This window comes from Nelusetta ayraudi, unplaced genomic scaffold (genome assembly GCF_046127955.1).
Source record: "Nelusetta ayraudi isolate G7.1 ecotype Tasmania unplaced genomic scaffold, CSIRO-AGI_Nayr_v1 ptg000004l, whole genome shotgun sequence".
Classification (NCBI taxonomy): Eukaryota; Metazoa; Chordata; class Actinopteri; order Tetraodontiformes; family Monacanthidae; genus Nelusetta; species Nelusetta ayraudi.
This window is the reverse complement of record NW_027466054.1, coordinates 2617603-2686819: the sequence shown is the minus strand read 5'-3', so window position 1 is coordinate 2686819 and position 69217 is coordinate 2617603. Positions and strand designations below refer to the sequence as shown.

The window sequence follows — 69217 nt, the reverse complement described above, 5'->3', positions numbered from 1 at the left end:
GGAACACGTCCCCAACACTGAGCTCTTCCTCAGACGCAGGGCTGGGAAATTCAACGCAAGTGACTTTCAGTAAAAAGAAACTAGATGCACATGTCGCCTGATGCCCGCATGCTGCGACATGCAGTCAACTGAATAGCTGTCACCTCTCCTCTAGCACTGAGTTTTGCAATGCATCAATTCAGCAGTTGAAAACCAAGATGTCGGGTACAGAAACAAATAAATAATTAGCTTCATGTTTAATGGTGGCTCAGACTTCACTGTGCAACACCAACCAGGACGCCAAACTTTACATACATTCCGCCTGAGTGAAGTTAAATATAAGTCTTTAATAGTAGTTTAAATGTTAACCAAAACAAGCACATTTTCACTTCTCCTCATTGCATTGTATGGTTCAATAAATGCATATTTTAGTCAATAAATTAACACATTTTAATATCTTCTCAGCGTCATTTAACATGATAGCCGTGATTCAGATTTTGTCAAAACCGCCGGGTCGTCCTTACGTGACGTGTTCTCAACTCCTCACTTTGTTTTTAGGGGTCTCCTGCTGCAAGAAGAGCCTTCGTCCCTCAGCTTCGCAGCGGGAAGTTTAACGTTTTACTCACTACTTACGAGTACATCATCAAGGACAAACAAGTGCTGGCCAAGGTGAGACGGAAAATGTGGCAACGTGAAAACAAACAGCGGGATGCGGCGAACAAACAGAGGGAGACGAGTTGTTTGGTTCGTCGCAACCACGCAAGACGTTGCCGCTGCCTTCGCTATGGTTCATTCACTCATTTCAGCTTCTGTTGTCTTGTTATTTGATTCCCCTACCCCCAAAAAAATACAACCCAGAGAAAATGACTTGATGACAGCCAATCTGACGGCCCCTCTGTGCCACGTCTCAGTGCTCTCTCCTAGGTGCTGCCACACAATGACACTGCCTGTTTGAGTCTCCCACTGTCCTCTGGCGTCGTCACGCTGCTTTGCACTCATGTAGTCATGTAGGCTCCCTGACTGTGCACACAGGTGGGTGCCAACTTTTTTCGGCCGCGTGGCGGTTCAAGGCTTCGGCTTGGGACCGTGCCAGCGGCTCAAACGGCCACAAAGTGGACAAGACGCGTCCCCCCGTGTCCAAAATGTTGTCCACATTGCGGGTCGGCTGGGAAAAATGACGCATGAGCTGCTCAGGCTTCATCCGGACGCCCCCGGTCTTCTCTCTCCCCCACTCTGCTCTCCAGATTCGCTGGAAGTACATGATCGTGGACGAAGGCCACCGGATGAAGAACCACCACTGCAAGCTGACCCAGGTGCTGAACACGCACTACCTGGCCCCGCGGCGAGTGCTGCTCACCGGAACGCCGCTCCAGAACAAGCTGCCCGAGCTCTGGGCGCTGCTCAACTTCCTCCTGCCCACCATCTTCAAGAGCTGCAGCACCTTCGAGCAGTGGTTCAACGCACCGTTCGCCATGACCGGGGAAAAGGTAGGAAGGAAGGCGAAGAGAAGGGAGTTGTAGTAGTTATTTAAAGTTTGCCAAGTTTCTCCTGTTTTTGATTCCCAGGTGGATCTTAACGAGGAGGAGACCATCTTGATCATCCGTCGCCTTCACAAAGTTCTCCGCCCCTTCCTGTTGCGCCGACTGAAGAAGGAAGTTGAGGCGCAGCTACCTGAGAAGGCATGTCCTGTCACCCATGAATACATTGTTATACATACTCTGTATTTCTATTCATATAATATGTAGTTGTCATTTGAGGCAAATTGAGCAGTCAGTGATTGGTGGGGCGACAATATCTATCTATATATATTGATATAATATCAATATCTCAATCCCATTCTGGCACTATGGTATTCTTATGCATCATTTCATTGTTTGGAACTATTGTTATAAAATATTAACAATTAAAAACAAACTACTGTTTTGATCAGCGCTGCCTGCAAAGTTTTACTTTTTTTTTTTTTTTGGTTTTGGTCTTTGGTCTTCCTTAAATACCAACCGTCCTTCATTTCTGTCAGGTGGAATACGTCATCAAGTGTGACATGTCGTCTCTTCAGAGAGTGCTGTACAGGCACATGCAGGCCAAGGGCGTCCTGCTTACTGATGGATCAGAAAAAGACAAGAAGGTGCAGTTTGAGATACAAACTAACTGTTCTCAAGAAGAATCCGTCGCTTATGTTGCTCTCTCTTATTCTTGAACTTAACATCAATCTAGCATTTAACATCTTCACTGGAGCGTTTGAAAAATGTCTCTTAGGGTTGAATGCTCTTATATTTAAATACAAGAGTGAAGCTGTAGCTAAAGTTTTGTCCACATGGTGTCCATCAGGGTAAAGGAGGCACAAAGACGCTGATGAACACCATCATGCAGCTGAGGAAGATCTGCAACCACCCTTACATGTTCCAGCAAATAGAGGTATGATTCCTAATGTTCAGGATCATTTTTTTTTATATGATTTCAAATCCAGAAATCACATCTATTCACTGTAAAACTTTACCTTTAAAAAAGAAGTAACAATTCAATGTGGTCAGAGTTGGAAATGACTAAATAACAAAACCTTTTTTTTTTTGCCTGCAGGAATCCTTCTCTGAACATTTAGGATTCTCTGGTGGGATAGTCCAGGGGTAGGTTTCATTTCATCTCACCCCCCCGTGAAAGAAACACTATCACACTCGGTCACTCTTTCTCACCCACTCACCTGTTTCACCATCAGTGCTGACCTGTACCGAGCTTCTGGAAAGTTTGAGGTGCTGGATCGAATCCTCCCCAAGCTGAGAACCACAAACCACAAAGTCCTGCTCTTCTGTCAGATGACGTCACTCATGACAATCATGGAAGACTACTTTGCCTATCGCAGCTTCAAGTATCTGCGTCTGGATGGTAAGGCTTTCTAAAACTTTTTGAATGTGACGTGTAAATCTGGGTTTTGTTGTGTCTTTGCCTTTCCTGCTATCCTGCCAACTCTGTCTTCTCAGGCACTACAAAGGCGGAAGACAGAGGAATGCTACTGAAAACGTTCAACGATCCAGGGTCAGAGTATTTTATTTTCCTGCTGAGCACAAGAGCCGGAGGCCTCGGCCTCAACCTGCAGTCCGCCGACACTGTGGTGATTTTTGACTCGGACTGGAACCCCCATCAGGTGAGGAGAGCCCTCTGAAGTAGTTGATTGATTGATTGATTGATTAATACTTTATTAATCCCGAAGGAAATTCATTCATTGCATTCACAATCAGCCGACGTCTACCTGCGTCTGCGTCCACCCGCGATGGAAAAACAAAATTGTAAATGACGTGATTTGCTCAGGACCTCCAAGCCCAGGACCGAGCCCATCGCATCGGTCAGCAGAACGAGGTGCGTGTGTTGCGCCTTTGTACCGTCAACAGCGTGGAGGAGAAAATCTTGGCTGCCGCCAAGTACAAACTCAATGTGGACCAGAAGGTAATCCAGGCAGGAATGTTCGACCAGAAGTCCTCCAGCCACGAGCGCCGGGCCTTCTTGCAGGCCATCCTGGAGCATGAGGAGCAAGACGAGGTCTGGGGTCAGGAAGTGTGTCTACGCATGAACGTGTGTACAAGCACCAGGAACACGCAATTTTCAGAAGTGTGCCTCCTTATGCGCCACTTGCCAATGTGTCTCTAACTGTATTCAGGAAGAGGACGAGGTGCCCGACGACGAGACGGTCAACCAGATGATCGCCAGGAGCGAGGAGGAGTTCGACCAGTTCATGGTCGGTGCTTTTCCCAACTCCGATTCGTTTCTGATCGTGGCAAAGCGTCGCTGCTCATGTGCGTTTTTCGTATCTCCGTCCAGCGCATGGACCTGGACCGGCGTCGCGAGGATGCCCGTAACCCGCGGCGGAAACCCCGTCTGATGGAGGAGGACGAGCTGCCCACGTGGATCATGAAGGACGACGCCGAGGTGGAGCGCCTGACCTGCGAGGAGGAGGAGGAGAAAATGTTCGGGCGAGGCTCTCGGCAGCGGAAGGAGGTGGACTACAGCGATTCGCTGACTGAGAAGCAGTGGCTCAAGGTGGTTCTCCACACACACTGACGGAGAAGTTCACAAATACTTTGGTTTTATTGATTGATTGATTACTTTTATTGTCAGAATTCCTCCTGAAATTTCTCTTGCATCCCAGACACCTGTTTGTTATACTTAAAGAAATCCCCACAAAGCAAATCGCCACATAAATACAACATATACAACAAAACCATAACTGAAAATGTTACATTTTTTGCATTCTTGATAATGACAGGTTTATCTCTCTATCGCTCTTTTTTTTTCAACCTCCTTGATGATTTAACCCTTTTTCCAATCCCGCCGTCAGGCGATAGAGGAAGGCACGCTGGAGGAGGTGGAGGAGGAGGTGCGTCACAAGAAGACGACCCGCAAGCGGAAGCGAGACCGCGACCTGGACCTTCCCGGTCCGTCCTCGTCCTCGGGGGGGCGAGGTCGCGGGGAAAGGGACGAGGACGGGAAGCGGCAGAGGAAGAGGGGCCGGCCGCCTGTGGAGAAAGTGTCTCCGAACCCGCCTACCCTCACCAAGAAGATGAGGAAGATTGTGGATGCCGTCATCAAGTACAAAGACAGGTAGCGACAGGGAGGACACCGCCGTTGGTTGTCCCAGTGCACTTTTACTGGTAGCCTGATAAATAATGGGCTAAAGGTTTTTGAGTTGTGCCCATAAAAATGGACAAAAAAGTGGTGCATAGATAGATAGATAGATAGATAGACAGACAGACAGACAGACAGACAGACAGACAGATATAGATAGATAGATAAATAGATAGATAGATAGATAGATAGACAGACAGACAGACAGACAGATAGGTAGACAGACAGACAGACAGACAGACAGACAGATAAATAGATAGATAGATAGATAGATAGATAGATAGATAGACAGACAGACAGATAGATAGATAGATAGATAGATAGATAGATAGATAGATAGACAGACAGACAGACAGATAGATAGATAGATAGATAGATAGATAGATAGATAGATAGGTAGGTAGGTAGATAGATAAATAGACAGACAGATGTACTTTATTGATTCCAATAAAGTACATCTGAGATCGATCATAATATTCATCAAGCAACAATCGTCAGGTCATCACAGTATTTTGCCCGATACTGATGATGTCACTTCCTGCAGCGCCAGCGGGCGACAGCTCAGCGAGGTTTTCATCCAGCTGCCGTCCAGGAAGGAGCTGCCAGAGTACTACGAACTGATCCGCAGGCCTGTGGACTTCAGGAAGATCAAGGCAAGTCGAACAAACAGACCAAATCTTAACCGTTTGCAGATTGAAAGGGCGCCTGGTGCCCGTGTTTACCTGCCACTTACTCGGTGATGTGCTTTGTGTGCAGGAGAGGATTCGAGGCCACCGCTACCGGAGCCTGGGGGATCTGGAGAGAGACGTCATGCTGCTTTTTCAAAACGCTCAGACCTTCAACTTAGAAGGATCACTGGTAAGAAGATTATTCATAGAAATACTCCACAGTGTCCTCCACTGGATAAATGAATAAATTAATTTTTAAAGTCTTGATGAGAGTACTTAAGGTCCCATATTGTGCCAAAAAGTTCTAGCATGAAACTTAAAGAACAGAATCCTAAACATGCTGTTTTCCCTGCTGTGGCGTCACAGTGATAAGCACTGCAGCACTGCAGCACTGCAGCACTGTAATGCTACTGGAAACCAAATCCTCGTCTAAATACTGCAGTCTTAGGTGAGAAGTGGAAATCTGAAAATGTATTTACCTTAAAAAAGAAAAATCATTCACACAGTTCATTGTGTTACTTATTTATGGTTATCTTTTTTGTGTGTGTTTATCTCATTCTTTTTCTTTATGAGTTAATTTGTTTATGATTTGAATTTGCTGATTCCTATTGATTATTTACTATGCAAATTAATGTTTTTGACTACAGTATTTGTATATTGTTGCCAGTTGCTCTCTCTGTCCCTCTCTGTCCCCTCTCTGACATCCCCTTTCTATTCTCCCTCTCACTCTCTCTCCCTCTCTCCCTCAGTCCGGTCATGGCCAGAATATCATTGACACATATAAATATAATAAAACCACTCAACAGGTAGTTCCTCAACCAACCTGTGTGATTCACACTCTCGGGTCACAAGCTCCACCTTTGAGAATAAATCTGTCAGCCATCGTCAAGTCATTCAGACACATTTCTGCTTGTCACTATGGCCAGACAGGACAAGAGGAAAAGGCAACTCTTAAAATAAAAAAATTGCTTAAATTAATTCATTTGGAAAATAGAGGCACCAGAGAACGACAGTGCTGCAAATGCAAATATTGCCACAACAAAACAGATGACAGATGTGTTACTTTCTGGGGAACTCGTGAAAATATTGCAGGTGTTTCTTGGAAATACTTTGATCTGTGATTGCACCACATCTGCATTTCTGGTTTTGGTTGTGCCTCTTCACGGTGCAGCATAGTGCTGCGTTCCAAGACATTCTTGCGTTTGTGTAAGGAATCATGCACAAGCTGCTGGTGCTCAAGTATTCCTCGTCTTCCTCCTGTGTGTGTCTCTAGATATATGAGGACTCCATCGTCCTCCAGTCAGTCTTCACAAGCTTGAGGCAGAAGATTGAGAAGGAGGAAGAGAGTGAGGGGGAGGAGAGTGAGGAAGATGAGGACGAGCCAGAGGAAGGATCTGAGTCCGAAAGTATGCGTCTGTTGGGTGTTGCTGGTTCGCTTTAGGCTCCGTCAGATGTCCTGTCGGCCAATTTTCTTTCTTTCGTGTGCTTCTCCAGCTCGATCGGTCAAAGTGAAAATCCGTCTGGGGAAGAAGGAGAAAGGTGGAGATCGGGGGAAGGGACGCAGCAGAAGAACAGGACGCACCAGGGCCAAACCGGTTGTGAGTGACGATGACTCAGAGGATGAGCAGGAGGAGGTAACAGAAAACAGTTCTAGTTGCAATTCACAAAGCAGTGCTTTTACAAAAGTAGAGTTTAATACCAAAGCTTCTCAAACTGGGTGAAGCAACATCCTGTTGGTCGGAACTTTGCTCTGTGACTTATAAAATTACACTATTTTGACATTTTAAGAAAGCGTGAGACAAAGTACAAGGTATTAGTTTTCAGGTGGCTACATGTAGTTATGTTATTTCTTGAATGTAACTGAGTGTGCGCTTAAAATATCTTTACATTTGAATAATGATACCAGTTTACATGTGATTAATACATCTGAATAATATGGAATTACTTTACTTTAAATTCATCAAATATCTTTTTGAAAAAATAAATTCAATCAATATTGTCAAGTCATAAAGTTAGAATAGTAATAGTCGGACGGGATATACAAGACCTGCTCAGGACCAAGAAGTTAAGGAATCACTGGTTTAAACTGCACTACAGAGAATGACGACAGGTAGAAGGAGGTTTTAGACTACATTTTTTTTTTTCTTTTAAACAATAATGAGTATTTATTGCAACAATTTATCAGTATTAAATATTTAATTCAAGAATACTTTTATTTTTTTAAAACGTCTATTTTTCTGGATCTCTCTTCCTAGGAGCGCTCCCCCAGCGCCTCTGATGAGGAGTCCTGAGCTGTGCTGTGATGTGGGAGCGTTGAGAGGGACGCTTAAGAAAATATCTTTCTACATCTTTTAAGGCGGTCAGATTGCATTGAACTGTTGCATAAGATTAACAAGGCACAATCACATCATTAACCCTCATAACCACAAACACCCCCCCACCCATACAATCCAAATCAGTCTGACTGTTTGGGGTGGAACTTAAACAGAAGAACATTCTGCATTGATTCAAACACAAATGGAGGTTTTACCAGTGGAACAACATTTCCAAAACGCCCTTTGAGCGACTGGTTCATGTGGCCATTATATTTGGTTAAAGCTCAGCCATTAAGTCCTAAAATGAAATATCATGTTGTGGCTTAATGATGATTTTAAAATAGTCAAACCCAGTGATCACTGCTGATTTATTAATGATTGTTATGTACTTTCCTGTACTTCCAAGTCTTAAGATTATATTGCTGGAAAACCCCACCTGGGTTGGGACAGGTTCTAGTGCAGGAGAAGCAGTGATTGAAAATGAATGGATATGAATTAATGGAGACTCTTGTCTTCGGAATCGCTTTATAATGACAACACACTTTCAGCAGTTATAAGTGTTTTTTCTTATTTGAATTATAAGCACATCTATTGTTCATATATGTGTTTATTGATTGTGTACTCATACTTGAGTATAAATGATGGATTGGGGTTAGGGTCAGGATTAGCCAAATTTATCCCTAATCCAACATTTATGAATTATGAATGCACAATCAAAGTAAAAGATGGGCCTACAAATCAAGTCGCACAAAGTTGTAACTGTGTTTAGAAATGATTTACTAGTGTGCATTACCAAAAGAGCAATGCTTCATAAGTGATTAATTTACATTCTTCACTAACTGCTAAAAGTGTGTACATATTATGAAGTGTTACTGACTGTGCCATTGCTATTGTAGCAACATCGGTTGCAAAATTGGTTTTACAGGCAAAGTAAGTAAATGACAAACAGTTTCCTTTTAGTCTGTTTATCCTGGGCAAGAATCACTGACGCCATGTGAACGGATCCCCCACCAGTGGCGTTCTCTTTTGCTGGCCTTAAGTTGGGGTGAAGTTTCACCTGTGCATTTTCCTTTACAACACCTACCTTCCCTCTGGGCACACATGTGAACAGACGGGATGCTTCTCCTCCGCCTCACTGTGTCACCACGTGTCGTAACAACAGTCTGCAGAGCCACTGTGATTAACTGAGTTTGTTTTTTTTGTTGTTTTTTACGGACGGCGCTCTTTGATCCGACCTGCTGTGAGCGGGTGGGTCCAGACTTCCCCGAAGCCCTTGAGCAACTCGGCACTCTGATTCCAACCATTCTCCAAATATTGTGCAAACACTACAAGTATGAAAACGACGCACTGCGCCTCACTGCTGCTTTCCTGTCTCACTCCCAACACGAGCACTTAAAACTGCTGATTGTAGTCGTTCCCAATAATGAGGTGGTAATTTATCGACCAGTACTGTAACTTAATGGCTTCTTCTTCTTCTTACGCTGTTGTGTGGTGACTTTAGGATTTTAGGACACGTTTGATGTACTTGGGCACTTTCATGTTTTTTGATTTCAAGATAAAGGTACCAGAGGGACAGCGGCTCCTCTCTGTTTGTAAAAGCCTCACGGCTGTACGGTGTTGGATTTATTGTACAGTGTTTTTTAGAGTACAGTGTGAAAGCATGTATGTACAGCTCGCAAGTTCTGTACCGTTTAATTTAATTTTTGATCAATAACTTCAGTAAGGACGATAGAACCAAAGCATCAGCCGTTCCTCCACTAAATTGTTGGGATCCGCCTGTGACGTTGTGTTATAGTTGTTTTTATTTTATTGATTATTTAAGTTTTTTATGTATTTGTGAGACACAGAGAAGCCTCACTAATTTTGTTGTGTTTACCCAACATAGTGACAATAAAACTATTCTATTCTATTCTATTCTATAAAAATCAAAACAGTCAATAAATGGCAAACGTGAATTATATGTGTGTGCGTGAATTACTATACTAAAAACAAGAGAAATTGATCGGCAACTATTTGTAGGGTTTTCTGGTTCATATTGAAGCAGAAATACTAAATAGTAGCAAAGATGATGAGGGAATATGTTGTTGTTTTTTCTTTTTTGTTACGTAGTTTATCGCTACATAACACAGCTATTGAAAAACGTTATTCAAGATGGTGGTGACACCAGCGGTTTAGAGACAGTGGTAGCTGGAGCTGAAAGAAAAGAGATTTAAATGTTGAGCTTCTCTTTGGCAGTGACCAGGATGGATAAAGGATCAGGAGTGAGGACATGTACAGAGGAGGGAGAGTGAATGTATCAGCTCAAGGATTCTGAGGTTGGAAGTTGTAAGAGGATGTAGATAGGTAGATAGATAGATAGATAGGTAGATAGATAGATAGATAGATAGATAGATAGATAGATAGGTTGATTCATTGATTGGCTTATTTATTTACTTTCTTTATCCCAAATTGGAAAGCTACACTGTTGCAGCACTCAAATAAAACAGTACAAAAAATGAACTATACAGCAGTTACAAACAGTGGTGAAAGTGTATTCTATTCAACACAAATTCTTTTTTTAATTTATTTTTTCTGTCATGCAATGCCTCAGATTGACCACTGGGGGGGGTGTCTCATCCAGTCATGATTCATGATTTTGGACAGCCTCATTCATTTTAATTGCGAAAGTTTGAAAACCCAACTTGACCTCTTGCCATCTCACCCATTTCCCTCCCCAACAGCAAATGAAATGGTAAATAAAAGATCAAATTCAGTATCCTCGCCCCCCTTTTCCATTCAATGAGCTCTTTCCAGTGAGCCAACACAGGTAGTCTTCATCCAAACGATATAAACAGGCTCGACCCTCTACATGCCATGTGTTTATCTTGTGGAAAACGGCTGAAAACGTGCGGCCTGCACAGCGTCTGTTTCAAAAAATGACTGTAACCTTGCACGTGTGCGATGTGAGTGTGGGAGCTGTGACAGTGAGGCCTGTGTGCAGTCGCTGTTTGCTCCATTGGAGAAGGGGCCAGACGTGGTTTCCTGATTTCTTAGAAAGCCCTGAAAGTGTTGAGCAACTCGAAACAAGCTTTTAACGTGTGTCAGTGGATGGGGGGTCAGGAGTAGGGGGCGCTGTTCCGGTGCTCGCCAGAGGATCAGCAGCAGCAGCAGCAGCAGCAGCAGCAGCAGCAGCAGCCTTGTGCAGCCACGCCTCCTGGGAAAGGATGCTCAGTGTGTGAATTCTGCTCTGTTGACGGAGCCGTCCAGGTTTTTACACCACTGTCATCAATTTCACTTTTTCCTTTTCTTTCTTTTGCTGAACTAGCGTAATTTTTATTTCCTCTGTTGCAGTCGACACTGTAAGGGCTGTTTTCAGAAAATGAAATGCCATGGTCCAACACTGATTTCCCATCACTGATTACATCACGCAGGCTGTTTCCACTTGATCTCACATTTTTCTCAGCGGAGATGACAGCAATTAAATTATATTAGATAATGGAAAACCGGAGCAGATCGACTCTCTTGGCCAGTCCAGAGACATTGTGGCTCAAAAAGACCATCAGAGGCTGATAGTTTCTTCTTTTTTTTTTTTTTTTTTTTTAAATCTTTGAGCCTTTAATAAAAAGTAAAAAAAAAAAAAAAATTTGAATTGAATTGAATTGAATAATGCATGGGCGACACGGTGGCACAGTGGTTAGTGCTGCCGCCTCACAGCAAGAAGGTCGTGGCTTCGATTCCAGGCCTGGGACCTTTCTGTGTGGAGTTTGCATGTTGCATGTTCTCCCTGTGTCTGCGTGGGTTCTCTCTGGGTTCTCCGGCTTCCTCCCACACTCCAAAAACATGCATGTGAGGTCAATTGAAGACTCTAAATTGTCCGTAGGTGTGCATGTGAGTGTGACTGGTTGTCTGTTTCTATGTGGCCCTGCGATGAACTGGCGACTTGTCCAGGGTGTCCCCTGCCTTCGCCCTAAGACAGCTGGGAGAGGCTCCAGCAGACCCCCGTGACCCTGAGCTCGGGACTAAGCGGGTATGGAAAATGAATGAATGAATGAATAATGCATGTATCATTTAGCATCTCCTTGTCTTAACATCTGTAAACTTTTGCAATTGGATTATAGGCCATATTTATTTCTTTGGTTTGCTTTGACATTGGCCAAAACTGAACATGTTTCGAGATATAATATTATTTGCCTGATAAATATTAATTTAAAAAAACAATATTTTTGCTATTTTATTGGATAGGTGCGTGTGGTTTTACAGGCACCATGTAAGATGTGATCACACAAAAAGTATAAAATACGTGAGATTAATTTTGCTTAAACATTGTTTAATTGACATTTGACATTCTAACGTCTATCAAACCAAAACCTATTTAATTAAAATCATAATAACGATAAATAAAAGTCAGTGCAGGTGATTTTGTATGACTGAGCATAGAGTACGCGCAGTGAACGTGGGTGTTGTAGAGTATGTAATCAAACCGCAATTTCAACATTCCGGGAATGCCTACAACAGGCCATTCATGTTCCTTCCCCTTCTTTCTTCCACTGTGCACACATTGTCGCTCTTTCCTTTGTTGCTCGAGGCAATTTGCTCTGTTTCTGCTTTTTCATGAGGAACATGAAGCAGATGGGTGGTAACCCAATGTTTGACAGTAGTAGTACAGTAGACTGTGGGCATGCCCGCATTGAATTTTTTTTTGTCAAACCACATTTTAGACCTGTCTTCTTCTTCATTGCTAGTGTTAACATTAATATTGTTAATGATATTCAAATGCATATTGAGACTGAAAAGAAAACATTCAAAGTCCTTAATTTATTGCAATTGCTGCTGACCTGTGCATATAATGCAGCAAAGGAAGGAACCTGGGAGAGAGAGAGAGAGAGAGAGAGAGAGAGAGAGAGAGAGAGAGAGAGAGAGAGAGAGACCCCCTTCATTTCTTCGCAGTAATTACAGATTGACTTTGGAATGTGTTTTTGCACAAGCGGAAAGAGTAGGTTTTAATTCATCATTTACAACCCATTAAATACAATCATGTAGTACACATATTGATGAAATAAAGTGATGGTAGAGGGCTATTAAGTCAAGTAAATGTGAAAAAATAATATCAGTGATTCATTATTTATGTGGATATGTTACCCCGCATCTATAACAATACAAAATTTCCCTTGCAAGTGATGCCAGCCAGAGAAACTGAGGAGTTTCGCCTCTTTCTTGAAGATAAAAACACAGCAGACAGAGATGCACCAGGAGATTATTTTTGTTCCTCCGGCAGCTGTTGAAGAAAATGTGGGGTCCCCACCCCGTTTCTGCGGGAGGCACCGCTACAGTTTCATGGTCAACCCCCCGCCCCGCCCCGCCCCATCCCACCCCCTAGAAAACCCACGCCACGCTGCCGTCTCCCATACACTCACATGTGGTTGTATTTACACAAAGGCTCCCTCATCCCCCCCTCTTGTGATCCGGCAGTATGACAATCACAGTTGGGCGTGAGGCGAGACTGCTTGGATTTGAAACTGCGCTGGCTCTTTGTGTGGCATCAGTGGGAGGGGAAAAAGAAAATATTTCAATAAGAATAAAACATCCGAACTAATGTTGGAATTGAGCGCATCCGCATCGTCTGGCCTGGTTTCCATCCTGTGCTTTCATTCGTTCTCTAAATCTACTTCTTTCTCTCTCACACACACACACACACACACACACACACACACACACACACACACACACACACACACACACACACACACACACACAGGAAGACAGACCAGTTCGAGAGGAATAGCTGGTCCGGATGGAGGGTTGCGCGCACAGACACACGCACACGCACGGAGTGATGCAGCAACTCTCCCAGGCTCCGCCTATTCTTTGCTCACTTCTATCACGCCACTGCTCTCAGCCCCGCCCCCTGTCATCTCCAAACCAGAAAAGTGTTGGGGTGTGACTCAGGCCCTCACTCATTCACTGTGTTTCCTTCCCCACGCTCGGCGTGCGTCCATCGGCCCGGGAAGCTCGCAGACCTCCGCCTACCTCAACCCTCCATCCGCCGCCGCCGCTGCTGCTTTGCGACTCGAGTTGAGTCGCGCGACCAAGCGAAGTGAGGCTCCGTCGAGGAAAGCTGAGTAAATGTTTGGGATGTGGAGGGGAGCCTTGGCACTGTCAGCCACATGCTGCTGTCTGCTGATGCTCATTGGTTTCCCAACTGAAGCAGGTAAGGATGAAATCAGCGTTTTCTTCTTTTAATTTTATTCAGAGATTAAAACAGCGTGACACTTTCTTCATTGAAAGACACTTTAAAAAAAAAAAAAAGGACAGACGGTGATTGTTACCTCGCAGTTAACTTCAAATACATTCACGTATCAGCAGCAGCCTAACAACAAAAACAGCGTACTTATTTTAAGAAGTGAATCTAAACGGAACTAACAACCACACCGTCTTTCTCCCTTCATGTTTGAGTTTTAACAACAACAAAAATAGAAGAAATATCAATTTTCCATCTCCGTTTTACTCATTTTTAGTACTTTCAAATGAGGTTGTTTTCTCTCGAGGCCGGTTATTGCCTGACGGAACTGAATCGTTTCTAGACGCGGCGCGTTGAATGGAGTTGCGCGCTGGATTCCTATTGGTTTTCTTTCATTTAGACCGCAGCCGACTAGCCAATCGCGTCCTGTTTTCACGCCCAAATGGGCGGGGCCTAAACAGGAACCGCCGCCTGTCAACGAGAAAGGGTGCGGCTCCACCAGCAGCAGCCACCAGCCTCCTGGCCGGAATCCTTCTTCTGCCTCCCCGGAAAAAATGAGTTATCACAGAAAAAACTGCTAGAGGAAAAAGTTCCACTGAAAAATGGATGTCAGGATTAAATGAATGAACAAATAAATGTACTACATAATTTTGAAACGCACATTGGCCTTTTCAAACGCTATCTTTTAGCAAGAAACAGAAATTTAGGCAAAGGAGTTTCTGGTTTCTAGGGCAGTAGTGAGAGTTTGAGATAAAAATAAATAAATAAATGATTCTGAAACTTTATTGAAAACTCAATGGACAATAATTTAATGCAATTGATTGGCTTGATCACGGGTCTTTATTTTAATTCCAGTAGCATGATGAGGAAAGGTACTTAAATCCAAAGAATGCACTCAACTCTGTTTTTAATCCTGCCTAATCTCAAATCTCTGAAAGAGCAAAAAAAAAAAAAGAAGAAGAAAAAAAAAGAAGCACTTTAGTCATCTCCACACACACGTTTCCAGTCATTACCACTAAGAATGCAAGTGTTAGTTAGTGGGTATGTGTGCACGCTACAGTAAATTACTCAAATGCACTCCCCACATTTTTTTCCCTTCTCACTATATGACTATGATTCGTTTAGTGAAAGTGACTGTACCGTAGCTGTACATTGTCGGAAAGAAGAGAGGGGTGTGTGGGGGTGTGTGTGTGGTCAAGACCACAGTGACTCACGAGGAATAACGGTGGACTTTATGCAATTAGTCTTTGTCAGAGTACCCTTTGTTCAACCACTGGACGACTTTTAGATGTGCTGGCATTAATTAAAAGTCACAGAGGAGACGTGCTGCTGAACTCCCCCGCCAATTCCGACCTCATTATCATGTCCTCGATTTAAGGTCTTGCATCAGCCTTTGACTGCAACCTGGGGGATCTGATAGGTTGACGTGGTTAAAAAAAGAAAAGAAAAAGAAAGTCCAGCCAAATTTACCAGGATTGCTCAAAAGCGCTCGCAGCGATGAAACAACTGAGGCAGTTTGAACTCAACATTCAAAGCTGGACTGCACTGCCGTTGTTGGATCTCGGTTATTTATTAACTGTAAAGCTGTGCATTTATTTGTGTCACTAAACACACCTCACTCCCAGGTTTTAGTGTGTGTGTGTGAGGTGCAAAGATGTGTTGTAAAAAAGACAGGAGTGCGTTGTGATTGGTCCAAGTCACATGCAGTCACAAGGAAGCTTTGAGATCATGAGGACAATTTGAGAGCGTCTGCTCTCAGGATGTCTTGATGTACTATTTGAACTAAAGCGCTGCAGAGCAGCCTGTGCTGTGTTCAGTGCTCTGACTGCCTTACATGGCAGTGTTTTGACTAGATGGTTTCCTGGTTGTCAAAGGTTTACACTGCGGCTTCATACAGCCTCTGACTAATACCGATTCTCCATTTGGGGCTGCACTCAACCTTCTTTGTTTCCTGTTTCTCTCTCTTTTTTTTTAGGTGTCTATAGGTGCAAGTCACCTGCTTATGCTTTTGTCCTCTTGAAAAAAGTACACACCGTTTGTGACTTGCTGTGCGTGTGTGGCTGTGTATGTCGTGCAAGTCAGACTCTTTTTCCAGGTTACTGGAAACTGTGGCATATGTGACTCACTTGAAGTTTTTGATGAGGTTAAGCAACCAGCCGTGTTCTGAATTGTGTTAAATGAGATTTTGCCTTTCTCTTTCTTTTTCTTACCCAGGAAAGTTGAAAGAACTTGGCTCAATATTTTAACACCATACTTACGTACTATACTTACTTACTGTGGAAAAGTTGATTTGTGCCATCGGCCAAACCAACCCCAGACTCTATAACCGGGTCGACTTGCGCTAAAGAAAGGAAGGAAACCTCTTTCCTTGGGAGGCGTGTGACCCATGTAGCAGTGGAGCTGCGCTGGGAAGATTAACCTCGGAAAATGAAAACAGTGGAACTTAAGAAGGTCATAAAGACTGTGCGTTTGACCTACTTTTGCTCCCCCTTCTTCTGCAGCTGCAAAAAATAATTATAAAAGGATTAGCACTGTAAAAGGAAAAGTGAGCATGAATCACAGAGAGGACCTAAGTTTAGAAATATTTGATCGCACGCGTGTTCAGGAAGAGGCGAATTACAGCGTAGAGTGTTTATTCCAGGAATTTACAACCGACCGCTGGCTTCCCGCCGGCTTCCCGCCAGTTGTGCAGCATGTGACTGATTCCCAATGCTGGTGGTTTCCCTGACGTCATGAGAATGTGGCGGACACGGGTTAAGCCTTGTGCGGTCCATCGTTTGTGCTTTTCCAAACCAGGGGAGCGACTTTCGGTTTCCCAGAATCACAAACGACGACCATCGGCCGTCGGCTCACTTCTGTTATTGCCTCACATTTATGTTTTTGTAACGGGAAGGACTTTTTCTTAATTCTGGCACACCCTGAATGAAGAAAGCACATTGTAATGTTTTCACACAGAGTCTGTCAGACCTGCGCTGTCTGCCTGCTTTTCAACCGTCATCGCTCCCTGACACACATGTGGACGCACTTTCTCGTTTGGCGAGTCTCCGCCTGGGCACGCGGGTCACCGTGGTGATGAGGAATGGCACTCTGGGGCCAATCAGCTCCTGGTGGTGTGACTGTCAAACTCCTCCCCTGTCAATTGTCTTAAAGCCACATCAGTCTGTCATGTCCCCGGGCTCGCAGGTCGTGACAGACAGAGTGGCAGTGTTTGAGTGGAGCAGGACGCTTTGTGAGAGGTTCGCAGTTGATGCTCTGGCTGGAGACTTCAGGGAGGTGTGACCCGGCAGGGCAGGGACCCGTCGGCCCGAAATAACCAGGGGTCGATCAGAGGCGGTGCTGGAGCAACACTTTCAAACCTGAGGTTGAACTGTAAAGTCTTTATCGCTCACATGGGAAAAAGAAGCATGTGAGTCCTGCTTCAAACCTGAAAGTCATCAGTGAGCAGTGAGAAACACACTGTTCACACCCAGCATCTTGAACGGATGCCGAAAAAGGAAGCTTCATTTGAAGTTACTGCATTTCTTTCATCTCCCAAGGTTATAAACGTGTGTGGGTGTGTCTGTGTGTGATAAAGTGTGTGTGGGTGTGTCTGTGTGTGATAAAGTGTGTGTGTGTGTGGCAGAACAGATAAAGACAGGAAATAAAAGTAACGTTAAGCCATAAAGTACTTCTCTATTCAAAGTCTTTTTACGCTGTATCTGCTCACGTTTCTAACGGGCTACTGTGAAGTTTGCAATCTTATCTTAATGTGGTAATCTTGGTAACCTTAGGATTTGCACAGATATCCAAACCTCCGTGGCCTTCAGTTGTGCATTTTCACCTCAAGTTTAGCCAAACATTAACCTCCCAAGGGTGGAAGCGCCACACTTGACCGCGCTCTGTACTGCAAAGTGCAGTAAAAGCTGCGACTCTCAGCCGATGTGCCTTTGTGTTTTGCTGAACTCTGTACTTGTGATCATTCACAGATGCCGCCTACACATGCAGTGACTCTCAATTCAAGTGTGGCAACGGGCTGTGTGTCACGCGCAGGTGGATCTGCGATGGATCGGACGACTGCGGCGATGGAAGCGACGAACTCCCTGAAACATGCTGTATGTTGTCACTGAGAAGGAGAAGTTTGAAGGGAAATAAATGTATAGAATGCAGGAATCAGAGGAATCGCCGTCCCTGACTGTCCATGAGTTTTACCTGCTGAATGTTTGACATCATTTAACAGAGCTCGAAAAAATATTGTAAATGGTAAAATTAGACTATGTCATTGTCTGAAAGCAGAATGTAATAAAACAAATTACTAGAGCTAAAAACAGGCATCATAATGTTCCCCAAGCATTCAATTGTCTCTTTAATTTAGCAACATACCCAGGAATAGTCTGAAGTTGGAAAACTGGAGTTGTAGAAATCATGCAAGCACTTGTCAGGTATACTACTATTGATCATACTAGTTATTAACGCTATCAGGAAGCCATGAATGTATGTCTTACCTGCACCCAGAATCCTAGATTACCTCACCACGGTGAAAACACACATGTAGAGCAGCAGCAGTTTTATTGACCGTTGTGCAAACACAGCTTTTATGGCTTTATCCTTTAGTTTTCACATTTTCTTCTTACTTCCTGTTTCTATGGCAGTGAACAAAACTTGTTCAGCGACGCAGCTCAACTGTGGCCCCCCTCTGCACGAGTGTATACCTCAGAGCTGGCACTGCGACGGCAAGGAGGACTGTGACAACGGATCCGATGAGGAGAACTGCGGTAAGTGAAGCATCGAGCAGGAAGTCATTCCCCACACTCTCTCTCGGTGCTTCCCGACCATGAAGGCCACGCAGTCATAATAAATACTATATGTAAATATTCTCTCCTTTCCTGCCTTTGGCATCATTGGTCGCCCTCCCTCTTGAAACACTGTGAAAACAAACAAGAAACAACGATGGAACGATATAGTTCGAAATGGTAGCCTAAAATGAAAAATACAGAATATACTTTTCAATAAAGAAATACCTGGAGGCATGAGCTCTCGCTCGCAATATTATGCATTGTATTATGTGTTGACTTTGTCTCTTGAACATGAAGCTGAGAATTAATGCAGCATATTGCCCCTTTAAATGGATGAAACCAATCAGAATAGATCTTGAATTTCATCCTCGTGTTTTTCAGCAGTATCGTATCCTTAAGGAATATAAAAGAACGTTGATATATTAAACAGTGGAAAAAGCAGTGAAATTAGTTCTTTATTGGAAAAAGCCTGTTGTTGGATTAAATAGCAATGACACGTTCTAGATGTCCTCAATTCCAAAATCGGGTCTGACACTGCCGTTCCAGCCCCTTGGTCTCACCCTCTCACTCTCTTTCTCTCTCTCTCGCATTACTAGCGGCCAAACAGTGCAGAGACACCCAGTTCCGCTGCGCCAACGGCCAGTGCATCTCCAGGTCTTATGTCTGCGACGAGGACGACGACTGTTTGGACGGCTCGGACGAGTCCTCCTGCCCGAAGCGTCCTGCCTGCAGCAGCAGCTCCTTCCAGTGCAACAACACGGTGTGCGTGCTGGCCTCGTGGCGCTGCGACGGAGACGAGGACTGCGCCGACGGCTCCGACGAGTGGCCGGAGACCTGCGGGGGAGAGACCAAGAAGACCCACCCGTGCAGCAGCGACCAGTTCCAGTGTGCCAGCGGCGAGTGCATCCACAGCAAGTGGCGGTGCGACGGAGGCAACGACTGTCACGACCACTCGGATGAAGCCAACTGCAGTGAGTGGGCGTTTTCTTTTAGGACTTTAAGGTCCAGTGTGTAAAATTTTCAAGGGCGTTTGGTATTAAAGAAGCTCGCCTGACAGCGCAGGCTTGATGGTAGCTAACCAGAAGTAAGACTCTTGCTCTATGTATATTCTGATGTATATGAGAACCGTTCTAAGCATAGGAAAACCAAATTAATGTATTTTACTGCGAGTATACACTTTGATTAATGTATTTATAGGCAGTATGTGAAGCTTTTACTCATATAAAAATCATAAATCAAGCCAACCTTTACACACTGGACCTTTCAGTCTTTATTGGATACATCCTCTTGGATCCGTCTTCTTTCTACTGCAGTAAAATCTCTAAATCCTGTTTGCCAGATGTTCCTGCTCTCTTATGAGCCCAGGCAACACAGTGACTCAAAATTCACAGCCAATTTCGCCTAAGATCATGAGAACGATTTCACTTCCCCCTTTAGAAGGAGGGCAACATTTGAACATTTAAGACTTCATTTTCACTGTACGTTGCACAGTGAAGTTTCCTTCAATACTCCTCAGCGTGTCAGACACACAACAATACAGGGACAAATATAGACAATATAAAAACATCAGCAAGGGATAAGAACAACACAACAGTAAAGTGCATGACCCCCGTATAAAAATAGCATCCGTATAAAACATTCTTCAATAAAAACTACTTGGAGGTCGATTTGACACATTCAGAATGAGCCAATCAGATTGGTAGAACTAGCTGGTTAAAGCAGCTCTAGGTAACTTTTCCACCATAAAATGATGATTCCAAACTCAGTAAAGCAGCACATAACCGATTAATAGGATCAACGGTGCCGCCTCGGCAGCGAGAGTGGGGGGGGGGGGGGGGGGGGGAGGCTGTAACTGCACTGCGTCACTTTCAAGCACGACTGGACCGGACAAAGCACTTTATGGCAACGTCACACGTTTATTTAGAGGCGGTTTTACAGACTACTATTACAAATACATAAGATTGTAAAATGACGGAATGGAACCCAACAAGTAATAAAAGTGTTGAACGTTTGCTACGACATTATTGTCAATGTCTGTTTTGCATTTCATGTTGGTGTTTTTCCTGAACACATACGAGCGCTCCAGCCAGGCCACTATTTGTATTTTCCCACATCAATAAACTAGCGCTGCAGCGTGGTTAGTGCGTCACTTGGCCATTTCCACCGAAAGTTGCCTAGAGCTGCTTTAATGGTAAAACAACTCACTTTTTTTTTTCAGATGAAACTGACATATTTTTAAGACTCAGCTAGTTTCTTGCTTCCTTCACTTCAGCTGAGATTTGCCTTCCCCCCCCTTTCACATTTCTACGATCATGACTCTTTTTTTTCCTGCTCCTGCCACTCCCTCCCTCTTTAATCCACTGTGCCACTTTTTTTTTCTAGGTCGCCCTACTTGTCACCCAGGCTGGTTCCAGTGTAAGGATGGCGCCTGTATCCACGGCACCCTCCAGTGCGACAGGAAGCCTGACTGCAGCGACCGCAGTGATGAAATGGACTGCCACACAGGTGACTGATAGAAATCTACACGTTTCTGCTGCTCACTTGAAATGTTTCTGGTTTCTTCTTCAAAGAAGAAGATGTAAAACATCTTGTGACATTCTGTTTTTCAATTCATTATTATTATTATTACTTTTTTAACAGAAAACATATGTGAGGGTCCAGCCATGTTCAAGTGTCTTAGCGGGGAGTGTATCAGCAGCGAGAAAGTGTGCAACCACGTGAAGGACTGCACAGACTTCTCAGATGAGCCCCAACAATGTGGTAAGTTCAGTCTTTATTTTTATCGTCTGCTTGCTTCATAAAAATGATCGCATGAGAAAATACAGCATGTAAGCAGTTGGCTCAGTAACTTGGCAAGGAAAATGGAAATTCTGCCACATCACAACCTCGGGGGGAAAGATTCATATAGCTGCCTCTGAATTCAGTGGTCTGTGGTTTTAATATGCGAGTTCATCATCCGCAATTAGGAAAACAGTTGTCCTGAATAGAGTTTGAAAGCTCTGTGTATCTGCGTATCCACAGATGTCAACGAGTGTTTGGTCAACAACGGCGGCTGCTCCCATGTCTGCAATGATCTGAATCTCGGCTTCAACTGCTCCTGCCGGTCGGGGTACAACCTGATGGCAGACAACAGGTCCTGTGAAGGTGAGCGAGGAACCTCTGATGCATAATTTAAGAAACATTTAGATCACTTTAAAAAAATAAAAGTGGTTCAAAGTGACGGTGGTTAAACAAATAAATGTTCCATCTAAATTTGCTCCTCACCTTGACCGTTCCTTCACTTGCAGACATCAATGAATGCGCCACGCCGGACACTTGCAGCCAGATCTGCATCAACCTGCCGGGCAGCTACAAGTGTGACTGCAAGCAGGGCTACGAGATCGACCCTGCGAGCAAGACGTGCAAGGCTGAGACAGGTAACAGTGATGAAGTCCTGATCAGTGCAGAGCCACTGCCGAGAGACGAGCACACGTGATCGATGACCAGATGTGTAATGCGAAGCCTCTGTTCTCTTAAAGGCACCGTGCCCATGTTGTACTTCACAAACAAACATGAGGTGAGGATGATGTCGGTGGACCACAGTGACTACGTCCAGGTCATCCCCCAGCAGAAAAATGCTGTGGCTCTGGACATTGACATGCCGAACAAGGTCATCTACTGGTCTGACCCCTCCCTGAAGAAAATCTACAGGTAATTAGTACACAGTGGTACCCATGTACACACCTCTGTTCTCCATATCATGAGTTTTCAGTTAAACAGAGGTTACTCCAGTAAGAATTTCCTGACAAAATGAGGGTGTTTCTCTAATATATGCTTGTGTCCCTCTGACAGCTCCAGTATCGACGCGGCTGGCAACTCATCGAACCACAACGTGGTGATTGCCGGTGATATTGAGGCTCCCGAGGGTCTCGCAGTGGATTGGATCCATGGTCACATTTACTGGACCGACAGCGATCTGAAGAGGATCTCCGTGGCAACAACAGACGGCCGCAAGAGAAAGACCCTGATCTCGGAGCACCTGGAGAAGCCGAGAGCCATCGTCGTTGATCCCATTAACAAGTAAGTGTGAGGTGAAGATGGCAAATGCTTGCAGTTAGCTCTCCGCTACAGCTTGGATCTTGGGTGAATGGATTTTGCTGATCAACTCAAATCTCATCCTCGCCATTTTTTTGTCTTTCTCCCCTTCAGTTTTATGTACTGGACAGACTGGGGTGAGGAAGCTAAAATAGAGAGGAGTGGTCTGAACGGGGTGGATCGCTTTGCCCTGGTAGTGGACGACATTCTCTGGCCCAACGGCATCACACTGGGTAAGCACCTTGTCAAAGATGTGATAACTAGGATGGGTTGGATTCCATCTAAATCCTCATGGTCTCCATGTACAGACATTGGCAACCAGCGTCTGTACTGGGTGGACTCGAAGCTACACACGCTGTCCAGCATTAGTGTGAATGGAGGAGAGCGACGCACGATCATCCACAGCGAGGAGTTGCTCTCCCACCCCGTCTCTCTGACTGTGTTTGAGGTGAGTCATGCGGAAGAGCTTCTGGGTGTGACTGCCAGAATCTAATTTTATCTTCACTCAAAATGTTGGATCAGAGGTTCTGATCTCATCGCTCGATCATTTAAAGTACAATTTCTTGTTGTTTTAACAGGAGAAAGTGTTCTGGACTGACACAGACAATGGTGCGATCTTCAGTGCGAGTCGCCTGACCGGAGGAGGCGTCACAAAGCTAGCGACCGACTTGCATCAGCCAGAGGACATCGTGCTGTACCACAATCTTGTGCAGCCCAACGGTACGACAAAAATCTCTCCAATTGATTGATTGTAAGAAACGCTGACTGTTTGTCCCCATTCAATAATGCTTAATGTGTGTTTTTTCCACCCCCATGTAGGTACCAACTGGTGCAAGAGCACAGACGGGTTATCTTGTGAGTTCCTCTGCCTGCCGGCCCCTCAGATCAACCAGCGCTCCCCCAGGCTCACCTGCGTCTGCCCCGATGACATGACCCTAGCGGACATGTCGAACTGCGTGCGAGGTGGGTGTCTCCCGCAGGTGGTATCACAAAGAAAACCAAAAACAACCATGAAGTGCGACTCTTAACGAGCCCTGTTTCCTTTCACAGCTGTTGCCCCTACTGAGAAGGAAGTGCCCAAAGCTCCCTCCAGTCCGACCAAGGGGCCTCTTCCTGCTGCCACCAAACCTATGATTACTACCAACAAACCTACGAGTACTACGACCAAAACCACAGAAAAACCTGCAAATACCTCCAGCAGCACTGTCTCAAGAACACAGCCGCCTGTCGCCACTGCTCAAGGTATGGGAGGGGTCCTGGATTAGTGCTGCATGACAGCAGATAACAGAATGTCAAAATTAAACAATCAAACACATAACTTGGTTTAAGTAGAAGATACTTACTTGCTATACAAAGCCCCATAGCAGATGTGGTTTTGCTTGGTTTCAGAAAGGATCTTACCTGTGCAAGGTTTTGTTGTTTAGTTTGCTAAAGCTAACAATAAAGCTAACATGCTCGGTTTGTGTTGTTGTTTTCTGCAGGTTTTATTGTTTTCTCCTTGTTTATCAAATGATAAAGTCATTTTCTGAACCTTTTTTTTTCACTTTTCAGGAAACAGACTGGCAGCTGGGCCAGAAGAAGCTCCTTCGTCTCACCCGGTTGCACTGTACGTTGTGCTGCCAATAAGTAAGTTCCCATTTCAGCTCTGCAACACTCTGCCTTTTACTTCCTGATGTCAAAACGTGAACCTGAACTGTTCTTTTGCTCCACAGTGGTCACTGTTCTGCTGGTCTTTGGTGCTGTTCTGATGTGGAGACACTGGCGACAGAAAAACACCAACACCATCCACTTTGTCAACCCTGTGTACCAGAAAACAACAGAGGACGAGGTCCACATCTGCAGGAACAGTTCTGAAGGATACGTTTATCCTGAGGTATCTTCATTTTTAATTACATTTCACTCATAATAATGAACATTTTAAAAGATTGTCTTGTCAGTAACCTGTTTTCCTTCTTTATTTTTTAGAGGCAAATGCTCAGTATGGACGACATGGATTTTGCCTGATCAGTACACAACGATGCCAGCTTTATTTGAATCAACTCTGTTGATTATGGAAAGGCCATTTTTTTTATTTTCAGTTGCTGCTAATGTACAGCTATTTTCCTCAATGCCACGAGTGGTGGTTCGTAACTTTATACCTCAGCAGTGTGCCGTCCAAGAGTGGAAGAAAGGACATAGGAACCACAGAATGGTCTCACGCTGATAGTGCTGCATGGTCACAAAGGGTGTTGTGAAGAAGATGAAGATGTAACAAATCCTTGACTCTTTTGAGTCCATCAAAAAATGTCAGCTTATAGTCTTGGTGTAATTTCTTTCTCTTTTTACCAGTTTGTTAAATAATCCTATGATTGTCCAGATACAAAGAGACACACTGGTAGGATCAGTCAGGTAATCTGGAGCCAGAATGACTGTATGTTTTTCATTCACTCTCGACTGCTACTTTGTGAAGTCTGTAGGGTGTAAACATGCATATCCTACTGGTCTCGTCCTTCAGAAGTTATTCGTATATTGTGTGCCTTTGGAGACAGCGGCCTTCATTATTACGTGGTGGCCTTTCCCCTCCCCTAGGCCACAAAGTGCCCCTTTTTATGTCTTTCATATTTGAGTCCGTTGTTTTATATTTGTTTGTAACTTGTTTTAAAAAAGTTCCTCTGATGAAAGTTCTCAGAAGGCTTACGTTGAAGTAGAAAAGCTGCTCATCAACCAAAATTAAGGGTTTTGTTAAAATGAAGGAACTTAAGTGAAAAGTTGCTGTAAAATTGCGCTTGTTAAAACCGTGTAAATAGTTACTGTACATATTTTTTTGTAAAACCCTCTCAAGTTCTCACTGCTGGTGTGTTGCCTTGTTAGAGTTGTAAATTTGAATCAAGAAATGTTGTAAATATGTAAAAGATTCCTTTATTTATTTGTGGAAATCAGTGACTGAGTCGAGGTTTTTGATTGTTGTCATATTGCGCTAAATGCAGTCAGTGATATGTTTGTATCTACCATAGTGCTTTTGTCCCAGTCAAGCCAGTCTTACCATCACATTTGGCAGACAAATTCACGCCTTTGAAAATGTGCTTTCATTTGAGAAGTTTGTGCTGCTTACAGAGAAACACTTAACAATCTGTCTGCCAATATAATTTGTTATTTTGAAAATTTGTTTTTCTTTTTTTTTTCACAGCGAGATTGAAGCACTGGTTTCCTGCTCTAATCTATCAGAGCAAAAAAAAAAAAAAAAAAGATGCACCAAAGCCTACTTGTTAATTCACATTGTTCAGTTTGGATTTGAATTGGTCTTTTATAAAATAAAATAATTAAAAATATATCTATGTCTTATTTATTAATTTCACTTTTACAACTACTTTTATTTCAGGCGATCTTTTGCAGATGTCTCCCTGACTACGCTAATTGCCATGAAACTGGTTTATGTTGCTTGGAATTGTTGCTATATTTCTGTGTCTACAGAGACTTGGCACATGATTAGTAGATGGGTAGAATCCCCAGCGGTCCTACTGAGCCCAATGCGGAATTTTATGATCTTGTGACTAAGCTGGCAATAATTAACTGATACCCGAGTAACACTTGATGCAGGGAGAAGTTGCTTGATTACTGAAATTGTTGCTTTTCAACACATCTTTGGAGCAGTGGGCAAAAACTGAAATGTGACTCAAGGATATCCTGAGGACACCCACGGCAGAGCATGTGGAAAGCATTCAAACTCTACATAGAAAGGCCCCATGGCTTGAATCTCTCTTGATGTGTGCCACCAGAGCTAAAAAAACAATCTAACTCTGGTGTCAGGAAAAGAACGAAGCATAATCATGATTAAAGCTGCAAGCAGTGTTCAGGGGACTGATCCTGCTGTGGCCCACCGATGCCTGCCGTTCATGCTGCTGCCGTCATCACTATGAAACCACTCAATAAGCTTTTCGTGGCAAGACTGTATGAGTTGGTAGCCTCGCTGAGAGAAAATTGAAAATTGACGGCAAAGAAATGTAAAAAATATTTTAAACACCTTGAAACTCACCAAAATGAACATCTTACGATGGTTTAGCATGAGACAGAATGGGAGAATGCAAAATCTCAACACTCATTCCCATTCACTCACACGCATTTAAGTGTTTTTGGGTGTCTGTAGGCTATAAAGCCAAATTTTGCCATTCTGTCTTCATTTTAGGAACTTTTTCACCAGTTCTGACACGATTGCCAAATTTGGTGAGTTTTCGAGCATGATCAGCGGGTCAAATTTTGATGGAAACAGGCAGCGGAACTATAACAAGAAAGAAACATTACAATTTTCCATTTTCAATTGAGGTCTTCGCCCTGGCCCTGTGCTGTTCCAGAGCTGGTCTATCGCTGGGACTCAGTCCCTAATAAATAGGCACACTTAATAGGCATATGTAATGTTTAAATGTGTTTTTTCAAAGGCCACTTGTCATCACAGATTGTGCAGATGATATCATGAATATTGATTTCAAGACTGTTCTTATTACTTAATATTTAATTACATCTTTGGCAAACCTTTCACTGGTCCCTAATATGACAAGAAGACATTGGACACTGGCGTAGAACTCACACACATAATTTAAGATGCAATGGGTACCAGATGGTGTGCCAGACCGAGCCAGCTTCGCAGCAAACATCCTCTCACTAATCTAATAACCCTCCTCCATAATTCATGACTGACAGCGCTTCCTCTCTCTGACAGAAGAGCCCTAGTTCTCTGTTTTTCTCTGCTACGGGGGTGGTACAGTAGTAACCAGAGGGATTTATCAAGATGACACAGGCCTTATAACAGGAAGAGGAGGAGCGTTGGAGAAACTGCCAACGTTAGAAAAGCTGACTCAGAGGGGATCACTTTTTATGGCAGTGGACTCCAGTATGGCAGTCATTGCAGGATTGCTTTCCAGTCGACTAAAGATGGATTTAAAACAAGCACGTTACTCAGGTTTTTTTTTTAATTCTTTTGTATAACCAGTAAAAATACATGTATAGATGTCACAGAAGTTAATTCTTGCAATGCTTTTTTAAAATTTGAATCTATTAACTAACAGTTACTTTTGAAATACAACAGTTTGGATGTTTGCATGCACCTTAATATATGGCATGTGATTATTATTGTTAATTTTTTTTGGTCAATGACAAACAAAGGCCTTTTTATATCACAGAATGGCTACAACAGTAACACAACACTAATGACGTTCTTTGTTTTTTCATCACCACAGCAGCATTCCCATTGGTGGTGCTCTATAAATAGCAAATTAGTGCACAATGGTGGGCGTTACCCTTGAGGCAACAACAGGGAGGACACACCTGTGACTCAGGTGACTCATGACGCTTGTCCCCTGCTATGCTCTATGTCACAAATATGTTCTCCTCACCTCATCGTTTACATAATGCCTATTGGTTAGTCTACGGCCCGCGGGTGGAGCCTCATCTCACACCACTGACAGAGGGAGGGTCTATAGAAAATTCACGGAAGAGGGTGAGGATGAGTTGAGGTGAGGTAAGATTGGGTATTTCCTTGTGAGAATACCAAACAGTGCAACCAAGTTCACAAAGATGTTGACCTCCACCTGCCAACAAGGAGGCTAAATAAACTTCAGGGACAGTCTTAGCAGGAGGCAAGGACGCAACAGATATTTGATGATTGCACATTGCAAAAGTAAAATGTGGTGGAGAGTATGAGCATCTCTCTTGTTCATTATGTATCGATTCCAAAACTAACACAGGCAACAGTTACCAATCTGCTTTCCCATCAAGGAGTCATAGTATCGTTTTCCGGCAGCAGTCCCCACGCTGAGCCAAACCGCCACGGCCCTGGTCAGGTGGTGTCTAAGTAAACACAGCTCACTGCTGTGTCTTTCCCATTACATTATGAGTTTGGTATGGCAGTCTTTGTTTTAAAATGTTGATAAAACCCAAATCCTTTCAATGGACGTCCATTAGACAGTGACCCGACTACACGCAAGTGCTTTTAGTTGGTTAAAAGACTAGCAATAACAGCATAAGCTATACTTTTACATATATTGCTATTCAAAACTGTTGGAAGATCCTAGTTAAATAGTAAGTAGGTCAAGAAAGCATTTACTTTTTCCGATTGTATTGGGCCACCATGACTGCTAGAAAATCTCCTGAAACAACTGTTCATTTTCTGCCATTTAGTGTTATATCATTTATCTCACTTGCTGTGTTTCTGAGTCAGATGTTTATGGGTAAGAAGAAAGCCACTCTAGTATTGGAGTTGGTCAGATGAAGTTTTCCTGTCCGTTCCCAATTCTCTATGACGTGCTTACTTAAGTTTCTGTTGGACTCCAGCCACCACAGGGACATCCTGTATAATCCAACTCACATGAGCAACCAAAAAGTTGAAACCACAATATGTGAAAGTCACTAGCAGCTGAAAGGAATAATATCAGTGTTTATACCGATGAAAATGGTTTAGTATAGCTTCTAGGATGAATAACAGGCTATTGTTTATTTTATTGTTACATTGAAAAGAAGAAGGACAATTCTACCTATGGTCTGGGTAAGGATAATTTGTTCTAGTTTGATAGAGCTCAAATTGGTTTAAAATAATGAGCAAGTCTTTGTGTTAGTTTTACAACAGCTAACAACCCGTCTAACGTCAGCATGTAGTGTTTAGGGCCCATGCATCATTGGATAAACAAAAATAACATGGGCTGATTGGTGTGGACAGAAGGTGTGGATCCTGAAAGCAGCGAAGAATCAGCCTTTGTCATAGTAGAGAACATAGAATTAAAGATATGCATGCAGAGAAATATTGATGGCTTTTCTGATCACAGGCATTAAACTACTACACACAGGTTAAAATTTGGCACGAGGACTAGTTATGCATGTTGCTCTTAATCTTTATGGCTTAAGAAGTTCCTCAGGCATGTGACTAGGGAGCTTTTCTGCGACCTTGAGGCCAACGTCTGCAGATAAAACGCTTACAGTAAAAACTATGGGAAGATTTTGAAAGAACAAAGTATATATAATTGCATATTCATAACCAACGACTGTTAAGTAACAATCAAGAAATCACCATTCTTTGGACATTCAAATGAAAACATAAATAAATACAGACACATTTCTAAACAAGCAAAACTTAAAACAAGATTAGGAAATACAAAGAACATACCGAGCATTAAAATACAATGGGAAAGTAAGACCATTCAATGTGGCTAGTCAACAGCCTAAAATAGTATTTCAATGGAAGTTGGAAAATCAGTCAAGGTTTTTTGTTACCAAACTGAACAGCAGACCTGTACGTTTTTATTAGTGAATAATATTTTTTAGTTAAGCACCTCTTAAAACTCCTAGACACCATACAGAGACACATACAGTGTTACAATCCACTTTTCTGATCTTAGTGAGCACTGGACTTCAGCATTCTGAAATTGCTAAATTATTTCCCTACTTTGTATTTGTTCGTGTGAATGGTTGCAGTTGACTCAACCAATTTTAAATTTGCATCCACTCATTGGGTGTTCCACTTGTTTTTCTATCAACCTATCAGGTTTGTTGAACCTTTTGCGCGGACAACTAATATACGCGTGTCTGTACTGCTCCCTGGCGGACAATTATAGCAGCACAACTCCCCGGCCTCTGCTCAGGTGATTTAGTAAATGTTTTACCTGTAGTTGGTGACGTCACGGGACATTCGGGGAAAAGACACGGTGGAATCCATGATCACCTCGGACTGATCAATGTGTTCAGTTTAAGTGAAATGATAGATTGGAGCCGGTGAGAACTCGAGTGGACTTTCAACCCGGTGTGTTTGCGCTACTTTGGCCACAAGAACGATGTCTGCCTCCGCGATATTTGTGCTGGACCTGAAGGGGAAGGTAAGGACCTGTTCACGGTGGTGGAAACGCACTCTTGCCCGTCTGTATTCACACAAAACCAATGAACCCCCGAAACACGAGTCTAATACGGTGAATTTGTCGATTGTGACGATTCAATTTCCTTGCTTGCACAATTAAACCTTGATACCGCTGGCGTCGTTAAAAATTAACGAAGACTTTGAGACACGTCCATTCATTGGCTCTTTTACTTTTTCTACTTCCGGGATGCGCGTCTGCGAGTGGAACGACAAATAGCTTCAGTGAGGGCAAAGATACTAAATTGCAGCACCTGTGCACTCGCGATACCTCATGCGTGTCGTGGTTGTGTTTTTCAGCCTCTTTTCAGAAGCCATAACTCAAACATCCGCTCTGTCCGAGCACAAAGTGTAATCTGACACGAGTCGCTCCGACTAAGAGAGCGGAACGGGCAAACATGGTTTCTGGTGGATGTTTGTGTGACAAGGGTGTGATAGTGTACTGTCAAGCAACTCGGGTGATGCTTCACTTGATGGTAGACTGTTACCACCACTGTTGAATGCATGCATATGTAATACAGAACGGGTTTGACCTGACTAATTTCTTCCTTCTTGGCTTTAAATTGTGTGTATACTATACTCACATGGTGTGACCGGATGGGTGTGATATGTCATAAACGTTATATATACACACAAAATAGAGCTCTAGATTTACCAGTGGGAAATTGATGCATATATATTGGGTTGAAATTATAATGTAACTGATTTGATCAAGACTAAAAAGTTGCCAATGTTTACATTTAGCCAGATTCACTGATAAACTGCTGTGGGTCTCTGAGCCAATACATCAACCCTCTGATTGATATTGTGTCATCACTGTGCCATCACCTCAAACTCAGAAGTTTCCAGGTTTTGAGTTAACTTGGGAAATGGCTGAGACACAAACATGGTTATTTCGCTACCAACCTGTTTTATTTTGTCAGACCAAGAAAGGAGCAAGGCTAGACTAAGGTCAGTCTTGGTTTAGTATTCCTAATGTCTGTCTTTGTTGAAAGCCTAAAAGGAGCAGAGAAACCACAATGAGGTCTCTGTTTGTGCTTGAGTTGAGCTAAATTAGAGAAACGTCTAATTTAATATCTACCTCAAATATACAAACAAAACCAGGCCATGAAAACAACATTCAACATTTAGCAGTCATGTTATGTTATCAATAACCAAAATATTACATGTGAAACAGAGGGGTTTTCTAAACTGTGATTACAAATTATTACCTTCATGAAAGATTCCTCTCCTAACATGGTGTTTGTCCCAGTACTGCTGTAATAACTTTGATATGTGGCGCCTTGTGTAAACCTGGCAACCCGTGGAATAGACTAGTGAGGCAGGAGCAAGTATGACACCTGCTGGTCCATTTAAGCCTTTGAGGCTTAAACGGGGTTGAGCAAGCGTCAATGGAGAAATCTTATGTAGGTCTAATTTCTTTGCTGAAAGATCATTCTTCCACAAGGTCTCAACAAATGTGCACATCCTGTGCGTTTGACCTGTGTCAACTCAAAATTGAATTATGAAAAGTGAAAACAAATGGAATTTGGAAGCTATGCCTTTGATTATGATCAAAAACTCTTCAAACATCGTTATGATGGTTTTTGTGGTTTTCCATTCTATTTGTAAATTACATTGGCTTTTTTTTTTTTTTTTTTTTAACTTTGCACTGTGTAGAAAAACAGGATATGGCTAAATATAGAGTTTTATTCTGAAATCAAAACAAGGACGGTAACAGCATTTGGACTACTGTGTGTGCATCGGTATGCACGGTAGAATTTACTTTCTTCTAATGTAATTTCTTCAATTATTCAAATTACATTATTTTCGCATTGCTTCAATGCTCTCACAATGATTCAAGTTTCCAGATGCAACAACAGCTGTCTGGTAATGTGCTATTTTCCTCCTCTCCCTCTAACTCAGGTGTTGATCTGTCGGAACTACAAGGGAGATGTTGACATGGCGGAGATCGATCACTTCATGCCTCTTCTCATGCAGCACGAGGAGGAGGGCCTTCTCTGCCCTGTGTTGTCGCATGGCAACGTTCACTTCATGTGGATCAAACACACCAACCTGTACTGTATCCTCTTTGGAGACATCTGAGTTATGATACTATTAAAGGAATTAGAATTGATACAAGAGCCTAGAAATTAAAAATAATCCTACATATTGCATCACTTAGGCTCAGAGTGAATGGTTTTAAAAGCATCGAATGACAAAGTATATTGAAGAAAATGTAATGGTTAGTCTCATTACATTCATTACACAAATGCTTTTGTTTATTATTCAGGAATTAAACACAACAGTTCTTGATTTTAATGTCTGATGATTTTATTTTAATTTTGCAAATATTCATACTTTACATTTTTGGTTCAATTTCATTCCAGTAAGTCTCTTGACATGTTACACTTTCAGGCTGTAATGTGTAAAATGGTCCTTAACTTGATCTGCACAGTGGTGGCAACCACAAATAAGAACTCCAACGCCTCTCTTGTTTACTCATTCCTATACAAAATAGTTGAGGTGAGTTACATCCATGCTTGTAATTATAATTATTATTATCTTTAGTAAGACGTTATTCATACTAATTTGGCAACCTCTGACCAGATTGAGTTCCATTCGAAGATGGCAGTCATTATCTAGAGCTGTTTTCTTTTTTGCAGGTATTCACAGAGTACTTCAAAGAACTGGAGGAGGAGAGCATCCAGGACAACTTTGTGGTTGTTTATGAGCTCCTGGATGAATTGATGGACTTTGGATTCCCTCAAACGACAGACAGCAAGATCCTACAAGAGTGAGCTACCTCGACAGACAAGACAGATTCTCACTAAAAACGCTATTGGTTAAGAAAATGAAGAATCCCCGCCACTTATATTCTGAACTCACTCACTTCTTGCAGATACATCACTCAGCAGGGGACAAAGCTGGAGGTTGCAAAATCCAAGGTGCCAACCACAGTCACCAACGCCGTGTCCTGGAGGTCAGAGGGGATCAAATACAAGAAGAATGAGGTCTTCATTGATGTCATTGAGTCCATCAATGTACTGGTAAGGTTTTTCTTTCTTTTGAAACAAAAATACTGTTTAGAAAGTACCAAAATATTAGTATCAAACTACTCCTAAATGAATAACTGTGACTAAATTCAGACAATTAGTAGTTGCATATGTTCTTGAATAACAGAACAAACTAGACTCGACTGGATATTTTTGCCCAAATCTGTTGAATTTAATTACACATCCATGGAAAGGGCAGCAGGCCTTTTACCAAACTTCAAAGATAACAAAGCATGTGTCTCTCACATACAGTACAAAGAACAATGCAATATGCAAGCTGTGGTGTGTTGCTCGCCTTTTACTGATGAAATGTCCATTTCTGATAAAACATGTTGCACCATCCACACTATGACTGCTATTTTTGCAAGGTTGCAGCAACTTCCTTTTCTTGCCAAAGCTAAATCCTGTCCAAAGACAACGCCTCTGTCCTTGAAGGATGTTAATGGGTTTGAAAATATTCTGTTGACTATAAAGAGAGCAGATGGGCTTTTTTTCCCCCCCAAGATATATTTTAAGAAACCAGGCTTTAATTTTCTTTGCGAGGTTATGCTGATTATCAGCTGAACAAAGGAATTCCATGAATCTTCAAAATTATTTTTCAATCACTAAAAATGCTCATTCATATAATTTCTACGCTTTATTTGGCATTAACACAATTTTTAAAAGAGTTCTGCATTTTCTATGTTACAGGGTAACTGCAGTGGTAGTAGTATTCATACATGTGGTATTGTGGTACTGGTTTTATGCTACACTGTAAAAAAAAAAAAAAGTTAAGAAAATGTTTGATTTGGTTAGCCCTTTTAAATAAATGGCTTCATCTTAAGCACTCAGTCTATGTTTCATGGCTTCAGGTGAATGCCAACGGCAGTGTAATGAGCAGCGACATCGTGGGCAGTATCAAGCTGAAAACCATGCTCTCTGGGATGCCTGAACTGCGGCTCGGCCTCAACGACCGTGTGCTTTTTGCCTTAACTGGACGTGCGTTCAAAGCTTCTTTTTAAACCATGTCCACCTTTAACTTCCAAGCACATCTATAATCCTACTCCTGTTCATATTCATACCGGTCTTCATGCTGCATTCAGGTGACAAAGGCAAAACGGTGACGATGGAGGACGTGAAGTTCCACCAGTGCGTTCGTCTCTCGCGCTTTGAGAGTGACAGAACGATCTCCTTCATTCCTCCGGATGGGGAGTCTGAACTCATGTCCTACCGCATCAACACGCATGTTAGTCCACCACAGTGGTTTATAATAACAACGCTTCTATACGTGATTCTCATTTTATCTTATTTTACCATTTAATCATTTGTTTCCTTCTCTGATAGGTGAAGCCCCTGATATGGATTGAATCAATCATAGAGAAGTTCTCTCACAGTAGAGTGGAAATAATGGTTAAGGTACCAACCAACTTTTTCTTTTTTTAAATTCAGTGTTAACAAATTTCTTCGTATTTTGTGTGATTATAGTAGTATTATATTCTTTGAAACTTCCAATAAAGAAAACTGTGACAGCCTGTTCTATATAATGCCATGTTTGAAGGTACTTAATGAGAAAAAGAAGATTGAGGCTGTAACAAAATATGCCATGATGCTCTGTTGACATTTTAGGCAAAGGGACAGTTTAAAAAACAGTCTGTGGCAAATAATGTGGAGGTGAGAGTCCCCGTCCCTAGTGATGCCGACTCCCCCAAGTTTAAAACAAGCACGGGAAGCGCCAAATATGTCCCAGAGAAGAACCTGGTGGTGTGGACCATCAAGTCTTTTCCTGTAAGAAGTGAATGACTTAAATACTATATAATATACCTTTATTGCATGTATATTACTTGTAATATTCACTAAAATATTTCTACTCGTTTACCCATTTCTCTTTATGTGTGCCAAATCATTTTGTGTATCCTATTCATCCATCCAGGGTGGTAAAGAGTTTCTAATGAGGGCTCATTTTGGCCTGCCCAGTGTGGAGAACGATGAGGTCGAAGGCAAACCCCCCATTACTGTCAAATTTGAAATCCCATACTTCACAGTATCAGGAATACAGGTTTGTGTGTGTGTTTGCATGTTCCTGCCTACCAGTCTGTGTTCATAAATAGCCCAGGAATTTGGCTTTGGGTCAAAGGAGTGAAGTGCTTGTCATTGAAATATATTTATTTAGCCCATCACACCATGGCTTTTCTTGTTTCATGTTATTCTAGCCAGTTATTGAGACTTCTTGACATGGGGTTTTTGTAATGAACTGGCTTTTGTTAATCTTGTAAAATCTTGCGAGATCAACTGTAGTTTGTTCAGAATCAACTATACGTGGTTATTAAATAGTGAGTTGCATTTCTATTTTTTCATGTTATACTTTCCAACAGGTGCGGTACATGAAGATCATTGAAAAAAGTGGCTACCAGGCTTTGCCATGGGTGCGGTACATTACACAGAGTGGAGGTACGGTAATAGGCTGCAAATGTATACTGTATAAAAATACATGTGTAGCAGTAAAACTTTTTTTGCCGTAGTGAATCTGTCCTTACACTTGCTCTCTCTTTATTCAGATTACCAGCTGAGGACCAATGTTTAGAGGACCCATATGCAAAGCCTGCACTTTATTGTCTACATTTCGCTCGGCTTCAAAGGAATATGACCTGACTGAGAGATTGAATGTCTTTAAATTTTACCTGTTTCTAGTATCAGATTTAGGAAATATGTGAATCTTGATTTTATGTTAGCTGCTGCAAGACTGCAAATTATTTAAGACTGAATGAAATTTATTCATTAAAAAGAACCTCTAAATACTAACCTTTGTGTGTTTGTCCTTTCTCCTTTAAAGTGAGCAAACCGTATGCAATATCAGATTTCGTTACATCATATTTATAGTTGTCGACAGACCAGAGTCTAAAATCAACAGGTCAATAGGTTCCACGTAGATTTAAAAACTCGCACCCGCCTTTTTTCCCTCGTCCCTGAAGAAATTCAACACAAGGTCGGAAAACTGAATGAACTGCCTTTGAAGACTCCAACGTATACGAATCGCCCGCTTTCTTCTCCGCGGCCTCTGATTGGTCACCTGTCGCTGTTACCACAGTGACAGTGTAGTAACAGAGTTGTAACACCGCCTCTTTTACCATATATGGAAGAACAACACCCTCAGGCCGAGCTGCGATTGGCCAAGTGTGTGTTCTCGCCAATGTTTGTAAATTATAGTCCGAAGACGCCGCTGTAAAGCTCTCAGCGCGCAAATGTATTTTCTAATGGTTTTAAACCTTTTGTGCTCGGATTCAATTTAAAAATTACCCGTCTTTAAGGGAGAGCGAGAACGGAAATCCAGGGGACACAGTGGATCTTACGGAAGATACAAAGGTGCGCGTTTGAAACGCTACACGGTCCGTTCTCATTTGAACAGAAAAGTAACGGTTAGCACAGTGCTATGTTTTTACGATTCGCTTGACGTTAGCTCCGCTCACTATGTTCTCAGAACGGCTATAACCCACTGTATTGTTTATACGTAGACTTTACGACAGCAACATTATAGTAACATTACGCGAACGTATTCCGTTAAAACACGGCGTAAACGGCGAGACGAAGCTTTAACGTTAGCATGCTGCTGTTCGTGGCTAGCGTTAGCCGCAGTTAATCTCACCTCCCCCTGTTTTGCTCGGTGCTGTTGTCATCAAGAAAGGCCGGTTGTCTTGCTGGGACGTGATCGCTGTTTTCCCTGCGACCAGGTGAAAAGGGAGACTAGAATGGTCCTTTGTCAGATGGACGCCGGTAAAGCTCTGACGGCGGCGGCGGCCAAAGGGAACACCAGCGAGGTGCAGCGCATCCTGGAGGAATGCAGAGTGCATCCCGACACCCGCAACGAATTCGGCAGGACCGCCTTGCAGGTAAGAACCCGTTTATAGAACCGGTTCGGTAATATTCATAGCAGCATTCTGGGATTAAAAGACACAGACACGTTGATATTTGTTGGTTACGGTCACAGATTCGCGTTCACGTATTCTACGTATTGCTCACGTATCACATTCCGGAGAGCTTCTGATTGTTACGACACTGAATATGAAGAAAGTTGTGTTCGACTAGAATGTATACAGTTTGACATTTTGTCGTGCAATTTAATAGATTATTAATGGACACATTTTAAACAAATTCAAGTTACCAAACCAGTGAAATTCTTTGAATAAATTCTGTCAAATTAATTTGAATGTGAGCCGCACGTTTGTCTGCAAAACAGTGTTTGCCTCTTTAAAGACAATAAGGTAGATGTAAAATGAAAAAAGTAACGTTGAGAGAAGTATTTTTGCTAAAAAACAAACAAACAAACAAACAAACAAAACAGTCCAGCTTGAAGACAAGCAAGCAAGGCCAAGTAAGGAGGCTGGATGTGCTTCACCTAACTAGATCTACCTTACAATAAATATAGTTCGATGTTGCTGCGAAATAAGATAAAATACAGTGTTATTTAGATGCGTGCTTCATGTAAATTTAAACTGTTCTCACGAAAGTATGATGATAAATGCATAAATTCATTCGCTCATCATCTATAAATGTTTTTATAAAATGACTCAAAACAATATTTGAATAGCCAATTTTATTTACATACCAGTTTAAACCAATAAACCAAGTCAATCAAAAATACATTCACAAATATTTCTCTCTTTTTTTTCTCATTATAATTTTCTTTCCTGAGAAATTGACTGCTCAGTTTATGTTCAGTGGTCAGCCAGGCCAATGCTGGACATGGCTGATTAAATCTGCTGCTATGAGCCTTTCACCCATATTCAGTATCCACGTTCATGTTTACCAACGTCAACACAATGTTTTCCTGCTGAAAGTGGTATCATTATCCAGTTAGTCCAACAGAGGGTGCTGCGTCTATCTTGCTACAGTATCATGGAGGCATTTGGCAAGGCTATCAAAAGTGTTTATTAATAATAAGGTATATAGTTTGCCGAAACAAATTCATGAAAACAGGAAGAGTTAACATGATAATCTGTGTTTTATTTGTCACATGCATGAAGGTACAAGTACAGCAGCAGTGAAGTGCAATGGCGACAACTCCAGCACTGTGCAAGGAAAAAGATAAGAATAAAATAGATGAAGGAAAATAACAAGTGAAAAAAAAATGTGAATAAAAAATTAAATATACACCTGTATATAAAATGTGACTGTTATTTAGAGTTCAGGATCTGTGTGGCCTGGGGGAAGAAGCCTGGAGGAATTACCCCCTAAATCAATTATTATGAGTAGGACTCTCAGTTGAACGCAAACGTGTTCAGCTCACGCACTTCTCCATTTCATCTTTAATCAATCGACCTTTATTTGAAAAGCGCTTAATCGCAACCAAAGGCGTGTCAAAGTGCTTTGTACAATCAGAGGAAAAGCAACTGAGCAGCAAGGTGCGACAGTGGCTAGGAAAAACTCCCCTGTGTGTGTGTGTGTGTGTGTGTGTGTGTGTGTGTGTGTGTGTGTGTGTGTGTGTGTGTGTGTGTGTGTGTGTGTGTGTGTGTGTGTGTGTGTGTGTGTGTGGGGGGGGGGGGGGGAATAACAACAACGACTGAACAACTCATAATTTAGACGTAGATATAAATAAATAATTAAACTATAGTAATACAGAATGATATGTATAAATGTATGACATGTATAAATGTAAACATGTAAAATTTTATAAATAATATTATTGTGTAGTTACACATTGAGTTATTCTACATTTAAATAGACCTAAATGTACAGTAGTGGGCTGCTGCTTTAGCTGCTGTCCATGCTGTGTTTGTCCATGAGTCAGAGTTCGTGATGGCACATGATCCACCATTGACTCAGGTCCTAGTTCCTGATATTGGTGGTGAAGATGAAGCGATGGCACAGAGAGTCTCTCTCTGAGTTGATTCTAACTGTAAGCATTATGGAGGAGGAATGTCTAAAGTCTACTCCTAAGTAAACTCACCTTGTCTGCCCCCTGAACCGAGGCCGGGAGGAGCCTGAGAGTGAAGAGCCTTCTGAGTTCTCAGGAGGATCTTAAATTCAATGCATTCCTCCCTCCCGCATCCATCCAGGTGATGATGATGGGGAACTCCAAGGTGGCCAGCCTCCTGCTGGAGAAGGGGGCCGACCCCAACGTGCAGGACAAACACGGCATTGCTCCCGTGCACGACGCGGCCCGGACTGGCTTTCTAGACACTCTGCAGGTCCTGGTGGAGTACGGCGCCTCGCTGGACCTCCCTGACCAGCGCGGCGCCCTGCCCATCCACATTGCCATCCGGGAGGGCCACAGGGACACCGTGGAGTACCTGGCGCCGCGCTCCGACCTGAAGCACGCCAACCTCAGCGGCCAGACGGCCGTGGACGTGGCCCGGGCGTCGGGCACGCCCGACATGGTTGACCTGCTCTTCTCTCACATTCACAGTTAGTTGAGTTGTTCTTTGGTTGTGGGGGGGGGGGCTCCTTGTTGACCACCCCCCCGACGCTCATTCTTCGCTTCATCCTCGGTGACTTGAATTCATTGCTGTGGAAAGGATTTTGTTTTTTGTTGTTGTTAATAGTCGCTCAGCATTAAGACGTGTCACAGGACATATTGTCTTGGCAGCTTATTTTTTCCGTGAATGGGTGGCTATGTACAGCACACACCCCTTTTGCACAGTGCAATTTAGGCACCTTATATATTTGTTGTCCCTTTAATTGGGAGTGCACATTTGTAGATAGTTTCCCCAGTGTTCTTTCTTTTCCAACAAGAATTGCATTATTTACATTGTTTAACTATTGTAACAGTTGTATGTGTGTTCTGTTTTTGAAACTTGACATGGTGCACCCTGATTGTTTTACATAGCTTTTGTTTGTAGTCCCTCTCTCTTAGATGTACCTATAGTTGTTCTTTGAATTCAATCTTATTTATTGTTGGGGTGGGAGTGATCATTCCTCTGACCTTGTAAATAGTGACATTTGTTGTGATTTGTTGAAATGTTATTTATACAAATACTTTTAAAACAAAAGTGAGACAATTCACTTGAATATTTGATGAAGAAGACAAAAAATAAAGTGCTCAACTTGAAACTTTGCCTCCTTTTTCGTTACTGAACTGATTGTAGTTTATGTGGTGTTAGAGAAGCAGATCAACTCTCATGGGAGCCTGAAAGTCTCAGTACTCAGGAATTCTTATCCAAGGTTGAGATGTTTAGGATCTGGCCGTTTCTTCTGTTACTCTTTTTAAGGAACTGAAATAGTCAAAAATAGTTTGTATAAGTTTGGCATAAATCAGAGTTGTGCAAACTTTTTGACTGGTGGGCACTGGTGAGCTCTATAAATACATATGATGGGATATGTAGAAAACATGGTGGGTGTAACTTTAATGTCAACTGAAAATGAACAAAGGCAAAGTTACAAAAAAAATGTGTGAAGCCCCATGATGTTTAGCTCTTTATTGAAATGACTTTTAAAAAACAAACCAAAAATGGATGAAATACAGCTATTTTATGACTTACTTAATATTAATCTGATTTCTTCAAGTTCGGCGGGCCGGATTAAAAAAGCTTAACGGGCCGCATATGGCCCCCGAGCCGTAGTTTGCCCATGCGTGGCCTAAGTGCTTAGTATTTTTTTCTAGTTATTATTATAGTTAGCTGCATTCTGCTATGAAAGACAAAACAGGCAGTTGTCTGTACTTCAATATCAACACTGCAAGCATCAACAGTTCCTCAAGGTGACTCATCAAGGTCTTTCATAATACGCAGAGACTCTGGCAGAGTCGGTGTATCTGGATCTGCACTAAGCATGAATGGGGTCCCTGTTCAGCTGAGCCTTGTGTAGGCGTCGGTGGCGCAGTTTGCTAATGTTTGTGTGTGAGGCTCTGACAGCACAAAGGCTATTCTGTTTACCTGTGCGCACAGGTTCGAATACAGGAGCCCCTGAGTCTCATGATGTCACAGAAACGCTGTGTGCGAACAATAGTCAGAAAAATAGAATGAAATGTGTCAAACTGTCCGGCATAGAGGCAGAAATTCATTCTTTGGGAAATTGAAGCAGAGTAGCACAAACTTCAATATTTTTGGATATTAAGCAAACAGCTTAAACAGGTCCCGCTTACTTCCTGTAAATGCTTTTAAAATGAGAAAGCAAACTTAAATGAAACTTAAATTCTTTCTTTTTCTTTTCTTTTTTTTTTAAAAAAGTGATTAAAGTTTCTCGTTTTTTGTGGCAGTCATCTCCATATTCTCACCTTCCTTTTCCAGACATTAATTAGCTGATCAGAAACTGAAGGCGCCTGCCTGCCTGGAGCTTAGATTTAATCACAGTGTTGGACTTTCAGATGTTAAACGGCCTCAGAGAAGCAGCTTGATGACATTTGATACGTCCACCCGGGTTGCTACTTTCACGCAGCACTCGCCTGGCACGGAGTCTCCTTTTTTAGTTAAATTGGGTGTTAGACACTTAGTAGATCTGCTTGAATGCGTCCCAAAGCAGCTGCTTAACCTCAACCATGATCTCTGCGGGGCTTCAGTGAGTTTGAGTGTAGTTGTGTTCGGGTGGAAATGCAAATATTTCTCACGCTGTTTAACACGGAAGTGCTCTTCTTGTTCTGCAGACCGGAAGCATGAACGAAGACGAGAGCAGGAAGCGATAAATAGTCACATGGTCACGTCACGTGACATCATCCTGGATGTAGAAATATGATAACTTTATGGGGAGTTTCTATTGGAGGAGAGAAAACACTGAAGCAATACAAGCAATATCCAACAAATACAGGTAAAATTTGGTCAAATTGTATTTAGATTGTAAGAGTCCATGGTAAAATTGTATGCGGTCATCAAGAATGAAAACATTAGATGTCAGTGTTCTTTCTGACAACAGAAATGTGGAAGCTCCACATTCATCAAAAGGTTGACATTTTAATTCTTTATATTACCTCATTGAATTCCAGACATTGCTACTTTGTAAGAAAAGGCAATGGGATACTTACTTACTTACTTGCTTACTTACTTGCAGTCAACCTGAGTCACACTAATACCTTTTTAGAGAACTCTCAGGACACACTACACTGCCTCCTGTAGAGGGCAAAAGGTGAATGATTGACGTTTCTATTGCACACTTTTCCGTTGTCTCTTTTGTAAAATTTTGAGAATGCTAAATTTGGGGGACAAAACAAACAGTTTTTCCGGGGGGTGTGGCTGCCGGAGCAGGTCAGTTAGCGCTCTGGCATTACTGAGGTATGCCCGTGACTTGTAGCAGCACAAGCCAGAACATGACCTGCTGCATTTTGGCGGAAAGGAGAGCAAGGAGCCCCGGCTGACGCATAAAACTTTATGTGTTTACCACTGGAGACCAGAGACAACTGGGACACAGAACTGTAGACATGGTCGTGGTGATAAGAATGTCATGTCGAAAGTTGAATTAAAAAAAATACATGTAGCATGAATATAAGTGTTGTATCATTTTTATAAAATCTGTGACTTTAAACGATAAAGACTTAGGAACACCCCTCCATTGTTTCCTTGTATTTGCATAAAAAGCTCTGTTCATGTCTCTAGTTTATGGCTGCCATCAAATATAACAACCACACTTTAAGGCTTCTGTCAGCATAAATCACACCCTCCGCTCTACATATTTGAAAGTGGAACCCTTATTGACCTACTTTACATTTAAGAGTCACAATCTAGGTCCAATACCTTGCTGGCACAGATTATGTCAGTCACACCAAACAGGCATCACTGTACTGAACATATTACTCAACATTCACTTTGTAAATTATACGTGACTGTATCCCTTCATGCTGTGGCCTTCATTGTGTCTGACTCACAATCCCAGGAATGATAACAGTCTTTTCTCCATTTGCCTGAGCGCACCAACAGATAGATGAATAGCCTTTATTCTGCCACTGAAAGTTTCCTATTGCGATGCTTTTTTATCCTGTGAAAGGGAGGAACATGAGCTGGTGCAGAGTGCAAACGCTTCCTTCCTGTGTAAAAACCTGTTTAACGGGAGGCAGCGCTGTCAGAAAAATATGTCCGTTTGCTGTGCAATGAGTAAGAAAGCACGAGAGGAACGCAATTCCAATTCGGGTGAATTCGGGTCCACCAAACTAGAGTACTGGCTCCTCTGAAATCTTGAAAAACTACTAAAGATTTAGTATTGCAGTCCAGGTACAAGTGCAGGAAGGTATTTACAGGGACTTGTAAACATTTTAGAAGGGTTTATTTTCAAAGGTTATTCATAGAAAAAATACAAAAATAACACGTTGCTCGAAAAAGTTTACAAGTGAATGTATCACTCGTGAACACAAACTTGTAGATACTGAACATGAATTTGAACAACTATGACTTGTTTTGTATTTTTTATAAATACGTCCTGTTTTAGAGTGTTGTGTCACCGTCTGGAGATCTCCTTAAAGTCATGTCGAAAACAACCCAGTTATTAGTCTCCAAACAAACAAGTTTGCAAGTCTCTGGTTCGCCGTCCTCAGCTACTAGCCAACCTGCTCCGGGCCTCCGACGGCAGCTGATCCAGCAGGTTGTCATCCACTATCAGTCCACTGACAGCCAGCATGGGACAGTCACCGATCTCCGGGGGCAGCGACTCCAGGCGGTTTCCTTTAACCTCCAGCCGAACTAGTTGGGCCAGGTTGGCCACCCGGGGGCTGATGAACGACAGGCAGTTGTTGCCGAGCGCCAGCGTCTTTAGCCTTTTGCAGGAGAACAGCTCCTCTGGCAGCGTCTCCAGGGAGTTGAAGGCGGCGGAGAAGAACTGGAGGCCCTGCAGGATACCCACCTCTGGGGGTAGCGAGGTGAGCTGGTTATGGGAGACGTCCAGGTGCCTCAGCTTGGTGCAGTAGAAGAGCCGCGAGGGCAGCTTGTGCAGCTTGTTCCAACTGACGTCCAGCGTCTCCAGGGAGTGCAGCTTGCTGACATGCTCGGGGATGTAGGTGATCTTGTTGTGCCAGAGGCGCAGCGTCGCCAAACGCCTGCAGTGCTGCAAGCTGAGGATCTCCTCCACAGTGGTGAGCTTGTTGTCCCGCAGGTCCAGCTCCTGCAGGTTGCTCAGGCTGAAGACGGCACTGGGGATGCGCTCCAGCTCGCAGCCCACGAGCTCCAGTGAGGTGACGCCCGTCAGCTTCTTGAGGCTGCTGAACGCCTGGAGCTTGACGACCTCGTTGTAGATGCACAAACGCTGCAGCTGCAACGCCACGTCGGCCACGCTGGGCGGGATTTTGGTGAGGTTGGAACGGAGGGTGAGGACCCGCAAGGCTCGGAGGTCTCGCAGGGATTCCAGAGTGGCGTTCCTGGACACCTCATTGGTCAGGGGACCGTGCAGGTGCAATTCCTCCAGGCTCTGCAGCGTGTACATCCACACGGGCACCTCCTCTAAACTTTCAAAGGCCAGCCGGAGGACCTTCAGGTTCTCCTTGAAGTGGTTGAGTGCAGGCAGCTGGAGCTTGGCGGGACAGTAGATCAGCGACAACTCCCGGAGACTGTCGAGCTTTGCCACGCTAGCAGGGATTGTGACATTTTTAAGTTGCTCCAGCTTGAGGGATTCCACCTCGGTGAGGTCAAAGACGGTGTCGGGGAGCCCGGGTAACATCAGAAGGTGGAGCTCCAGCCGGTTGCTCGCATTCCGAGCGAGGCGGGTGCGCAGCTTTTTTTCAGTCCACTCGTAGTTGAGGTTGAGCTGGTGGAGGTGGCCCTCACTGACCTCTGAGAGGAAAACAGCAAACCTCTTGGAGTAGAGGGCGTCATACTGGTCGACAAGGTGAAGGAGGAAGGCAAAGTCGTTGTTCACATCCGGTATGTCGTTGATGCCCGTCTCTAGTCTGACGTGCTCGAAGGAGTACTCTTTCAGAGGCCTGTGAAACAGCCAGTAGAGGGAGTAGATGCACAGAAGTCCGTAGACGCCCACGAAGCAGATGTAGCAGTAGGCCAGTTTGGAGAAGAGGTTGGCCTTGTTGTGGTTACAACAATAAATGTCGAAACCTGTCAGCTCCGGAGGAACGTAGCAGCGCACTACGATCTCGATGTTGGGCACCAGCACCGCACTGTAGATGGTGATCAAGAGGAACTTGAAGACCTTCAGTGACGTCTGCAGCACGTACATGAGATACAAGAGGTCGGCCTCCTCCACGTGAGTCCTGAACTTTTTGACCTTCTCAAAAAGAGCTTTGGCTTGTTCCCCTTCCTTCTTATCCAAGACGGAGGGAGAAGACTGAGGTTCAGGGTTCTTTTTTTCTGGATTTGACTTGACGGACGAAGAGCGAAGAAGTCCTACTGTCTCCTCATCCTCTGTCCGTCGATCTGCAGGGTCTTTTGACATGGTGTTCCGTCTCCAATTCACCAGTTTCTCTTCGCCTCTTTCCTCGGAGACCTCGCTCAGGGCCCTTGTGGTCCAAGGCGAATCAAAGCATTTGGCGAGGATGGTAACAAAGAGGTCGATTTTGGAAGATGTGCCAGGAAACTTGAACCAGAAGCTGCTGGCAACCATGAAGATCATGGTGTGGATCATCACGAGGTATGGGAAGAACTTTGCATACCAGTGGACAAACCTCTCATAGCAGTAGTGGTTAACAAAGACGTACTGGTGGATGTCCAGGTTGTTTTTGCGGCCCACCACCTCAATGAGGACGGCGTTCACAGGTTTGACCAGCGTGTGGTGCAACGTCTCGTTCTCCCTGTAGTGCCTGATGTGGCTGCAGTCGATGGCTTCGGGCGTTGGACTGGTTAGATGGCTGGGCAGGCAGGCAATCTTGTCCTGGGTGAGCTGTTGACAAATGTAAGGATGATATGAGTTGTTAGAAAGGGGTGAAGAAATGCAAAAAGTTGTGCATTACCTGCAGCTGGATGATGTTTTTCTTTGTTTTTGGCAAACTAAACCTTCAACAACAACAGTCTGACAGTATGTTAGAATGTATTAAGTGCCACAGTGTTAGCTGTGTGTGGGTCATGTGATGTGTGTCAGGTGTTCCTGGACGGTGCCACACGAGTGTTGCAATCTACAATGAGGCAAGCTGGATAAGTTGGTGTGTGCTTCAGTGGACCAGGAAGGAGAGAAAGAGAGAGCTGAGAGAGAGAGAGAGAGAGAGAGAGAGAGAGAGCGAGAGAGAAAGAGAGAGCGCTGTGTCATCACCCCGTTTATTGTGCCTACATTATGGTAGTAATTTGTGTTCTTTTTTGCGGTTCGGACTGCTTGGATTCGTCCATTCGTCCATCCTTCTCAGTGGATTGTTTTGACTTGAGGGGTTAGACCCTTAGTTATTGGATTTCTGTTGTTAATAAAAATCCCCGATTTACGTTTACTTTCCTGGCGTTTTATTTCTTGAATCATGTTACCCCCCTGGGCAAAACAGAACGTTATTTCATGCAGGTTATCAAAGTGATATCAAGCTTTGGCTTATTTTAATACATTTAGATTGTTGATATTTTCATATGATCCATGGAGATCAGGAAGACCACCTCATACAACTAGACTTATCACTAGGATTTCCATTACACTCTCCATATAACAAGTTCCCACAAATAAGGTGGACTGTGAAGTGAAGCACTTCATCCTTTTTGCCACAAACATTCACCATTTACTGATTATCTGATTCATTTAGTCGCAAAGACTTTGACATCTAATCTTTTGGTGTTTTTGTAGATATACCTCTCTTTCACTCTCCCATATACAGTATGTATAGATATGAGAGAAGGTCCATCTCTGTCCTCTGCAGACATAATCATAAAACTGGATTTTATTGAAACAATGAAATTAAAGATTACATATTTACTTCTTTGTTTTCCTTCGGTGCCACATTAAGGCGGCATAGATAGGACAATTGGGTGCTAAGGGTGATGTTTAACAGAAACCGACTGATCTCAATCTGCAAGAAATGGGTCAGGAGAAACAAGATAGATCGTTAGAAAAAAAAAAAATCTATAATAAACCGGCGCTTTGACAGTACTTCACATTTATTAATCCTGGACCTTTCAGCACCTGAGTCTTCATTTTTGGTTGTGTACGGGTGTGGGGTGAGGGGTTTTCCATTTTTGTTTTGGTTTGATTTGGAGGTCAAATAACACTGGAATTACTTTGGCATTCATAGCTGGATGACAGAAGAAGAGAACAAAATATTTCACTACATTCACCACGCACTGATGTGTCGGAAAAGACAATGCTTAAGCCTCATCAGGTGTCTTGAGTGACACTAAATTAAACATGCAGGCTGGTTTGTAGTTGGCTCACCTGCAGGGTGCATCCAAACACGCCAATCATGAGCATAGCAACGCACATGTACTCGGAGAAAACGTCCCACCATGGTTTCAGGACACGATACTTGGTGTTCTGCTCGGTGCCGAAGTTTCTGAATTCACCCACCGGGATCATCCTGGCAGCTGCTCCACACTGATGAAAGAGGGGAAGGACTGAGACTAAAATAGGCTTTTCAACACTGCCGTCTCCGGAGAACCTCTTGACACAGGTTTTAAAGTTGTATGACACACAAAAGGAGAGAAAATGTACAGAAACGCTTGGATTCCCTCTTACAGTGGCTTCAGATACCTGTGCTCTTCAATGACTAATCGGCGCTCTCTTTACTGTGGGTGGATCCAAAGTGGAGAAACTAGTTTGACAACATGTGACATCAACAGAAAGAGTCTCCTTTTCAAAGTGTTTACGACATTCTAGTTTTAGGGAAAGCGAATCAATTGGTGCAGTTCCCTATGCAAAGTGACCCTTCAGTTTGTTTGATGGAAATAACTGCAACCATCACTAATCTTGTAAAACAACAACAAGGTTGGCTGTAGTAAGATTACGTTAGATTTTTAAGTAATTTTAAGTCTTCATTTTAAGCCTTTTAAACACTTTTCATCGGAACAGGCCTCACGACACGTTATGAGCAAGTTTTACCGCAAGTTAACGCACGTTTAGTCTCACTAATAAGCTAATATCAAGTTTAGACAGAGTGCTGTCGATTTTTACTCACTTTACACTTGAATTGACTTTACTTTACTCCACCTCTGCAACGTGGATCTAAACAGCTTAAACACAAGTTGGGAGACAGCGCAGCTTTAAGCAGGTGAAACTCACCTACCTGAGTCCGAGGAGGGTCCACTGGTGTCGGGCGTGACTCTGCGCCTTTGCTCTCATGTTTGAGTCTGAGATGAGCGCACCGGTGTCAAGTTAGCAAAACTGGAAAAGGCATCCGGGCAAGACTATCAAAATAAGGGCATCAGCGGATGGGCCTAACACTTCTTCTTTTTTTTTGCTTGACTAAAGATAACAGATTTTGGTGCATGGGCATGTTACCTTTTGCCTTAAATTACAAGTTAAATGTACTTTTCACCTTTTTGAAGAAGTTTTTATTCTCTTTCTTGAGGATTAATGTGGTCTCTCATGTTTGACAGGATTACATCTTCATCCTCCTTCCAAGTCCATATAATCAGGGCCGTTTTCCTTTTTGGATAATATAATAATGGTCTGTCCCAGCCACCTGTCGGGTTTGGTTAGAAAATTAAAAGCGTTGGCAAAAATTATAGGTGGAAGATAAACAGCGCGCAAAGCTACTGATTTAGACTTGGCAGTTGAAAAAGAAAAATGAAACTTTGCCAACTGGCATGTGCCTACTTCGTTCTAAATCGAAGGTGCGTCTACGGGGTTTTGTTCAGACAAAACAAAGTAGCTTTAGCTCCCTCCAGCGGTCACTGTTTAAAACGTCCTGTATTGTAACCAGTATACAGGGATTTTTGTTAAATCTCAGCGGCGGAACGGTCACACACACTGAGGAGATTTCTAGGCAACATCAAGTTCAGCTCTCTGTTTACAGCCATCCTCCAACATACTTATATAATACAGTGGCTGAAGGTGTTGTCACTAACCAGGGAGAGTAACCACAACTCAAACTGATTTCCATACTGGTGTGTTTTTTCGGACACATTCTGAAAAGTGGAACAAGCAAAAGAAGTGAATTCTGGAAACTACACATCCGTGAGAAGTTCTTTCGTCGGGTGGAGAGGTAAACATTTTTGTCATAAAACAATGCAAGTGAATTTTGCATAATTTTGACTCTTTAAATCTATAAGAAAAAAGTATGACTACAGATAAAGACAAGCACAACATGACTCCAACTATACAATAAACATATATTTACTTTACAATGTATTATCGTACAGGATTTTCTTTTTCTGGGGGGGGGGAGAAATGTACAAAGCAGATCTTAAATATTCTAATCATTTCAACCATTTGGGAGAGAAAAAAAAATCCCTTTCCATAATAAGCAAACTTTGTTACAAACATCCTAAGTGAGCATTAACAGGAAGTTCAACTCAGTTACAATGCATGCTAGCTATTCCAAAACACAACACCAGAGTCCGACCTAATACAAAGTCCATGTCAGTTTGGGAGGACGAAGAAACCAAAAGGATCTGAACAAATAAATAAAAAAACCCTCTAAAATTCTGTACAAGACTTCAGAATATCAATGTACAAAACATCACTTAGAAATCTTTGTAGCTTAAATTGCTGTTACAAATACACTATGTTAAGCAAGGTCTTTGTCATGAGCAGACATTATCCGAACACTAATGCACAAACATGGTCACTTAAGTGTCTGAGGTTTTTGAGGAGGAAATAAAAGCCCAAAAGGTCAACTGGAAAAGTGGGCTTTGTTAAGTTGTGACAGCATTTTTGCCTCATATTCAAAAAAACCCCAAAACAAACAAAAAGAAAAACATTCAGTGTGATGTTTGGATCTAAGTTTATAAATGCTACAGTATTCCCTTTCCTTAATCACAACACAATTCAACTTCATTCTCTTGGCACTCGCATACCAAATATACAAGACGAGAGGCAATACTTGCGATCTGCTGAAACCTTTCGCAAAAACTTCACATTTAATAAACCTTCAGTGGCCATTAATGCAGGGACAAGTGCGTTGCCATGGAGCTTAACTTTAAGGACAGGCGCCTTTTTTTAAATTCAGCATTTTAATTTAAGTCTGTGGGCCTCATGCAAGAACCAGCCCTGTGAACATGTTTTGTGTCAATTGTATAAATGAACACTTTGCAACGTGGCAACCCGCTGCTGTGAGACCCAGACTGGTGGTTGTGTTAAGATCAAGTCTCTTCTTAACAGAAACCCAATTTACAGAGTTTAAATGTGCAGCCAAATCAACCTAAATATGAGTAGAATAATAATAAACAGTCTGAATACACACCTTTTTATTCTAACACCCAAACAGTGTGACTTCTGTAAAAAAAAAAAAAAAAAAAAAGATAATAAAAATCCACCTGTGATCATTACGGCTAACTCAATCACGGATTGCTTTGCCTTATTCATTACTCCGTGCAGTGAAAAGACTACACAAGATTAAAAGACAAGTCGTGTGTCAGAAACAGGGATTCTAAATTAATTCACACCTGTTCCTGGATGTTAGAAGATTCCATTGTGAAAGTCTTGTCAGAAATGCAGTCGATACGTGAAGGGAGTGATAAAAAAAATAGAAAATGATGCTTGCATGAGGCCCGTGGCCTTGTCTCCGCTTCCTCGTGGGGCTTTTCCAGGTTGGAAGGTTTGTGAGACGGCACGTCGTCGTGGCCGTCTTGACGTTTCCATCAGAGCACCTGAAGATGCTTCAGATCACAATAAACTGATGCCTTGGCATTGCTAATGGCACTTTATACTCTACTGTCCAAGCCCACAAACGCTACCGGTTTACCCCTCTTTTATAAAATCTACAAAATGCCATAAAGCCCCTCCCCTCCCCTCCCCTCCCCCTCCAAATCAGATTTTATGGACTGAACACTTTTTAAGTATAAAGAGCCCCAGATTACACTTCCAGCCTGTCAGTGGTCCTTTTCAGTGTGCAGCCCTTATTTCCCCCTTTCGATCTGAACGCCATAAGCCACAAACAACAACTCACCTCCCGCCTTGACCCTGGACCGTGACATCAGAGTTCGCACTTTAAAGCGAATCTCCTCCGTCAACGTATTAAGGGAGTAGTTAACACTGCATTGTCAAAATAAAGTGATTTTGCGTTTTTTTTTTTTGGAACCTGTATCAAATGCAATTCCATCCATCCATCCATCCATCCATCCATCCATCCATCTCCTATATCCGCTTCCTCCTGCACTGGGGGTTGCGGGGAAACGTAATTATTAAGAAAAGAAACAATCAGTGAGGCAGCGTGTGGTGTGCTGGCTCACCCTGCTGGGTCACCAGTGAGGGTCTGGATTTTTTTTGTGTGTGTTTTTTTGTTGTTTTTGAAAGACAGAGAGGGCTTTGAAGGTGTTGGTCTGTGTGTGGCTGATGCGCCTCAGGAGTCCTTGCTGAAGGGCCCACTGTGCTGCTGCTGCTCCTGCTGTTCCTGCTGCTGCTGCTGTTCCTGCTGCTGCTGCTGCTGCTCCTGCTGCTGCTGCTGCTGCTGCTCCTGCTGCTGACTGAGGCGGGAGCTGAAAGCGTGGTTGTTGGACTGGCGGACGCCGTTCTCCCTCTCGGCCCTCAGACACTGCGGCACATCCTTCTGACACGGCTCCATAGTGATGGCCACGCCTACACCGCTCCTCCCGGACGTCATGCGCGTCACCTCCAGCCAGGCGTCCTTCTCCGGGTCGTAGCACTCCACGCTGTCCAGGAAGGTGTTGCCGTCGTAGCCGCCTGGACACGATCATGGTAATTTTCTTAAAATGACATTCTCTGTAGCTCTGCGGGTCCATCATTTGCTCATTTGAAGGGATTTTCTTATGTGCAACATCTCATAAAGGATCTACGGAGATGAAATATTTGGACGCTTCTGGCTAAACTAAAACTAAATAACGACGCATCATATTCAAATAGCAAGCATATACAGTATGTTTACATTAAAACAGAGATTTTTTACCAGGACACGCAGCTGGTATGGAAACTGTGCGAGTGGGACAAGTGAGTGGACTTGTGTGAACATTGTTTACACTTACACCACCAGTCAAACGTTTGGACACCTGTTTCTTCTCTATCTTTACTACTTTCTACACTGTAGACACATACTGAAGACATCAAACATATGACCAAGACATGTGGATAAATGTGGCAAAAGAAAACAATGTTAAATACCTAAATATGTTATGTTATATATATATTTTTTATATGAAGTGTGGCTATTCTAGATCATCTAAAATATAAAACTCATTTGAGTCATTTCACAGCTTTTCGTTGAGTACATATTTCATATGTGTTCCTTCATAGTTTTGATGCCTTGAGTGACAATCCACAATGTAAATAGTCATGAAAATGAAAGAAAAACCATCAAATCGGAAGCTTGTGTCCAAACTTTTGACTGGTAGTGTTGCTTCCATAGCATTAGATGCTACAAAACGTTAAACACTGGGCCTTTAATTGATGAGGGAAGTTAAAAAAACAAAAACAAGAATCAGACATGGCACTATAGTTCATATAGACAGTGTTCTTCCTTTATAAAAGCACTGCTTTGTGAAGTAAAGCAGTGAAGTGAAATCAGAACCTGGTAAGATATTCTAATATCATTTGAAACAATTGGATAAAGGAACACCTCCATTTTTGACCAATGTATGGTACAGTGCAGGTACAGAAGGGAGCATTTGTGGTGTCCCGACTGGTTCTGAATGCAAATATATCACAAATCCATGGAGCACCCAGTTCCTCTTTCAGTTTGTTCCCAGAGTCAGAGAACAACATGCTGCGCTCGCAGGAGTTGTTCCTAGAAAGGCCTGACGCAGACTCTTCGCTTGCAGGAGAACTGAAAGTGAGTCTCAAGTTTCATTATCGCTAATAATCATATGCAAAACAATATTGCGATTGCCTGAACTATGACTTGGTAAAACCACGTAATTCCACAACCAAAGTGTCAAATTTCAGTTTCAAATTTCAGCCTTTTTTCAATTGCCATATCTAAGCACACACTGTAACTAAAGGGCTCTTTTTAGTTTCCTCTGCCACCAAAGGCTCGCTTGAAGTCGAAATATTGCTCCAAAAAACGAAATATTGTGCTAATCCTATCTATCCATTTTCATATAGAAAAACATAAAAGATAAGGACAGCACTCCAGTTAAAGCAGTGTGTCTCAAAGTGGGCGGCGGGGGCTGGGGGTGGGGGGGGGGGCACAGGGTCACGTCAGGGGAGGTGCGAAACACGAGGTGTCGTTTGCTGCTGTTTATTTGCACAACATAAATGACTAAGAGAAAAGTGAACTGAATGTTAAACAGGCGAAAGGAATGTTCATTTCTGAAATGTTTCAATAAGCTTAAGGTTGCTTCAAATAACTACTAATCAGCGCCACCGCCTGGCCAACGGCTACTCACCCATGACATAGATGCGGCCGTGCAATGCCGTGACTCCCAGCGCGCTGCGCCTGTGCCTCATGGAGGCGGCAAAGCTCCATGTATCCGTCTCCACGTCGTAGCGCTCCACCGTGTTCAGCTGGTTGGTGCCGTCGTAGCCGCCCATCACGTAGATGTGATTCCCCAGCGAGCAGACGCCTGGGCGAGGGGGAGCACGGAACATCTCAGCAAGGCCTTTTACAACTTAAGACACTCTCAGCAGATAGAAATCACATGGAGCGAAGTCGTCTTGCTGAGCATTGCCAGCTTGATATGATCATTCCAGCTGCTGGTCTAAAGTCTAACCTGCGGATTATTCAGTGGCTGAGCCAGAAAGGTTTCCTTTGGGGCTGAGGGGGTGCACAAGGTGAGATCATGACTCAATGCAGAGGAGAAATTTTGCATCCTTTGGGATGTGACAATCACTGGGACTTTAATATAATATACACTACCAGTCAAAAGTTTGGACACAAGCTTCTGATTTGATGGTTTTTCTTTCATTTTCATGACTATTGACATTGTAGATTGACACTCAAGGCATCAAAACTATGAATGAACACATATGGAATATGTATTAAACAAAAAACTGTGAAATGACTCAAACAAGTTTTATATTTTAGATGATCTAGAACAGCCACCCTTCATATATAACATATATATATATATATATATATATATATAACATAACATATTTAGGAATTTAACTTTTTTTTTCTTTTGCCACATTAATCCACATATCTTGGTCATATGTCTGAGGTCAGTGTGTGTCTACAGTGTAGAAAGTAGTAAAGATAGAGAAAAAACAGGTGTGTCCAAACTTTTGACTGGTGTTGTATAATATATAATATATATATGAGGTGTCGGGGGTAATTTCAGACAGAGCTTTAGAGTGCCTGATGAAGAGGGGTGCACAAATCTTACATTTGCAAGACCTGTTGCTGGGCAAAAAAAAGAAGAAAGTCAGTAAACCCTCACCAGCTCCAGAGCGCAGTGTCTTCATGGAGGCCATGGTCTTCCATTCATCCCTCTCCGGGTTGTAACACTCGCAGGAGCTGAGCCGGTTGGCGCCGTCGTAGCCCCCCACGGCGTACAGCAGCCGGTTGATCACCGCCACGCCCACGCCGATGCGTCGCGTCAACATGGGGGCGACCAGGTGCCACTGGTCCCTTTCTGGGTCGTACCTGCACCACAGGAAGAACACATGGCTACGCTTTTACTTCCCTTTTCTTTTGAAGATTCATTTTCCACTTTTCATTGTTCCAGTTTTTTTCTTCCTGTAAAACATAAACTACCAGTCAAAAGTGTGGACACACCCAATGAATTTAATGTCTTTTCTGTCATTCTCATGACTATTGACATTGCTGTTTCTCACTGAGAGCATCAAAACTACGTATGAACACACATAGAATTACGTAGGAAACAATAAAAGTGTGAAATGACGCAAACACGTTTTAAATTTAAATTCTTCAAAATAGCCACCTTAGATAAAAAGCATATTTAGAGTTATTGAATGTGTTTTTCTTTGCTGCATAATGACATATATCTTGCTCATATATTTGATGTCTTCAGTATCTATCTGCAGTGTAGAAAGTTGTAAAGATTAAAAAAATAAATTACATGAGAGAAGGTGTATTCAAACTTTTGACTGGTAGTGTAGGTGTCAAACTCTGGCCCGCGGGCCAAATTTGGCCCACAGTGTCATTATAATTGACCCGTGAGGCAACGCAAAATCACAACTGGGGCTCTGCTATTATACAGCACATCTACCGCTAATACTACAAATCCCAGAATGCTCTCCTGGCATTTGGACAACATGTTCATTGAAGGACATTATTATTACTTTTACTGTTTATTGTTGTGGTTTCATTTTTAAATGTATTATCAGCCAGTGGAAAAAGGTTACTGTTGAAATTTAAATCAGAAGGCTGCAAGTAAAGTACATTTCATTCATCTTGATGAGTTTTTTATCATTTCAAATTCGATTTTGCACGTGTGCAATATTACATTATTTATTGCATAGTATTAGGCTTTGCTTGTTCCATATTCAGTTTGAAGCAAAAGTAATTTAGGTCTATATAAAAAGATTTATTCAATAAATATCAATGTTTGTCCAAGTTGTACATTTTGGCCCAGTGTGTATTTGAGTTCGACAGCCCTGCTCTAAAAAGTGAGTTCCATGATCCTGAGTGGTGGGCCGGGCCGCCCAGGGCTGCAGAGAGGACACGTGCTAACTGACTGGGTGACATATGCGGTCACAAGCTGCCGCTCTGCACCTGCCAACGAGAGGTTGTAACACATGGGAGGTTCAAGCTGTCGGGCCCCTCTGCAGGCAGCCAAACAACAGGTTGGATGTATTACACTGACAGGATCAGGCCTCTGCCGTGCCCCTCCAGCTGCAAACACGGATGATCACAATCACATCCCAGCGGAAAGAAAACTGTGGAGTGTGAAATGAAATCAATTACACAAACAAAAGCGTATGAGAGGTCCTCTTAAAAAGGTACAGTGTGTAATATTTGGGTTCACGTATGACTTTTTATATTGGTAAAAGCTTATTATTGTGCCCATAAATACATAAATAAAAGTGTATAATCGCAGTACAATAAAATTAATTTGGTTTTCTTATCCTTGGAATGATTCTCATATAAATATAAGAACATACATCTAGCAAGGGTCTTGCTTCCAGTTAGCTGCCATACTTCTAAGGAAGCCTGGTGTGGACAATCCAGCCCGCCTGACAGCGTGTTTCGTGTTGATGGTGAACGTTCGAGTCTTTAAACAAACCAACAGACAAGAAGGTGGACGAGGTATCCAGGTTTGGGTGTGCAGGCCACCGTAGTTCACTGGCAAGCTCAGGAGACGGAGGCAGAATGAAAGAGTGCTGCAATCTAAACTGAAATACTTGATGTGTCTTCTTAAAATATCCAAATATTACACACTTTACCTTTAGGAGAGGAATTTGGACTCAGTCTTTGATTTTTTTCTAAATGTGCTGAGTCACCATGTGAGCATTTCGGCCTCTGAGCCAATCAAGTCATCATGGTGCGTCTGGTTAATATTTGCTCCTTGTCACTGCTATCTGTTGGTGTCATCTGCAGACCAAAGTCAAGGTCGGGTAAATCTTCAGCTGTGAATTTTCATTACCAGTTTACAGAATTTGTCGTATTGTTATCATAGGAATGTGCCGAATGTCCCTGACAGTGCTAAGGAAACACCTGCAGAGCAAAAGAACAAAAAATGGACTTGTTTGTTTGTTAGCAGGATATGTGCAGTGTACGCACATAAATATGTTAATGATTCTAAAGCGGTGACTCGACAGATACGCGTCATCACAGATAAGCAGTTGACACCACCCAGCCTCTTGTTCTCATTGGCTATTGCAAGACGCCCATGCGAGGCAGGCAGTGCGCGGTGGAATCCTGCATGTCACACGTTTGATGAGTGTGACTCATCAGGGAGACTCCAACTTAGATGGGAGCCTGTTGTACGAAAGAAAACCCCTTTTTCTCACAACCAGGTCCGAGGTCATCAGCGCAGGGGAAACACCTGGCCCAGAATCATTACAATATTATAGTTTCAATATAGTTTCAGTATAGATTTTTATAGTTTCAAACTCACTCGGATGTGTCTTGTAAGCAGTAAAAGGCAACACCTGCCACTGACTCAGAACACCTGACTGTATCGGACTTCATGCAACTTTGATCATCTGTGACTTGTCACAAGGACATTTCTCAGTTTCTGCTACTATGCTGAAGATTTCTACCAGATACTAGCTATTCAACTCACACATTAAAATCAACAAGATTATTATTGTTTTTACCAGCAGTCATGCCATTTATAACAAATGTTCTATTTTCCTGTGCTGTACACCTTCTTCACTGAGGCTTTGTGCAAACTAAAATGTATAGCAGGAAGTACTAAGAAGGGGAAAAAAACCCACAAATTCCAGGAAGTGAAATTATTTCTGCTCTTGAATCATTCATTGACCAGGTAGGTACAATAAACAAAGCAGAGAACAAGCTGGTCTTTCTTCTCGTCCCATTACATTGAATAAACGCTTAGACCTGCACTGAGTCATACATCACCGTTTAATTCGCTGGAAAGCCACAAGACTCAAATTATAACAGGCCAGAGTGTATAACGTACCTGTTGCTATATATGAGGTAGGACAGGAAAACAAAATCTTTATGATGAGAAAATGTAGTAAAATATAAAAAGGGTTGGCATTATTTATAGCTCACACTGAATGTATAACAGCATTCCCTTTTAACAGGTACATGTTAAAAGTACAGATGTCAAACGATTAATTTTCAAATCAAGATTAATCCGTAACGTTCCATAGTTGATCGCAATTAATTGCATTTCGATTGATCTGTTATTTTACATTTTTAACTTTTGTATCAGTTCCTTCAAACCAGTTCATCTAAACACACTAATTACATATTCATCTTGAAGAAGTTCCTCTTTTGTTCCTTTTTTAGATTTGTGCAGCTCCAGTATGCGTGAACAATTGTTCCCCTCAATGGGAAGGTGTACGACAGGTCAGAGCATTCAGTTGCCACACGTTTAGCAACCGCTTTAGTTGACATCATTTCATCCACAGGTCTACGGCGACTCTCACACACTCCAAAATATTTCTTTTGGCAAAGCGGTGCCTCGCCGGTCTGGTGGATTTTGGACTTTTATGTTGATGTTGAATGTTTAGTGTGCAGGTGGTAGCTTCAACCATCGCTGCAGTGTCATTGTACAACATAAACACAGCTAATGTTAGCAGGATCCAGTGTCGAAACAAAGCGCTACGGTTCGGGGACCGGACTACGGCTCAATGGAAGGGCAAAAATGGCTTGCGATTAAAATGCGATTAAAAGATTAACAAACGTGTTATTGATAACAAAACGACAACGGCCAAATTTAAAAAAACAACTTGCTCACCGTTCAACGCTGTTGTGATGGATGCATCCGTGGGATCCGCCGACCGCGTATATCATGCAATCGATGACGCCCACGCCGATTCGGTTCCTGGGCACGCTCATGGGCGCGCACGGCAGCCAGCAGTTGTTCATGGGGTTGTAGCAGTCCAGCGCGTTAGAGTCCATGTTGCCGTCGGGCGCGTTGTTCCTACCGCCCACGGCGTAGAAGAGGCCGCTGATCACGCAGGCCGCCAGGCCGCTGCGAGGCACCTGCAGGTCGGCCAGCCGCAGCCAGGTGGCGCTGCAGGGGTTGTACGCCTCCAGGTAGCTGAGCGACTGGCGGAAGTAGCCCCCCGCCGTGTAGATGAGCTGCGGCACCTTGGGCGTTCGGCAGGAGATGACTTTGGTGGGCTTGTGGAGGGTGAGGTCCTGGAAGATCTGGGCCAGGTAGTCCTTGCACTGGGGGTCCCACTCCAGGGACTGCAGCTGGGCCTGCAGGAAGTTGGGTGTGAGGGAATGGCAGCGGACAGCCTGCAGCAGGGCCTGGACGTACGGCCGGCGGTTCTCCCGGTCGTAGCGCACCCAGGCCTCGCACGCCTGGAAGACCTCCGACTCGCAGCGCACGTTGAGCTCGTCGCGGCTGATGAGGGTGACCAGCTGGCAGTGGGACAAGTTGAAGAACTCCTCCTGGGTTGCGACCTGTCGACATGAGCGGGGACGAGGGAAGGGTTTTGTAACTCAACCGCTTTGCCGGACTGATCAAAGCAACGTGTTGAGGAAAGTAACAGGTTTGGAACCTACATTTGGAGTTCTTTTGCTGTTTTTTTTTTTTATTAAAATAGTATTATAAGAATTTGTAGAACTTTGTTTAACTAGCCAGACTCAAATTGGGGCACCCTTACACTGATTAATAACCCCGGCTCTAATTCTACCCATCTCTAGATCTACATATACCCCGAAAACAACACATGTGACCCTGCATTCGTCCTCAGAGTTTGCTTCTTGCTAAAAGCAACGCTTTGCTGGACCTCCAGCGTGTTTGGAAGAGGACAAAAGCGAGGCAGGCTTGAGGGACAACTGGGTCAAACTCCATGACCTTTAGGTATCCGCGTCCTTTGCAGGACAGGACTGATCTCGAGAACTGCGCATTTCAGCAAACACTTTCCGAAAAGTTCAGTGAGCAAAAGGATTTACGATTGGACTAATTTCTAGGGAGTTCAATCGCAGGTCAGCGGTGTTGGTGCTCGAAAACAATGGCAAAAGAATGTTCTTCTTATAAAGGCGCTGACATCTACCTAACAATGCAAATGAGGGCAAAGACGCAACACTGGGTCTTTCCGCTACGTGACACACACACACAAAAGTCACACCCACAGACATTCACGGTCGCAGTGTACTGGCGGGTGTGTGCAAACTGAATGGATGTGACCAGATGAGAAGCCCTGTATCAACGCAGGTCTGTCCACTACGTCACCCCTGCAGTCTGCCAGAGTCACAGTGAGTCAGCCTGAAAGCCCAGTAACCAATCAGCCGCCGCAGCCTCACACAGCACATCTACAGCAAACAGAGCAGTGAAAGCGGCTGCAGATGACCGTCTATAACAATCACAATCACATCTGGATGCGATCATTTATTAGCTGCTTTACTGGGCATCAAACCCGAGTTTGCTGTTGGATCAAGTGGGATTCACTTGATCAAATACAGTATTTGTTTTTCATTTATTAACACTCACCCAGTATTTATTCTAGAAATTAAAAAAAAATCTAAAATCGCCACAGCACTTCACAATCATCGCTCCTGACAAGAAAATGACATCACAGTCAAAAGCATCCCCACTGATTGTCGGATACATAAGCCTGTGACATTTGTCCTCTGCATTTGACCCATCGCCCAAAGGAGCGGTGAGCAGCAGCAGTGCACTGGCATATTTGGTTTTGATTTTGGTGATTAATGGGCATAAAAGCCTTCACCAGCAGCTGACCCAGGAAGCGCATTCCAGCTACAGTTGGGAACAATATATTTCTTTCATAAATAAGAGTTTTTTTTTCAGTTTTATTTTTAATGAATGTGATAGTTAAATAGCCATTAGGGAAACACTTTCACAAAGATCCAATCGATATCAACGCTATTTACTCCATTACCACAAATAAACTTACTCACTTATTAAAGTAGAGTCAAGTCAGAGTGATGCAGCAAGTTGAATGTCAATCCAACTTGTGGATTCAGTGTCAATTTTCCAATCAAACTCAATTTTTTCGTTTCACAGTCAAAGCAAAACAATTTTGAAAATCAAACCATACGTATTCTCACCGGCAAATTCTAAATATGCAAATAAGGAAATCTTTTAGAGCCTAAACCTTCTTAGAGTCCCATCAAAACTCTTAAATTTGCTTTTTCAAGCTTCGCTGTCGTCAACCTGTATCACAGTCGGCGTGAAGAGCTTCGATCTGAACGTGGCACATTTTCACGCATGAAAAATTCCCCAACGTGTACAGCGTTTGAAAGCTGAAAGAGAAATCTTAAAGTGTCTGGTATTGGCATGACATTGCCTGTTCAACACGCTTCCATTTCCTGTTTTCTTTTAAAGGAACAGGCTATATCGAGAACTGGTTCTGTGATCAGAATACACAGTAAACACCTGTCTCTGTCTAATCTGTAAACTCATCGTAAACGTAGTTTTGAGTCTTGAAATGCCTTGTCTCAGAGTATTTGCAATATTTGGAGCCGCGACAGTGACTGCGACAACCGGCAACAAGAGGTTAACTCTCATCGTGAGTCACGGGCCAGTTCTGAAGCGCATCTGAAGCGGAGAAGACAAGGAGCAGAAACCACAACGGAACAACAGACACAGCATTACTCATATCAGAATATACACTACATCATATCCAAACCCCCCCCCGACACACTTAGAATGGCATGTTGTTGCAGTCGGAAACGTGGTAAATCATTAATTACAGTTAAAGTCAAAGTTGACTCTCATGTTGAGACGCAGACGATGAATGTTATCATTAAAATTCAGACGTCTAATTTGGCACAGAGTAACAATTACACAACACAAGGCCGTACGCAGCCCTGCGCTGCAAGTCTGCAACAGCTCAACAACATAGTGCATCTGTTTCAAAGCATGGGACGGATGTTCACTACCAGTCACAAGTTTGGAAAAACCTTCCCATGCAATTTTTATTTTTACCTTTACAACTTTCTACACTTGAGATAGATACTGAAGACATCAAATATGATGCAAGCTATACAGTATGTCATTATGCAGCAAAGACAAACACGTCAAATAACTCTAAATATGCTTTTTATGAAAGGTGGCTATTTTGCAGAATTTAAATGTGAAACGTGTTTGAGTTATTTTACACCTTTATTGTTGCCTCCATAATTCCATACGTGTTCATACGTAGTTTTGATGCCTTCAGTGCGAAACTGCAATGTCAATAGTCACGAGAATGAAAGAAAAGTCATTGAATTCATAGGGCATGTCCAAACTGTTGACCGGTAGTGCACATATACTCAGTCTGCACCACATGGGGACCCCACTGTATTTTTTTGGGTTGTTTTTTTGCTCAAAAGCAAACTGCAGCATTACCTGACTGAAGTTCAAGTAGATGTACTCTCTGGCCTTCTGGTGCAGCTCGGTGCAGCCGATCTGCTCGGCGAAGTTGGCGATGCCGATGGCGTTGCTGGGGTCGAGCTGCTGCACGAGGAAGTCGCAGCAGGCCTTGACCACGCTGTCGATCTGGTACATGACGGCGCCGTTCATCACGTGGATCACGCACTTCTCCCCCACCGAGATGCTGGCCGTGTAGGCGAACTCCATCAACCGCTCCATGACCTACAGCGGCCAGAGGGGGAAAGAATAAAGTGGCGGGTCGCAGGTGCAGCATGGCATCCTCAAGACACGGTCAACAGAGGCACACTCGCTCTTCTGGTGGGATTTATTTCTCCAAAAGGGAGGCCAGCTGGTGAGTAAAGAAGACATCAGCCATCCATTGTCTCCATCTCACCGCTTCTCCTGGGCTGTTTATGTACATCTGACCTCAGAGTCCTACTACTTGCAGTATGCAGACGATTGGGAAATGCTACTCCTGCCACCGTAGTGTGCCTTGAACGCTGCCATGAGTTCAGTTTGTAGCAAAGTACAAAAGAAAGGGAGGTGACAGGCCTCAGATAGTGATGCAGGTTGTGGGTGGGTGGAAATGGCCAGGATATGCTTTAAGTCAAAGCAAGTAAAGTAGATCATTTTACACACTACTACGTGTTGGAAGGCAACCCTGCACTTTGGCTGGGAGTGTTTCTGGAGCCTCTGCCAGCTGTCTTAGGGTGAAGGCAGGGTTACACCCTGGACAAGTCGCCGGTTTATCTCAGGGCCACGTGGAAGAAGCCTGAGCGCCAAGAGAGAATCATCACAGAAAGGCCCCCGGGCCAGGGAATCGAACCCGCGACCTTCTTGCTGTGAGGCCACCGTGCTAAGCACTGCACCAAATGACGTCAGCACAGTGTAAATCATTCTGTCATAGCCATCGCTTTGTTTAACTTTGGCCCGGCTTTATTTCTGCCACCCTTCACTTTGTTTGTCACCTATAAGTCAGTGGTGCCTGAGAGTGGCACACTGTGAACTGAAGAAAACCCAAGGTGTGCGCAAGGAGAACCCTCAATAAAAGGAACATCAGCAAAGCTGGCATTGGTTTACAATAGCAGCGGTTACGTGGGACACATTCCAGGAAGGAAGTAAGGTGGAACGCCGCTGAGCGGCAGCCTCGATGACGCTCTGTTGCTTCACATTGTGTGAAGAGGACTCACTTTTTGACCTGCGAGCTCACACAGACACGTACCAGGATGTACACTGGGCAGCTCGGTGGAACGGTGGTCAGATTACGGTCAGACCACTGGTGAATCGCTCCGGAGGTTTTCTTTTGGAACGGTACCAAGAACACCTAGCGCCACTGTTCTTAGGAGTTGTTTATGGTCCACATCTGAGTCTGATTACCGGTTCACATGTGAACCGCAGTAAAGGGTAAATACAAAAGGAATCGAGTTTAGAAAAAAAAAAAAAAACTCAATCATACTATGCAACTGCAGGCATGCCATGTCTGTTTATTCAGTTTTGCACTTTAGAGCAGCCTTTCTCAACTGGTGGGCCATCACTCAAAAATGGGTCGCAGAGATGTTTAAATATGTGTGTATGTATATATGTTGTCGTGTTCTCATAACTTTCATTTTGCAGGACACACATTTAAATAATTTATTGACTAGACATGACAGAAAGTGGACTAGCGTTTATTTTGTGGGATAACTTTGGGTCGCGGCTTCATTATCAGAAAAAAAAAAAATCTCGCTGTGTATTGGATATTAACTGTAGAATAGTGTCGGAAATACTTGAATGCTTCATTACTATCTCCAAAATAAATGCATGTCCATCCAAACCATTGAGTCAGTCGAGAGACGGTCGCGTGGGACTCACCCTGGGATGGATCCCTTCGATGGGCACCAGCTCCATGCCGCACTCCTTCAGGCCGTTGGTGAACATGGCCCTGAAGACCGGCGACGACGAGGCCAGCACCACCTTGTGAGCCACAAAGTCCACGGCCTCCAGGTCCTGGTAGCGCACGCGCAGCGTGACGTCACAGAGCTGCCGCTCCAGGCGCAGCTCGTTCATGATGGCGAAGGCGGCCGTGGTGTGGCTCTCGAGCGTGTAGCTGAAGACCCTGTGGCCGTTGCGCGTGGACGGGGTCACCAGCGCCTTGCATTCTGTCATGCACTCTGTCATTTCCCACCAGTTCTCCTCCTCCTTTGCACTCTCTCTGTCTCAGGAAGAGCAGGAAGCGTTGCAGGGCATCCTTGCGCCGGGCGTACGGGAGATAAAATGCTGGAGGCCTGCTCTGGGCTCTTTGCTGAGGTGGGACAGTTCAATTTTGGGCCCGGCTCAAGTGGAGATAAAGCATCTCTTGCGCTGCTCAGTGCTCAAGTCCAGCCAGGTGCTCTTTGTGCCATTATTAGAGACGTCCGTGGGAGGCTACAAGCTCGGTCGGTCTCAATTTTACATTGTGCACCTCCAACATAGTCAAGACGTCTTGCAGGAGTTCAACACTCCACTGAAATTAAAACAAGAGTCCACGCAGCAGTTTTTGCTTAATATATGGGACTGAAAAGTTTTCGCTGTGTGCACACGTTTCTGGAAATTAGGGAAACTTGTCCAAGGTCATCATCTTCAGGTTTTTGGTCTTTGTTGTCGTCTTCTCATAAATTGACCCGAACCTTGCAAAACAAGCAGGCCTATGCTGCATATTGATCCTTTTTATGGGTCAGGTGAAAGTCTGATTTACTGCTCTACTTCATCTGCAGCTCCACAGCTACGCGCCGTCAACGAGCCAGCGCAAGGCTTGTTGACTCAAGACGAAAACTCAACACCGGGTCAAGTGCCAAAAGGTGTCATAAGTGTAACTCGGAGCCCTCGGGAGCGGGAGGTGGGTGGGACACTGGTGGTGGTGGGGGGGGGCTTTCTCTGAAGAGCTCTTCCTTGAGGTTCCCCAGCACAGGAATGTGTTTGCGCTGCTGTGGTTGCGAAGAGGCTTTGGGCTCAGCTGACAACTGGGGAGGAAAAAAAGAAAAGAGAAAGTAAGACAGTGACTTCAGAGGTGGTTCTCGTTTAAATGAGGATTGCCGTTTTTTTTGTTGTTTTTTTAAAGCACCATCAGTGCTCAACCATCTTGTTTATCTGTGTTGTTGAGCATTTTTATGTTATATATATATATATATATATATATATATATATGTACGTGTGTGTGTGTGTGTGTGTGTGTGTGTGTGTGCGCAAGTTTGTAAGTGAAGATGTGTAAAGGAGCTCATGCCCAGGGAGAAGGGGTGACTTCAATTAGGCTTGAATTTGGCTGGCTACCATTAAGTGTGTTTTCCAGTCATGTGACCAGTCCAGCTCAGGCCTGGCTGGGACAGAGCAAGGCCTGGTCGCAATGACGATGACGCACTTTGTGAGTCTTCTTATCTCAACCCATAAGAAGCGCGTTAGTGCATCAGAACTCAATAAATCCACCAGCTCTGGCTCATCACAGGCACTATTCTAAACTGCCAAAAAAAACTAAAAAAAAAAAACAAAACCCAAAAAACCCCCAAAGATGACGTCTTTTTCTTCTGTGCTCATGGAACATCTTTTGTTCCCTAAAATAGGTTGCAGAGTTAATGAGTTACAGTGCCAAGTTGCATAACAAAAGTCCCCATGAGTTTTGCACGCACTCGGACAAGTGGAGTAACACCAGTGAGACCGTGATAGGAGGCAGCTAACAGGGAGGTTATCGCCTGCGCCGCCTCGACTTCTGCCACTGGGTTATTGCTGTAATCAGTTGCGAGGAAGCAGGCCAAATATTATCCCCGCGACGGCTTCTAAGCAGGCGAGTGACGCGAGCGGCCAAGCAATATGAAACAATTTGAAGCAATGCGAAACACCCAACATTCTCTCTGACGGACAACTGCTCTCTCCCGCTGTACTTTTCCCCCCCCTGCCTCAGGGCGAAACTGATTCACTCCAGAACACGGTGCTCAACCTTCTCCCCTCTCCGAGGCAGAGAGGAACTGCACGCTGACAAACAGCTTGCCGCATTTCTCTGATCTAGCGTGAAGATGAAACTGATAGAAGCGGGCAGGCCTGGCACCGGCGTTGACGGTTGCTTTTTGTCTTCGTCGCCGCCACAGTTTAAACGCACAACCTCTTGAATGAAAAAGACTGCGGACATGGTGTGGAAGTGACACCGGCCTCTGACACAAAACTAAGTGCTGCAAACAGAGATTGTACAATCAGGTTTTGCAATTAAAAAAAAGTTTTGAGACGATGTACACAACGTTCCCTTGAGGCCGGGGTGACTTCCTGATCGTGCAATATGCAAGTTTTTTGCTATGCATGAGCAAAGCAACTAGGAAACTGACAAACAGCTGATGTCTATTCCTCCTGAGTCCTGAACGATGGTTTCTGAGGCAGCTGGTGGAGTTCACAGGTCAAGTGTAGCAAGAGGTCGCTTACATTTGTACAAAAAACTGAAAAGTCTGCATGCTACGTTGTGTTACTCTCAATCAATAATGCATACAAAACAAATTCAGTTTTGTTTTTTGTTTTTTTTTAAATCAACAACAAGAATCGCAAGTGCTGTTTGCTTGCCCGCTTTTTAAACTGTTGATCAACTTCCCAAATGTAACGACAAATGCAGCTCTGAAAGACTGGAATTACCTTTTCCTTGAAAACGTGAGCACTCGGTGAGACCTCCGAGGAACCGTGGCGGATCCCATCACATTATTTCAACGCACATTTCAGGGCCTGCAGTCCTCAGATGCCAGTGATATCTATATATACGCACGGGGGTTGCACAATAACGCCACTGACGCACAGTTTTCAAGTTGAACATTCAAATGGGAGTCTCGACCAAATGCTGCTGGCGCTGTTTAACGCGCTTCACAAGGCACGGACCTCATTATAGGTGACTCATCCTGAACTCTTCACCGAGCAAACATTCGGGACTGGCTGTACCAAAACATGACCCAGAAGTGGAGCTCCTCATTACATAAACCCAGATGGGACCGGATTCCCGCGCCATCTGCTTTAAAACGACAATACCTTTCACACTGGAGGGTAAAGAGAAACAAGGCTTTCTCCAACGGTGCAATCAACTACAAGCAACGTCTGCATTTGTTTGATAAAAAGCAAAGAAGAAGGGCTGAGGGGTAAAACACTCCTCCGCGGTGGCATGCACCGAAAACGAGAGGAAACCCCGGGTGAAGCGGAAAACGCTGAGGTCTTCGGTTTGGGACTGAAGACCAAAAAGTGAGCCGGGTTTATCCGCGACGAACAACCGCGGGGTGGGAGAACCTCAAATGACAAACCAAGCGTTTCGGAAATAGAGCTGACAGCAAAATAAGCTCCTAATAATAGACAGTAGCTCACGGGCTTGGGAGCCGATCCGAGCAGAGATGATAACAAAGCGGTGCCCTGGCGTTCAGTCAACGGGTAGCCAAAGGACGGCTAGCTTTCCAAGCTACGCGAATTACGTCTCGAACGGAACATCTGCGTTGGCACAGGCGTGTAAATAAGAGCAACTTACGCAGTCTAGTTGTGTTTCTCCATCGCGGTGTGTGCCGAGCTGTGCGACACATAGGAAGGAGGAGGGGTGGAGGGTAGCTGTAACTCACCGTGACTAAGCATTGTGCCGGCGTCTCCTCGCCTTCACAGTAAGAGCACGCCGCCACAGAGCCGGGCCCACTTTCGTTGAGGGCCTACGCCAGGGAATCCGCTCCGGGGCGGTCGGACTCTTATCGCGGAGGAGCTCCTCAGCGAGAGGAGCGGCGAGAGGCTGTCATGGTGCCAAAAACTCTACCGTCAATCAAGCGCGTTGAAAGAACGAGACCTGTCAGCTTCGAGAGAATTGATACAGATGCTTATAGGCGACAGGAATGAGTTTGCTTTGAACGACGACTTGAGCAAGAACGAGTGCACGCCAAAAGCAGCGTGCTAGTATGCATGATTCCGTTCATGCAAAAAATACTATCATGTTTTCATCAAATGTGTTGGTAGTTTTGCTGAAATTGTTTTTTTGTTTGTTTTTTTTTTTTTAAAGCAAACATAATGGTGCATTTAAGTGGCTTATGTTGCAGCCGTGACGTTTTGTTTTTTTGATGCAGTTATTTTGTGGCCCTCACCAGGGAGAAATATTGAACTTGTTGACGGAAAACTAACGGCCCACAGGATATGCAATACGAAGTAGAAGCCACTAGGTGGCACCAAATTACACAATAATAAAACAAAACAAAACAAAAAATACAGTAGCGCTAACTAGTTTATTTAACGATGCGTCGTCAACGTATCTGAACATGGAACAATTTTAAACCCCCGAAGTTATTCGCACTTAATTACACCAAATATTTCCCCTCTGCCTTTCTGCGTTTAAGAGATATAGATGGTGCCTCTCCAAGAGTCATGAAAATGTTTGATTGTAATCAAGGCTTCAAACCAAGAGACATCAGCATAATTTTCTTTTCGTCTGTCTACAGTTCATGCATGTCCATTCTGGTTGAACTCGGAGGACAAACAAAGAGCAGTTTTGTCTTTAGACTGTTGCTGTATGTATTTATTGAATTTCATTTTCTTTCCTCTGTTTGTGCACAAGTCTTTTTCCACAGCAGGAGCAACGCATGGAGTGTCTGTAATACAGGTTTATGGTTGGACCCAAGGTGGTGACAGATGGTTTATGACTTGGACAAGCCTAATTTATTGTGTGATTTTTTTTTTTTTTTTTCTGCAGGAAGGAAGTCATTGAGGCCAGGAAGTGTTGTCTGACGTCTGTCAGCATGCAGAGTTTTGATGGTGGGGCACCTGCGCCCAAATAAGCTAATTAAAAAGTACTCAAAGCACTGCTACATACCATTTATTTGAGATAAGAATGACTGACTTTCAGCAATGACATAGCTTGTAATGGTGCCTCATTGCATGAAAACCACATAACTTG

General features: G+C 43.5%; 6 protein-coding genes and 1 long non-coding RNA gene across 13 annotated transcripts in view; 4 read left to right on the top strand and 3 right to left on the bottom strand.

Annotated features, from left to right (window-relative positions):
• Positions 1-9531, top strand: part of smarca4b (SWI/SNF related BAF chromatin remodeling complex subunit ATPase 4b) — an 18707-nt gene extending 9176 nt beyond the window's left edge. Inside the window, exons 18-34 of the mRNA XM_076044022.1 lie at positions 538-648; positions 1224-1466; positions 1545-1658; positions 1997-2104; positions 2308-2394; positions 2557-2603; positions 2693-2859; positions 2955-3118; positions 3283-3543; positions 3629-3706; positions 3790-4008; positions 4307-4569; positions 5138-5246; positions 5350-5451; positions 6535-6667; positions 6756-6895; positions 7517-9531. Of these exons, the coding sequence (XP_075900137.1) occupies positions 538-648; positions 1224-1466; positions 1545-1658; positions 1997-2104; positions 2308-2394; positions 2557-2603; positions 2693-2859; positions 2955-3118; positions 3283-3543; positions 3629-3706; positions 3790-4008; positions 4307-4569; positions 5138-5246; positions 5350-5451; positions 6535-6667; positions 6756-6895; positions 7517-7552 (2382 nt within the window). The 3' untranslated portion in view covers positions 7553-9531. The remainder of the gene's footprint in view (positions 1-537; positions 649-1223; positions 1467-1544; positions 1659-1996; positions 2105-2307; positions 2395-2556; positions 2604-2692; positions 2860-2954; positions 3119-3282; positions 3544-3628; positions 3707-3789; positions 4009-4306; positions 4570-5137; positions 5247-5349; positions 5452-6534; positions 6668-6755; positions 6896-7516) is intronic.
• A 3968-nt stretch (positions 9532-13499) lies between these two features.
• On the top strand, positions 13500-25947 carry ldlrb (low density lipoprotein receptor b). Its single transcript, XM_076044008.1, has 18 exons — positions 13500-13763; positions 17759-17884; positions 18422-18544; positions 19162-19536; positions 20948-21070; positions 21206-21325; positions 21587-21709; positions 21853-21981; positions 22084-22255; positions 22397-22624; positions 22754-22872; positions 22948-23087; positions 23218-23359; positions 23459-23602; positions 23690-23881; positions 24191-24265; positions 24352-24512; positions 24605-25947. Exons 1-18 carry the CDS (start codon positions 13679-13681, stop codon positions 24641-24643), a joined length of 2616 nt encoding a protein of 871 aa, XP_075900123.1. The 5' UTR covers positions 13500-13678; the 3' UTR covers positions 24644-25947.
• A 4318-nt stretch (positions 25948-30265) lies between these two features.
• ap1m2 (adaptor related protein complex 1 subunit mu 2) lies at positions 30266-36322 on the top strand. The gene is made up of 12 exons (XM_076043972.1): positions 30266-30474; positions 32415-32571; positions 32947-33014; positions 33155-33285; positions 33391-33538; positions 34396-34522; positions 34627-34769; positions 34868-34939; positions 35150-35308; positions 35454-35579; positions 35896-35971; positions 36079-36322. The coding sequence occupies exons 1-12, from the start codon at positions 30433-30435 to the stop codon at positions 36102-36104; spliced, it is 1275 nt and encodes a 424-aa protein (XP_075900087.1). The 5' UTR covers positions 30266-30432; the 3' UTR covers positions 36105-36322.
• LOC142899998 (uncharacterized) lies at positions 32798-37300 on the bottom strand. 2 transcript variants are annotated; one of them, XR_012928842.1, is made up of 3 exons: positions 37164-37300; positions 33382-33465; positions 32798-33294 (listed from the first exon to the last, which is right to left on the bottom strand). It is a non-coding gene; the product is annotated as an uncharacterized LOC142899998 (long non-coding RNA). The 2 variants fall into 2 exon arrangements; XR_012928848.1 differs by having other exon boundaries at positions 32798-33290.
• cdkn2d (cyclin-dependent kinase inhibitor 2D (p19, inhibits CDK4)) lies at positions 37267-40575 on the top strand. The gene is made up of 2 exons (XM_076043984.1): positions 37267-37407; positions 39574-40575. The coding sequence occupies exons 1-2, from the start codon at positions 37267-37269 to the stop codon at positions 39925-39927; spliced, it is 495 nt and encodes a 164-aa protein (XP_075900099.1). The 3' UTR covers positions 39928-40575.
• A 3110-nt stretch (positions 40576-43685) lies between these two features.
• On the bottom strand, positions 43686-49447 carry LOC142899841 (volume-regulated anion channel subunit LRRC8C). 6 transcript variants are annotated; one of them, XM_076043743.1, is made up of 4 exons: positions 48560-49447; positions 47717-47875; positions 46074-46255; positions 43686-45965 (listed from the first exon to the last, which is right to left on the bottom strand). In XM_076043743.1, the coding sequence occupies exons 2-4, from the start codon at positions 47855-47857 to the stop codon at positions 43967-43969; spliced, it is 2322 nt and encodes a 773-aa protein (XP_075899858.1). In that variant the 5' UTR covers positions 47858-47875; positions 48560-49447; the 3' UTR covers positions 43686-43966. The 6 variants fall into 6 exon arrangements, with proteins under 6 accessions (XP_075899858.1, XP_075899818.1, XP_075899841.1 ...); XM_076043703.1 differs by having other exon boundaries at positions 43686-46255; positions 48560-48661; positions 48816-49447; XM_076043726.1 differs by having other exon boundaries at positions 43686-46255; positions 48564-48661; positions 48816-49447.
• Positions 49448-49591: 144 nt separating this feature from the next.
• Positions 49592-65184, bottom strand: keap1b (kelch-like ECH-associated protein 1b). Its single transcript, XM_076043757.1, has 6 exons — positions 64177-65184; positions 62302-62547; positions 58732-59408; positions 54775-54980; positions 53782-53958; positions 49592-52123 (listed from the first exon to the last, which is right to left on the bottom strand). Exons 1-6 carry the CDS (start codon positions 64480-64482, stop codon positions 51783-51785), a joined length of 1953 nt encoding a protein of 650 aa, XP_075899872.1. The 5' UTR covers positions 64483-65184; the 3' UTR covers positions 49592-51782.
• Between the last annotated feature and the right edge of the window lie 4033 nt (positions 65185-69217).

What these genes read in the sequence shown, in the direction of transcription:
- ldlrb (XM_076044008.1), top strand. Translation starts at nt 13,679, where the DNA reads ATGTTTGGGATGTGGAGGGGAGCCTTGGCACTGTCAGCCACATGCTGC. An exon ending in TCCCTGAAGAAAATCTACAG is followed by an intron (nt 22,256 to 22,396) that starts GTAATTAGTACA and finishes TCCCTCTGACAG; the next exon opens with CTCCAGTATCGACGCGGCTG. An exon ending in CATGTCGAACTGCGTGCGAG is followed by an intron (nt 23,603 to 23,689) that starts GTGGGTGTCTCC and finishes TTCCTTTCACAG; the next exon opens with CTGTTGCCCCTACTGAGAAG.
- ap1m2 (XM_076043972.1), top strand. Translation starts at nt 30,433, where the DNA reads ATGTCTGCCTCCGCGATATTTGTGCTGGACCTGAAGGGGAAG. An exon ending in TTGAGTCCATCAATGTACTG is followed by an intron (nt 33,539 to 34,395) that starts GTAAGGTTTTTC and finishes TCATGGCTTCAG; the next exon opens with GTGAATGCCAACGGCAGTGT. An exon ending in GAGTGGAAATAATGGTTAAG is followed by an intron (nt 34,940 to 35,149) that starts GTACCAACCAAC and finishes TTGACATTTTAG; the next exon opens with GCAAAGGGACAGTTTAAAAA.
- cdkn2d (XM_076043984.1), top strand. Translation starts at nt 37,267, where the DNA reads ATGGTCCTTTGTCAGATGGACGCCGGTAAAGCTCTGACGGCGGCGGCG. An exon ending in TCGGCAGGACCGCCTTGCAG is followed by an intron (nt 37,408 to 39,573) that starts GTAAGAACCCGT and finishes GCATCCATCCAG; the next exon opens with GTGATGATGATGGGGAACTC.
- LOC142899841 (XM_076043735.1), bottom strand. Translation starts at nt 47,857, where the DNA reads ATGATCCCGGTGGGTGAATTCAGAAACTTCGGCACCGAGCAGAACACC. An exon ending in TGTTTGGATGCACCCTGCAG is followed by an intron (nt 46,256 to 47,716) that starts GTGAGCCAACTA and finishes ATTTGTCAACAG; the next exon opens with CTCACCCAGGACAAGATTGC.
- keap1b (XM_076043757.1), bottom strand. Translation starts at nt 64,482, where the DNA reads ATGACAGAGTGCATGACAGAATGCAAGGCGCTGGTGACCCCGTCCACG. An exon ending in TCTACTTGAACTTCAGTCAG is followed by an intron (nt 59,409 to 62,301) that starts GTAATGCTGCAG and finishes TCATGTCGACAG; the next exon opens with GTCGCAACCCAGGAGGAGTT. An exon ending in CGGCCGCATCTATGTCATGG is followed by an intron (nt 52,124 to 53,781) that starts GTGAGTAGCCGT and finishes GATCGTGTCCAG; the next exon opens with GCGGCTACGACGGCAACACC.